Raw genomic sequence first — 72,089 nt, 5'->3', positions numbered from 1 at the left:
AGACACTTTTTAAATTCACTTATATTTCAAATGTGCTTTGTTCTCTCGCTATCCCTTGTTGAAAAATAATACACATCATATCTGTTACATCACAGGATAGTTTAAATGTGTAGAAAATGAACCTCACATTTTCAGAATACAAATAAAAAATAACAGTGATATTAACTTTTTCTTTGTTTTGTATTGATTTGGAATTAGTCTCACATAAGATTACATAAAACATTGTAGAATTTCTATAACTTAAGGAATTAAACCTTTGTATGTGAGATATCTAGAGTGGGTATTACTGAGTGGTAAATGTTAAACAGTATTTATAAACTGCCAATCAAGACAGTGAACAAAGAGTCTAATAGTGTCGGTATACAAGTGGTAGCATAGACAATTTAGTATATCCTATATGAGAATGCAAACTTTATATTATTTTAATAAACAATAAGCCCAACTGTTAAGCAACCATATATAAATAAAAATGCTATGTTTAGCACCAGCCAGTATATCTTATATGAGAGTATAAACAACATATTATCTTGATAAACCGTAAACACACATATATGGTGGCCATATATACATACAAATAAACATGCGCCAATTGGGATATATATTATAAATCTTGAATGTCGACACTGTAAATGTAAATATTTGCTTACAATCTTAGTTCTGGATAATACAACTATTGGAGTAACTGTAAATTTGTGTTCATAATATTGGTTCTAAATAGTAGTTAGTGATAAATATATTAAGTTCTTGGATTAACTGCGGTTTTATTGCGAGAGAAACCGCTCTTTATGTATCCAGGTGCAATAAAAAAAAATGCTTGGATACTTTAAAAAGTGGGGGGTTAGTTCAACCAAGCAGCGGCCATGACTTAGAGGACACTGAGTAGAAAGATTAGGAATCCTTCTAAAATAGTGTAACTTGGTTGCATCCATGAAGTGCTAAACCTATAAACTATGGGGACCTTATGTGCTGAATGTCCAAAATTGGTAGATTAAAGTAAGCATTATCTCTGCTTAGAGAAATTTATGGTGTAAAGCAGACATAGTGTAAGGATTCACCTCCTCCCTATAAAGGACACATCCTTCCTCTAATTCTTTGCTGGATTATTGAAGACTATGTCTGCAAGCACTCAGCTACTACTTCTAACTTTCTACTAACTTGCTAAAGGAATCATCAGCCTCCTGACCTTGTCTACCACTATATCCCAGCATCTCTCTCAAGTTAAGTATTTTAGATTATACTTATTAGACAATCCGCTGTCTCTACCTCCTCCATACGATCTGAGCCGGATCCTCAGCACAGGCGCCTACGTCATCAGCTACGGCCGCTTCACCGCTGCAGCGTCTCTCTCCCCACACAGACGGCGGGAAAGCTCCGGTACTCAGCAATCCTACAGAGCAGCATATCAGCCTAATAGGTGGATATCTTGAGAGCTCAGAAAAACCAAGGACTAGAGGTAAGTTCTTCTCACTGTCATATGATCACACCAAGCCGTATAATATCCTTCTGTTTTCTATCACCTCTGACTGCAGTTAATAAAACTTACGGCCATATTAAGTCACACATGTAACTAAGGAAAACCCTTGTGTGCCGTTACCTATGTGACACAATTACATCTTTATATAAGGATTTGTAAATACAGTGAATATATCATTAAAAGACATTAATTCATTTAGTTCATTACATTTCATTACACAGAGGAAGCTACCCAGAAATACTATTACGTAGTTGCTTATAGAAAGGATCCTCAGGTAGTGATAAACATTAGGTCTCACCACTCCAGCCGCAGGCGGCGCCCCTTTAAAACTAAGAAAAAGGCCTAAGGATCATTGTCTAGGTTTACCTTAAAGCAGAATATGTATATAGACATTACTATGTACTGAGACTGGCGCTCTACATATAAACTAGGTCAGTGAAGTAATTTCAATATAAAGCATAGCATTTATAATGGTTAATACTTGCGTATTCCTACATATATTCATACAGTGAAATACATATATAATTTTGGGCTGCCTCTTAATGAGAGACATAGGTGTTTAGACCATAACATTCCTCATAAAAGGTACTCTCGCATAGAAATATGGTGAAGGTGGAAGGACAAATATTTTTGCTTTGTACAGGTCTCTAACAGCTATACACTTCCAGAAAACACTATTAGAACTAATAGACCTACATGTATGATTTTCAATGCATACTGGCAAAGATCAATAAGGAAGGGGTTCACAGTAAAATAGCATAAGGGATTAAATGCAATATCCTCCTCTGTGGGAAGAATGATCATACCTTAAAACTATTTACATCATAACGTTTAATGTAAACTTTTAACTTAATTTCTAACATAGAAATAAACACACAAACAACTTCTTGGTTATAAAACCCGTAGGTCACGTTTATTGTGGAAACACAGGAACGAACCGACCAGCACGAATAAACATGGACCAAGGGGCGGCAATCATGTACTAGCTAATGCTTAGTAACCCATGCTAACAAGATGGGCCGTACCAGGGCGCAGGAGAGGAAGCAGAGCGTAGCTCATTACTGAAATGGCTTAGGCAGTTCTCGGCTTCAAATAACACAGGCAGGAAACACCCCAGATGCGCGTCTGAGGACTTCACCCCTGGCCGGAAATAGCCGTCACTCTACCTCAATCACATCCTGCCCCCGGACACTGTCCACCCGCCAGCCCAGGGTGCAGACCCACCACTTCAGACCATTAGGACCAGGGTCAACAAGGTGCAAACCACATTGAACATCTGGGGATTTGAAACTTAATGTCCTTGGACTTGCAGAAATAGGCTGACTAGCCCTCATCATGCCTTGGACGCCCCTAATCCTAGGGACCACCATAGAGATGAATCCCCCTAACGATTGCTGCCTTAAATAATAAACAAGGGACGGACAGGGTGGGGAAAACTTTGAAGAAACCAGCAGAAAGAGGACTTGTACTTCCTGTACAGGGCTTAAAAAGGTAAGCTAGGACCCCTCCTCTCTATCTGCAATATTGTTTCACACACACACAAACCAGAACACTCCCATTTCTCCGTCTTGGCCTTAACCCTTATGTGCATTCCAGGCAATTTGCCTTACATCCTCCTCTGTGGGAAGAATTATCATACCTTAACAATTTACATCATAACGTTTAATGTAAACTTTTAACTAAATTTCTAACATAGATATAAACACACAAACAACTTCTTGGTTATGAAACCCGTAGGTCACATTTATTGTGGAAACACAGGAACCAACCGACCAGCACGAATAAACATAGACCAGGGGGGCGGCAATCAGGTACTAGCTAATGCTTAGAAATCCATGCTAACAAGATGGGCAGTACCAGGGCGCAGGAGGGGAAGCAGAGCGTAGCTTAATACTGGAATGGCTTAGGGAGTTCTCGGCTTTGAATCACACGGGCAGGGAACACCCCAGACACGCGTCTGAGGACTTCACCCCTGGCCGGAAATAGCCGTCACTCTACTTCGATCACATCCTGCCCCTGGACACTGTCCACCGCCAGAAGATCTGGGGGCAGGATGTGATAGGGAATTGAGCCAAGATCATTTCCACCTAAGTGGAGGATCAAAACGTGGGGTTTCTCCCAACTTTTCATGGCATCTTGCAGCAATCCAGGCAGGCCTGCCCAGCAAAGGCCTCTTCTTCCTAACCACCTAATCGCCACCCTAGATGACGAGAAGCCCAGTTGCTGTCCTCCAGGTCGAAGTAGATGCTCGGATGGCTGCCCAGTGCACGAACGAGTGCCCCACAATCCAGACACGGAGTGGACCACTGCTAGGCCCTGAAAAAGAAACAAGTGTTAAGTCCATACCACAACAGTGAAAACATAACAACAGAAACACACTGTATTACTTAGCAGTGGGCTAAAAGGTGTCTCACATATAACTGATATCTCCTAGATTTCCACCTCCCCAGTGCCATGATACGGTCAGCAGACCAACCTAAAACCGCCGCTGTCGTAGAAGCCCCAACCCTAAATGAATGAGGAGCTATGGTATTGGGATTTAACCCAGCCTTTTCAGCAGCCCATCCCAGGACCCTCTGGAATTGGAATCTTGTAAGAGGGGTACCGTCCTGGTGAATTAAAAACTGGGCGCACTTCCGAGAAGGCCTTCAACAGGACGTAAGGGCAACCCTGATTCACAGGGAGCCACAGCCAAGCACCCTTACTCTCCTGATCCACTTTTGATCTGGAAATAAATAACAATACCCCATTTTCGGCGAATCGAACGTGTTTGCACAACACCCCTCCCACTTTTTGCCGTCTTTGACTGCTGTACCAATTCCCCCACTCAAAGGGCATGAAATGCCATGGCAAATGCCGCAGAAAAAGTTGAACTTCATATTCCGAGGAACAGACGTCAGGTAGAACCTGAAGCAAAAGGAGTAGCCAATCATCAGTTATGGGTTCCCGAACGTCCGGTCATCGCACTTCTGACCTCCCCTAGCCCCGGAGAATTTGGCAAACCAAAAACGTCTTGTCAGAGTTTGTCAGAGTGAACAATTACAGAAAAATGACACCGCTGCTAACCCCGCTGTCACCGCCCCCTTTTTCACCTGCTAAGTTCTAAGCTCCGCAAGCCATCGCAGCAACCATTCTTGCTCACCTGCGCAGGAAGGAAATCCCTGAACATCGTAGAAGAAAACCCATTCTTCCCAATACCTCACATAAGACTTCCAAGTGGAAGGTGCCAGGGACGCCTTCAGTAGTGGAATCAGAAACTGCCATCCAGTGCCACCTGCCAAAGAAAAGGAGGACAGGCAACACCATCAGTCGCAGCGTTAGGAGCAAACTTCCTAAAGTTTTCCCTTTGGAAACGGGAAAGCGCATCAGCTATAATATTAGCAACCCCAGGGACATGCCTAGCCTGAAACTCAATGTTCCGCTTAAGGCATCCCAAGACCAGAATCCTAAGATATCTTACCACTGCTAGGGATGAAGATGAGAGTTCATTCATGGCAAAGACCACACTCATATTGTCCGTCCAAAAAACCACGGAACTGTTTTTAAGTTCATCTCCCCAAATCTCCAACACCTCCATAATGGGGAAGAGCTCCAGGAGGCACATGTTCCTGGTAAGCCCTTTAACGGTCCATTCCACCGGCCATTGCTCCGCGCTCCACCTACCATCTAGGTAAGCTCCGTAGCCGATGGAACCCGCAGCATCCGTAAGCAGGTGAATGGACTGTGCGGATGTCTGAGGTTTGCGCCAAATGCAAACCCCATTGAATTCCCTAAGAAACTGATCCCAAATCTGGAGATCATCCCTCATGTCTTTGTTAACCTTAATTCTTGCCTTAGGGGAGGTCATCTACGGACATTATCTGCTGGGAGTCTGCATTCCTCGGCTACAGAGTCAATTTCTATCCCTAAGAACGTAAGACATGTACAAGGCCCCTCAGTTTTGTCCTCTGCAAAGGGAACACCAAATTTAGTCATTAACGTTCTCATGGTGCGCAGCAGTAACTCACATTCCCTGGAGCCCTGTCTGCCCACCAATAAAATATCATCCAGATAATGAGCAATTCTATCCTCCCCCATCACCTCAGCGACAGCCCAATACAAAAAGGAGCTGAAGGCCTCAAAAAAGGCGCAGGAAATTGAACACCCCATGGGTAAACAACGGTCTACAAAATACGATCCGTTGAAAAAACAACCCATTAGATAAAATGAAGTTGGGTGAATCGGCAGCAGACAGAAGGCAGACTCTACATCAAGTTTTGCCAGCAAGGCACCTTGACCCGACCTCCGAACCACCCTTAGGGCATCATCAAAGGACTGATAATGAACCGTGCTCAATTCTTGTGGGATGGCGTCATTGACTGACCTGCCTTTTGGGTAGGAAAGGTGTTGAATCATGCTGAACTTCCCTGGGTCTTTCTTTGGCATGACCCCCAAAGGAGAAATAACCAATCCCGGTATCGGCTTTACCCTAAATGGTCCAGTCATCCTACCCAGCGAAACGTCCTTACCCAATTTCTCCTTTAATGCATCTGGAAACTGGTAAGTCGATATCAGGTTCCTGCGGCCCAAAGAACCTTTAACCTTACCTTGTACCGAAATAATGAAACCTTCCTGGAGGCCAGACCCCAGCAAGGCAGCCGCATCCCTATCTGGGTACAGCACAAGCCAAGGTCTAATTGCGGACACCCTCAGCGGGGTGTCCGCTCTTACCAGCAGCAGGGCCTCGTGGTCCAACCCTATCTTGCTTCTCGCTTTTCTTGACGCAATCTGCGGCTGGGTGAGGTCCCCCACAGTTGCAGCACACGTGCCGAAAGGAACACACAGTTCCCAGCGCGCAATACTTATCTTGAAATTTCCAACAGACCCCGGGGGGCGTCTGCGAAACCTATTAGCAGAACGTAACTTACCCAATCACATTCCATCCCATCCATGCTGCCATCTTCCGTGCCAATCGCCAATCCCATGGAATCAGAGTCCACGTTATCAACCTCCATCCTGCTCATACTGGGCCTAATATGTGTTGCAGCACCTTTATTGTTGCACGTAGAGGACTTTGCCCCTGACCATGCACTAGCAGTTTTATTAGCCCCCTTATCTTGATCACCTGAACAAAGTTCAGGTCCATATTGCCTTATATAATTTGCATATTGCCCCCTTGCAGCTCTGTTGCCCCCTTTTGCAACCGCCTTATGCCCCCGTGCACCCTGAGCCCCCTTCGCCCCTATAGGCCTATCCCCCGGAGCCAAAGTTCCCCCACGCGGCACTCGTTTCTTACCTGTAGAACTGTGTGGGGAACTCGATGTGCTCCTCTTCACGGCCGGGCGTCGAATGGAGGAACCGGAAGTGACGTCACTGGAAGTGATGTCACCGAAAGTACCGCCGCTGGAGGACCCGAGACCAGAAGTCGACACGGAGAAGGCTGAAACCACCGGAGGAGCATGTGCAACACCGATCGCCGAACCTTGGACCACGTGGGATCCACCCGGAGTCCCGGACATCACCGACGCCAGCATTTGGAAGAGGTACACAGCCGCCGCAATGGATTCGTGGGACAAGGCTGCGGAAAGCCCAGGTAAGGCCCCGGTGCTCCCACTATACCCACAAACTATAGAAGGGAAATTAAGGGGTCAAGAGGGACCGGGAATGACCTGAGGAGGGCCGGGAAACACAACGGATAAACCGGGAGGGACATTGGAGGGACCGAAGGCTAATTTAGAAGGGCCAGTCACCGCCATGAGAAGGCCCAGCATAAACCACAGGGCCCACTGGCTCAGACGCCACATCTGAGGGGCCTACATTGTCTCACCAGCCACCCTCCTGGTTAATGGCCTCCAACAGGGCCTGATCAGAGATCTCTGGCATAGTCGTAGCACTACCTTCCTCACTAGGCTCGCCCTGGGGAGGGACATAGGAAGGAGAAAACAAAGGGGTACAACCCACCATTTCAGGGGATGGTGCAATCCATTCCTCAGCTTCATCCCTCTCCTCTACGACTTCTCTCTCTGTAGCTTCCTCCATAGCCTCCATGATTTGCTTTGGAGGTACCTTAGATCTCCTTGAACGCTTCATGTGAAAACTTTGAAGAAACCAGCAGAAAGAGGACTTGTACTTCCTGTACAGGGCTTAAAAAGGTAAAAGCTAGGACCCCTCCTCTCTATCTGCAACATTGTTTCACACACACACAAACCAGAACACTCCCACTCCTCCGTCTTGGCCTTAACCCTTATGTGCATTCCAGGCAATTTGCCTTAAATTTCCTTATATACTTAATGCACTTTTATAAACCCTGTAAAGTATAGATAGTGAGATCCTTCAGACTATTAGCTATTGCTAAACTTGAAAATAAGGTATAGGGCTAAATGCAAACATTCTGGACTCTAAACATAAATAACTACCAACCTTCTAAGAGGCAACTATCAGAATAGACTTGTATGAGAAAGTAACCAGCGCTCTGGACCGATATCTGCTCACTATAAGGAAGACCCCCTAATAGGTCTAATTTCGAAACAATGGTACAGGATATATAGGAGCGCCAAGGGCTTAGATATACTACTGGAATGAAACAATCCTTATTAAACTCTCTTAGAGTTAGTGTGATCCTAAGTAATGGTTCAATAACTCATATAAATCACTTGATTATTATACAAATATATTTATTTTAGCTCATAAGATGCTGATGTGATAAAGATAAAGATTGTTAAAATCAATTAAAATTAGACCATATACAATAAAACATAAACTTCCAAAGACTCTATACAATAGAGAATATATAGTATAATAACTATCATCCAATATCCTACAATGCAACATTTTGGGTCATGAGCCCTCCTTGGTACACACCAAGGTGTATTGAGATCTATTGAGATACAATGATACAAGATAAAAACTCCACTTGAAGGTGTACAATGTGATGATTCCAATTCTAATTGGTAGTGCAAGATCTGTGTTTAACAGCAAATTAACATCAGATTTTCTCAATAATCAAAATTAGAAAATCCAAAACAAATTGTTGTGAAAAATAGTGTAAATCACCGTGATTCATAGATCAAAAAATGAAAAAATAGAAAATAAAAAATAACAATGAACATACAAATTGGGTGGTGAATACCGTGCGTGGGTGTAATCAATTAAATTAGTAAAGATATCCTACTTGTTACAACCTAAACTAAACTGGTACCAGCTATTATTTCAGTAAACCTATTATAGCTCTGAGGATAATGGAACTCGGTGGACTCAGCGGTCCGTTTGGAGTATCTAACTCCACTACTATATCACCAATATGTAATATAAACAATGAATGCAGTTAAAATGTATTGATTACAAAGAATTAACTCTAATTATGCCAGAAGAAAAATAAAAATAAAAAATATAAAAAATATATATATGTTAGTCCACAATTAATAAATGTCCATAAAAAGTCAATTGGTAAAAGGCGGATCCATATGATGTTTGATACAAAAAGACAGGGAAATCCTCAAAGTGCGGTGGGGTCCAATGTCCTACTGCTTAATAACAAATACCTTAAAAAAAAAGGGGAAAGTGCACTAAACAAATGCGCTACAGGGGTATGGACTATTGAAAATAGTCTTACCGTTCAAAAACCTGGTCCTGGATATAATGAGCCTCTCAAATCTTTAGTAAAAAGTTGTCGTCTACGCGTTTCGGCCCTCGTAACAGGGCCTTTTTCAAGACATATAGAGGCTACATTAATACTGACCTTATATACTATTGTATGTGGGCGTTTGTTTGAAAAAATGGCGCTAAATAGAGCGGATGTTGTTGGATTGTCAATTGCCGAAAAAGCCGCACTTCCGTTAACATACCGGAAGTCGATGCGTATAACACTTCCGGTTTTTGATGCTTCCGGTTTTACGGAGCCATATTGGAAATGGGCAAAGTCGGCATAAACATTAGACAACATGTTATTTATTTTTTCTTGAAATGATATTAGTTATTTATTTAATATGTCTCAATTCACATCCGTTGGGATATGTGTAATATTACTTTGGCATATGAGTGATCCTAAAGTTTCATTTACCTATTTGGGGCTGATATATCCAGGATATACATTAGGTTTAATATATACAATATGATCAACACGATCATCTGTTAATCATTACAATGTAAATCACATTTTGATGTTATTTAGGTGAGTGCTCCCTAGTTCACAGGCTTGGTCCTCATTCCAGATTCAATGCATGTCATTCACCTTATCAATATTACAAAAAATCAAACATAAAATAAGACAGGATATCAGACAAAAAATCAAAAAATAAAAAAATTGATTAATTAATTAATTAATCAATTCATTAAATTATTAAATTAATTAAAAAAATTTAAAAAAAGGCGGATGTCTGTTAAATAAATAACAAACTAATTGCATATACTCACAAAAGTTAATGGAAAATATAAAAAATCTAGTTAAAAATGTAGTTAAAAATTGGTGAAAAATTCCCTTTTGAAACTTTTCGTTTGGACTGTTACTCTTTATATGTGTTTGTTGATCTAACATATCCAGAACTATTAGCCAAAATATTTCTTCATAGATTACTTGGCATTTGTACTACTCTAAAGATTTTCAGGAATAAAGCTTCAATTAACTGGTCCAAGCTAGATAGTGATATATGATTCAGAAAGTCTAAAGATGACTTAGAATGGATGATCTCAGAGTAGATATTGGGACAATTACTCTGGACTAATCAAAACAGATGGACAATCTCAAAATTTGCATTAAGACCTTTTGGGTAAATGCAATCTAGGTTAAAGATCCATTTCGATTCTGTTTTTAATAATTTTAGTTCCATGTCTCCTCCTCTCCAATCTTTATTCAATTTACAAATTCCCATGTATTTGAAGCTTTTATCACTTCCACCATGTGCTTCTTTAAAGTGTTTGTAGATTGGTAGGTCAACCTTCTTCCATTTAATCTGCAACAGATGTTCTCGAATTCGGTCTTTTAATTTTCTGGAGGTCTGGCCTACATACTGCAGGCCACACCCACACTCAACCAAATAAACTACATTCTGATCTGTGCATTTCAAGGTTTGTTTAATGTGGAACATTTCATTGGATACTTTGGACTTGATCTCATTAGTTTTCTTTCTATGTGTGCATGCTTTGCAGAAGTGGCATGGGTAAAAACCACACAATTTTTTACCCATGATATCTGTAGAGTTCTTCTCTTTCTTCTGCTTAGGTATGCTAGGAGCCAGGATCGATTTTAGATTATTGGCCTTCCTATAGACGAAACTCGGTTGTTCTGTTAATTGTTCGCCTAGAATGTCGTCATTTTTGAGTAGGTGCCAATGTCTTTTGATTATATCCTCAATAGTCTTTTTTCTTTCTCCATATTGAGTGATAAAAGGAATTTTTAGACCTTCAAATTTTTCTTTATTTGGTTTCCTCTTGTATGTTAAGAGGGTATCTCTTTTCGTGTTATTCACTTCAATGATAGTCTTGTCTATGAGGGATTCACTATATCCTCTTTCCAGGAATCTAGTTTTCAGTATTGACGATTGTTTAACCCACATTTCATCACTTGAGCAATTTTTCTTTATCCTTAACAATTGCCCTTTTGGGATATTCGATATCCATTTTTTGTGATGGCAGCTCATGTGGTGGACATAATTGTTAGAGTCCACTTCCTTGAAGTGGGTGGATGTTTCGATCTTCCCATTGACCACTCTGATGTCCAGATCTAAGAAAACAATGTGGTCTTTACTGATGGAGTTGGTAAATCTCAGATTAGATTGATTCAAATTCATTACATCCAATGTATGTTTCAAATCGTCCTCACTTCCCTTCCAGATAATTAGAAGGTCATCTATATACCTTTTGTATAAGACCAGGTCCGCGCCCGCCGGACAGGATTCCCAAAAAATGGTTTCCCATCTACCCATATAGAGATTAGCGTAGCTGGGCGCGAACCTGGTCCCCATGGCTGTCCCACAAACTTGACGATAGAACTTATTAACACAGTGGAAATAATTATGTTGGAGGATGTAGTCAATCCCATCCAATATGAACCTCCTCTGGGGTTCTGGCATGCTGTCATCTTTTTCTAGGAAGTAGCTGATAGAATCCAATCCTCTCTTGTGTGGAATTGAGGTGTATAACGATGTTACATCACTGGTAATCATGATATAGCTATCATCACATTCTATATCTCTTAGTAGATTCAGTACTTCGGTGGAGTCTCTCAGATATGATGGTAAAGTTCTGACATATGGTTGTAATTTCTTATCTATATATTCAGATAGATTACTCGACACCGATCCAATGCCCGATATTATGGGCCTCCCCGGTGGGTTGACCAAACTTTTGTGGATTTTGGGCTGGTGGTAAAACACTGGAATCTTTGGATGTTTCACACTCAAGTATTGATATTCCTTATCATTAAGAATGCCCATTCCGTTGGCCTCGATGAGCAGATCATCAAGTGTTCTTTTGTATTCGTTTGTTGGGTCAGCTTCCAAAATTTCATAAGTGTCTTTGTCTCCTAGAATTCTTCCTGATTCTTTCTGATAGTCCATCCTGTTCATTATTACAATGCCCCCGCCTTTGTCGGCTGATTTAATGATGATATCGTAGTTCTTTTCCAAATTCGATATGGTGTTGAGTTGCTTAGCATTAAGATTTCTATTATATGCCTTGTTGGATTTCAACTTCTTTATATCATTACACACCATTGTTTCGAATGTCTCAATGGCCGGTCCTTTACAATGAGTGGGGTAAAAATGAGACTTTGGTTTGAGATCGGAGTGTTGAAATTGGTCTTCAGTGGAGGAGCTAACTGAGAAAGGGGTATTCCTCTCCATTGGTGACTTTAAGAAGTATCTCTTCAAAGTGAGTTTTCTTACGAACTCTTTCGTATTCAGATACGTTTGGAATTTATCCAATCCTCTAGACGGTGCATAAGATAGACCCAACCCCAATATTTCTTTTTCTTCAGTCTCCAGGCTAATGTTACTTAAATTGAAGACTCCTTTTACTTCATTTTGGCTTTTTTCTCCTCCTATGACTTCTCTGGTGGTTGTTTTTTCTAGTGTTGTTTGGACCAGATGGGGTCTGTTCTTATATCTGGATCCCGACCTTCGTCCCCGGTGTGTCTTCTTTTCACTGGGGTGTCCACATCTTCTAGTGTGACCTGTTTTCTTTTTCCCCTTTGTTCCAACATGGGGGGGTTGTTGGAACCCACTCCTAAAAAAGAAGTCGAAGTAGAGGCTGAATTGACATCGTCTCTTGGTGTATCCATTGTTCTTCTTGAAGTGGTAGTCACTAGGGGGGAAAACCTATTGGTCATCTCGTTGTGATTGTTTCTCCAGTCGTAATTTTGTCCCCTTGGGTTTCTTTGTTCATTGTTCTGATCTCTAAATTGCCGTTCATTGTGTTGATCCCTTCTGTGATGTTGTTGTTCAAACCTTAAGTTGTCAATACTTTGTTGGAACTGTCCGTAATTGTCCTTGCTTGTGAAAGGCTGATAAGGTCTATTATTATAGTCATTATTTCCACCAGGTGGGTAGTGTCCCTCTCTTGGTTCATATTGAGGTGTGTTGTTGGGATTAGAGTTCCCATAAAATCTGTGAGATTCAGGAGGCATGTTATGCCAATAATCTCCATGCATATTGTTCCTTCTGTAACTCCTGTTGTTGTTAAAAGATCTTTGATATCCCATGTTGTTAAACTGGTTCCTTCTTTGGTGATAGCCTTGATGGTCATCATCGTACGGTCTTCTGTAATAACACATGTTTTCATATTGGTTTCCTCTTTGATGGTAACCCTGATGATTCTCATCATATAATCTTCTAGGTTGTGGTCTTGAAAAAGGCCCTGTTACGAGGGCCGAAACGCGTAGACGACAACTTTTTACTAAAGATTTGAGAGGCTCATTATATCCAGGACCAGGTTTTTGAACGGTAAGACTATTTTCAATAGTCCATACCCCTGTAGCGCATTTGTTTAGTGCACTTTCCCCTTTTTTTTTCAGGTATTTGTTATTAAGCAGTAGGACATTGGACCCCACCGCACTTTGAGGATTTCCCTGTCTTTTTGTATCAAACATCATATGGATCCGCCTTTTACCAATTGACTTTTTATGGACATTTATTAATTGTGGACTAACATATATATATTTTTTATATTTTTTATTTTTATTTTTCTTCTGGCATAATTAGAGTTAATTCTTTGTAATCAATACATTTTAACTGCATTCATTGTTTATATTACATATTGGTGATATAGTAGTGGAGTTAGATACTCCAAACGGACCGCTGAGTCCACCGAGTTCCATTATCCTCAGAGCTATAATAGGTTTACTGAGATAATAGCTGGTACCAGTTTAGTTTAGGTTGTAACAAGTAGGATATCTTTACTAATTTAATTGATTACACCCACGCACGGTATTCACCACCCAATTTGTATGTTCATTGTTATTTTTTATTTTCTATTTTTTCATTTTTTGATCTATGAATCACGGTGATTTACACTATTTTTCACAACAATTTGTTTTGGATTTTCTAATTTTGATTATTGAGAAAATCTGATGTTAATTTGCTGTTAAACACAGATCTTGCACTACCAATTAGAATTGGAATCATCACATTGTACACCTTCAAGTGGAGTTTTTATCTTGTATTATTGTATCTCAATAGATCTCAATACACCTTGGTGTGTACCAAGGAGGGCTCATGACCCAAAATTTTGCATTGTAGGATATTGGATGATAGTTATTATACTATATATTCTCTATTGTATAGAGTCTTTGGAAGTTTATGTTTTATTGTATATGGTCTAATTTTAATTGATTTTAACAATCTTTATCTTTATCACATCAGCATCTTATGAGCTAAAATAAATATATTTGTATAATAATCAAGTGATTTATATGAGTTATTGAACCATTACTTAGGATCACACTAACTCTAAGAGAGTTTAATAAGGATTGTTTCATTCCAGTAGTATATCTAAGCCCTTGGCGCTCCTATATATCCTGAACTATCAGAATAGACCTGCTTAAAATGGTAAGAACAGTACAATCATCTAACAGACAAACTTTTAAAAGGTAATATAGAATACTTGCATGTATCAGGATCCATTGCCATTATTAGGCTATAGTTAGAGTCAGTAGGTGACAATTATAGGAAAGGTGAATTGCGCTTAATAAGTGGGTCCACAGATTTGGCAGCCAAAGGATATTTCGATAGGCAGTAGATAGTTTCGGCAATCTAAGGCATAGTTCAGGTGGTTTTCCATACCATACCTACTGCAAATGTGTGCTTGCGGTGGAAAACTCAACATCCCACTCCTCTCTTCATGTTCCGGGTAAGAGCCGTGCCGACTGCACAGCCCAGCAGCTGTTGTTGTACCCCTACTTCAATGTCTGCTCCGGAGGTGGAAGTGTTGCACATGGTGGTCACATTTATTGTGTGCAGAGCGCCTTGATTGTAGGTAAGAGAGTTTAGATCTGAGCTTGGCTCCCATATTAGTAGCGGTGATGATCAGTGCCTGAGATAGCTGTTTCCGCATTCTCCAATCTTCTTTTTCTGCAACAGCTGCGACATTCCCATTGACGTGCTGAAATAACTCCTTTGAGACTTTGACGCTTTGCAGCTCCTGTCGCAAGGCCTCAGGGAGGCCTTAGGTATTATTAGTTGTCGGGCTCATGTTGCTTGTAGTGGTAGAAAATATGGCGCCATCTTTAGAATTGTTGTTAGTTTTAACACATTCAGTAATGTGTTGTGACAGCTTCATAAAGTGATCGTCTATCAAAGAGCTCAATTTTTTTAGCCGATCCATTTCTGTCTGATTAGGGTTCCATTACCCGGTACCATAAAGAGTGTTGGGTGTTTAGGAGGCCGCCGCCAAATATCCACCAGTCGGAGCTCAATTAGGAATCTTCAGTTTGGAGTAATATCGATGTCATTCAATAGCACAGATGTTTATCTATTAGAATATGTTGCCTGCAGTGTTCGATGTTGGAGTTATATGAGGTTTATTAGCAGATTGCCTATTATCAGAACGCAGCAATAGATAATGTAGCCTGTCATGGCCGTCGGCCGGACACGCTCCCTGTTTTATACAATCTTTAAATTATGATTTTTAAGAGCGCTATTGTAATGTATGCATTGTATTACATACGTAAAAGCAGGGAACACCACTTTGTGAGACATAGGGGTAGCTATTCTACCTCCGTAGTTTCAGGTTCCCCTGAAACATAAGTTAAGTAGCAGCAGTCATAAGACCGCTGCTCCTTCACTCGTCTGCCACCCCTGCTAGTGGCCGATTGGGCACAAATGTGCAGGGGGCGGTATTGCACAAGCAGTTAACACAAAATGCTTGTGCAATGATAAATGCCGACAGCGTATGCTACAGCGGATCATGTCCGCCCAACACTTGATAAATGGGCCCCATAATGTTCTCAAGGTAAAAACTGCTCTTATAGAATAAGTACAAAGACTCATTAGTACTGGTGAGAATTCCATATAGAGTCTTACAAGCCCAGAGAGCTTTATAGAATTGAGCTCTGTGACTCCCACATGGTTTTGGACAAAATAAATGGTTGCATTTTATTTTTTATGCTGTACAAGTGTGTTTGTTTGTTTGATAAATAATTTATATGCATTTTTGTTGTAACTGAGGTTTCCCCTGTGACCTGTCAGACAAAACAAATGTGCTGTGTATTTTGTATCTGTTTGTTATAGCACTGCATGTATTGGGTTAATGCCACTTCTGTAAAGATAATTTTATCTTCTAATATTTTGTCTTCTGGTTGGAGCTCTAGTGTCTATTGTTTGTTATTTATCCAGTGCTATCCGTGCATTCTGCTCACCGGGAATGTTTTCTCAGTGGGCTTTGTGCACAATGAACAATATCACAAAATCTAACCATATTTTACTAGAAACATTTTTTGTAAATAAGAACATATTGTAAAAAGAATATAGTAAAATAAATTACTCTCATGTTCCTTTAAAGGGATGATGATGGTATAAGTAGGGTGGCCACCTCAGCCATGTTTTCCAGGACACTTATAAGTTACACATGCTGTAGGGTAAGCAGGGAGGAACATGCATTGTGTTGCTGGACAGAACCAAAATATTGCCCCTAGACTGCAATATTCATGTTCCTCCTGCACACCCTGCAGCATGTGTAACTTATAAGTGTCCAGGAAAACATGGCCGAGGTGGGAACTATGTATAAGTGACGGAGTCTGAAGGTCAAAACAAGAAAGTTCTCTGATTTTTCAATATAAAAAAAGCAATAACTAGAGGAAGCATAAAATTTTATTATAAGAATCAATATCTGTGGTCTATTTCAAACACAGATAGAGGTTGATCACAAACCAGCAATGCTAAGGGTGCTACCCCAGGTCTGAGAGCAGAGTGGGCGTGGTAGCCAGGTCATGGGTTACAGTAGTTATCAATGCAGCAGACATGAATGTCACCATTGGTCATGGAGCGTTTCAGCCTCTGGCAGTCTTCTTCAGTGGTGCAACCTTTCAGTATCTCTGTGGAAATCAGAAATACATTTATAGCATACAGCTGTATTGTCAGGCTACTTATTAAAAGCTTCAAATGGAACTTCCAATCTCCACAGGCCACGCAGACTAAAAACTCTCCCAATAAAGGGTGTTTTAGCTTCTGCTTTTCCAGTAAGCAGCTGGCAGTTCCTCAATCAATCAGCATTCAAAATCCCACAGACATCACATGAACAAGACCAGCCTCAGTGTCACTTAACCCAACAATCCCAAACTAATGTAACTCAACATAGTTCTGTCAGTTCGAGCTTCATTGACAGCAATTATCCAGCATCAATCTCACTCAGCAGAATCCTTATCTTAACCTTCCTTAGTATAATCACCCAGCCTCAATCTCAACACAATCACCCATGATTTAATATTTCATACTTTAACCCCAGCCTCAGTCTCAGCATGGTCCCTCATGACTTAATCTTGCTGGTTAAACGCATAATCAAATTCCTGCTCCCATTCTACTACAGATTAAAATATGGCCGATGAGCCAAATGCATAAGAACAAATATTCCTATGAAAGGCAGCATTCCATTTAACTTTTCCTTGATCAGTTATACTCTACATGGGAAGCCCAGGCTCATTTGCATCAATCATCGATAGCCCAATGTCAAATGCCAAGCCTCCATCTTACTCAACATGAACAGCTAGATGCTATCTCACTTAACATGGACACCCAGCCTCCATCTTACTCAGCATGAACAGCTAAATGCTATCTCACTTATCATGGACACCCAGCCTCCATCTTACTCAGCATGAACAGCTAGATGCTATCTCACTTAACATGGACACCCAGTCTCCATCTTACTCAGCATGAACAGCTAGATGCTATCTCACTTAACATGGACAACCAGCCTCCATCTTACTCAACATGAACAGCTAGATGCTATCTCACTTAACATAAACACCAGCCTCCATCTTACTCAGCATGAACAGCTAGATGCTATCTTTCTTAACACGGACACCCAGCCTCCATCTTACTCAGCATGAACAGCTAGATGCTATCTCACTTAACATGGACACTCAGCCTCCACCTTACTCAGCATGAACAGCTAAATGCTATCTCACTTATCATGGACACCCAGCCTCCATCTTACTCAGCATGAACAGCTAGATGCTATCTCACTTAACATGGACACCCAGTCTCCATCTTACTCAGCATGAACAGCTAGATGCTATCTCACTTAACATGGACAACCAGCCTCCATCTTACTCAACATGAACAGCTAGATGCTATCTCACTTAACATAAACACCAGCCTCCATCTTACTCAGCATGAACAGCTAGATGCTATCTTTCTTAACACGGACACCCAGCCTCCATCTTACTCAGCATGAACAGCTAGATGCTATCTCACTTAACATGGACACACAGCCTCCATCTTACTCAGCATGAACAGCTAGATGCTATCTCACTTAACATGGACACACAGCCTCCATCTTACTCAGCATGAACAGCTAGATGCTATCTCACTTAACATGGATACCCAGCCTCCATCTTACTCAGCATGAACAGCTAGATGATATCTCACTTAACATGGATACCCAGCCTCCATCTTACTCAGCATGAATAGCTAGATGCTATCTCAATTAACATGGACACCCAGCCTCCATCTTACTCAGCATGAACAGCTAGATGCTATCTCACTTAACATGGACACCCAGCCTCCATCTTACTCAGCATGAACAGCTAGATGCTATCTCACTTAACATGGACACCCAGCCTCCATCTTACTCAGCATGAACAGCTAGATGCTCTCTCACTTAACATGGACACCCAGCCTCCATCTTACTCAGCTTGAACAGCTAGATGCTATCTCACTTAACATGGACACACAGCCTTCATCTTACTCAGCATGAGCAGCTAGATGCTATCTAACTTAACATGGATACCCAGCCTCCACTTTACTCAGCATGAACAGCTAGATGCTATCTCACTTAACATGGATACCCAGCCTCCATCTTACTCAGCATAAACAGCTAGATGCTATCTCACTTAACATGGACACACAGCCTTCATCTTACTCAGCATGAACAGCTAGATGCTATCTCACTTAACATGGATACCCAGCCTCCATCTTACTCATCATGAACAGCTAGATGCTATCTAACTTAACATGGATACCCAGTCTCCATCTTACTCAGCATAAACAGCTAGATGCTATCTCACTTAACATGGATACCCAGCCTCCATCTTACTCATCATGAACAGCTAGATGCTATCTCACTTAACATGGATATCCAGCCTTCATCTTACTCGTCATGAACAGCTAGATGCTATCTCACTTAACATGGATACCCAGCCTCCATCTTACTCAGCATGAACAGCTAGATGCTATCTCACTTAACATAAACACCCAGCCTCCATCTTACTCAGCATGAACAGCTAGATGCTATCCCACTTAACATAAACACCCAGACTCCATCTTACTCAGCATGAACTGCTAGATGCTATCTCACTTAACATAAACACCCAGCCTCCATCTTACTCAGCATAAACAGCTATATGCTATCTCACTTAACATGGACACCAAACCTCCATCTTACTCTGCATGAACAGCTAGATGCTATCTCACTTAACATGGACACCCAGCCTCCATCTTACTCAACATGAACAGCTAGATGCTATCTCACTTAACATAAACACCCAGCTTCCATCTTACTCAGCATGAACAGCTATATGCTATCTCACTTAACATGGACACCATACCTCCATCTTACTCTGCATGAACAGCTAGATGCTATCTCACTTAACATGGACACCCAGCCTCCATCTTACTCCGCATGAACAGCTAGATGCTATCTCACTTAACATAAACACCCAGCCTCCATCTTACTCAGCATGAACAGCTAGATGCTATCTTACTTAACACGGACACCCAGCCCCCATCTTACTCAGAATGAACAGCTAGATGCTATCTTACTTAACATGGACACTCAGCCTCCATCTTACTCAGCATGAACAGCTAGATGCTATCTCACTTAACATGGACACAAAGCCTCCATCTTGCTCAGCATGAACAGCTAGATGCTATCTCACTTAACTTGGATACCCAGCCTACATCTTACTCAGCATGAACAGCTAGATGCTATTTCATTTAACATGGATACCCAGCCTCCATCTTACTCATCATGAACAGCTAGATGCTATCTCACTTAACATGGATACCCAGCCTCCATCTTACTCAGCATAAACAGCTAGATGCTATCTCACTTAACATGGACACACAGCCTTCATCTTACTCAGCATGAACAGCTAGATGCTATCTCACTTAACATGGATATCCAGCCTCCATCTTACTCAGCATAAACAGCTAGATGCTATCTCACTTAACATGGGTACCCAGCCTCCATCTTACTCATCATGAACAGGTAGATGCTATCTCACTTAACATGGATACCCAGCCTCCATCTTACTCATCATGAACAGCTAGATGCTATCCCACTTAACATAAACACCCAGACTCCATCTTACTCAGCATGAACAGCTAGATGCTATCTCACTTAACATAAACACCCAGCTTCTATCTTACTCAGCATGAACAGCTATATGCTATCTCACTTAACATGGACACCAAACCTCCATCTTAATCTGCATGAACAGCTAGATGCTATCTCACTTAACATGGATAGCCAGCCTCCATCTTACTCAGCATGAACAGCTTGATGCTATCTCACTTAACATTGACACCCAGCCTCCATCTTACTCAGCATGAGCAGCTAGATGCTATCTCACTTAACAAGGACACTCAGCTAGATGCTATCTCAATTAACATGGACACCCAGCCTCCATCTTACTCAGCATGAACAGCTAGATACTATCTCACTTAACATAAACACCCAGCCTCCATCTTACTCAGCATGAACAGCTAGATGATATCTCATTTAAAATGGACACCCAGCCTCCATCTTACTCAGCATGAACAGCTAGATGCTATCTCATTTAACATGGACACCCAGCCTCCATCTTACTCAACATGAGCAGCTAGATGCTATCTCACTTAACAAGGACACTCAGCTAGATGTTATCTTACTTAACATGGACACCCAGCCTCCATCTTACTCAGCATGAGCAGCTAGATGATATCTCATTTAACATAAACACCCAGCCTCCATCTTACTCAGCATGAACAGCTAGATGCTATCTCACTTAACATGAACACCCAGCCTCCATCTTACTCAGCATGAACAGCTAGATGCTATCTCACTTAACATGGATACCCAGCCTCCATTTTACTCAGCAAGTACAGCTAGTTGCTATCTCACTTAACATGGATACCCAGCCTCCATCTAACTCAGCATGAACAGCTAGATGCTATCTCACTTAACATGGATACCAGCCTCCATTTTACTCAGCATGAACAGCTAGATGCTATCTCACTTAACATGGATCGCCAACCTCCATCTTACTCAGCATGAACAGCTAGATGCTATCTCACTTAACATAAACACCCAGCCTCCATCTTACTCAGCATAAAAAACTAGATGTTATCTCACTTAACATAAACACTGAGCCTCCATCTTCCTCAGCATAAACAGCTAGATGCTATCTCACTAAACATGGATACCCAGCCTCCATCTTACTCAGCATGAACAGCTAGATGCTATCTCACTTAACATAAACACCCAGCAGCCTCCATCTTACTCAGCATAAACAGTTAGATGCTATCTCACTTAACATGGATACCCAGCCTCCATCTTACTCATCGTGAACAGCTAGATGCTATCTCACTTAACATGGATACCCAGCCTCCATCTTACTCAGCATGAACAGCTAGATGCTATCTCACTTAACATAAACACCCAGCCTCTATCTTACTCAGCATGTACAGCTAGATGCTATCTCACTTAACATGGACACCCAGCCTCCATCTTACTCAGCATGAACAGCTAGATGCTATCTCACTTAACATGGACACCCAGCCTCCATCTTACTCAGCATGAACAGCTAGATGCTATCTCGCTTAACATGGACACCCAGCCTCCATCTTACTCAGCATGAACAGCTAGATGCTATCTCACTTAAGGGACACTCAATCAAAATGAAACTTTCATTATTCAGATAGAGCATGCTATTTTAAACAACTTTCCAATTTACTTCCATTAACAAAATGTGCACAGTTTTTTTATATTTAAACTTTTTGAGCCACCAGCTCCTACTGAGCATGTGCAAGAATAAGTGTGTATGCATTTGTGAATGGCTGATGGCTGTCACATGGTACGTGTATGCATTTGTGATTGGCTGATGGCTGTCACATGGTACAGGGGGAGTGTAAAAAGACATAACTTTTAAAATTGTCAGAAAAAAAATCTACTACTCATTTGAAGTTCAGACTAAGTGCTGTTGCATTGTCTTGTTATCTTGCATTTGTTAATTATGCAAATCTACTGTGTTTACTGGTCCTTTAGCATGGACACCCAGCCTCCATCATACTTAGCATGAACAGATAGATGCTATCTCACTTAACATGGACACCCAGCCTCCATCTTACTCAGCATGAACAGCTACATGCTATCTCACTTAACATGGATACCCAGCCTCCATCTTACTCAGCATGAACAGCTAGATTCTATGTCACTTAAGATGGACACCCAGTCTCCATCTTACTCAGCATGAACAGCTAGATTCTATCTCACTTAACATAAACACCCAGCCTCCATCTTACTCAGCATGAACAGCTAGATGCTATCTCACTTAACATGGATACCCAGCCTCCATCTTACTCAGCATGAACAGCTAGATGCTATCTCACTTAACATGGACACCCAGCCTCCATCTTACTCAGCATTAACAGCTAGATGCTATCTCACTTAACATAAACACCCAGCCTCCATCTTACTCAGCATGAACAGCTAGATGCTATCTCACTTAACATGGACACCCAGCCTCCATCTTACTCAGCATGAACAGCTAGATGCTATCTCACTTAACATGGACACCCAGCCTCCATCTTGCTCAGCATGAACAGCTAGATGCTATCTCACTTAACATAGACACCCAGCCTCCATCTTACTCAGCATGAACAGCTAGATGCTATCTCACTTAACATAAACACCCAGCCTCCATCTTACTCAGCATTAACAGCTAGATGCTATCTCACTTAACATAAACACCCAGCCTCCATCTTACTCAGCATGAACAGCTAGATGCTATCTCACTTAACATGGACACCCAGCCTCCATCTTACTCAGCATGAACAGCTAGATGCTATCTCACTTAACATGGATACCCAGCCTCCACTTTACTCAGCATGAACAGCTAGATGCTATCTCACTTAACATGGATACCCAGCCTCCATCTAACTCAGCATGAACAGCTAGATGCTATCTAACTTAACATGGATACCCAGCCTTCATCTTACTCAGCATGGACAGCTAGATGCTATCTCACTTAACATGGATACCCAGCCTCCATCTTACTCAGCATGGACAGCTAGATGCTATCTCACTTAACATGGATACCCAGCCTCCATCTTACTCGGCCTGAAAAGCTAGATGCTATCTCACTTAACATGGATAGCCAACCTCCATCTTACTCAGCATGAACAGCTAGATGCTATCTCACTTAACATAAACACCCAGCCTCCATCTTACTCAGCATAAACAGCTAGATGCTATCTCACTTAACATGGATAGCCAACCTCCATCTTACTCAGCATGAACAGTTAGATGCTATCCCACTTAACATAAACACTGAGCCTCCATCTTCCTCAGCATAAACAGCTAGATGCTATCTCACTAAACATGGATACCCAGCCTCCATCTTACTCAGCATGAACAGCTAGATGCTATCTCACTTAACATAAACACCCAGCCTCCATCTTACTCAGCATGAACAGCTAGATGCTATCTCACTTAACATAAACACCCAGCCTCCATCTTACTCAGCATGAACAGCTAGATGCTATCTCACTTAACATAAACATCCAGCCTCCATCTTACTCAGCATGAACAACTAGATGCTATCTCACTTAACATGGATACCCAGCCTCCATCTTACTCAGCATGAACAGCTAGATGCTATCTCACTTAACATGAACACCCAGACTCCTTCTTACTCAGCATGAACAGCTAGATGCTATCTCACTTAACATGGACACCCAGACTCCTTCTTACTCAGCATGAACAGCTAGATGCTATCTCACTTAACATGGACACCCAGACTCCTTCTTACTCAGCATGAACAGCTAGATGCCATTTCACTTAACATGGACAACCAGCCTCAATCTTATTCAATACCAACCTTCTTCCTCACCCAGCATGGGCATCCAGTCTCCACCTTACTCAGCAAGGATATCCAGTGTACAGCCTCCATTTTAAGAGACAGTCTACTCCAGATTTGTTATAGTTTTAAAAGATAGCTAATCTCTTTATTACCTATTACCCAGTTTTGCATAACTGACATGGTTATATTATTACACTTTTTACCTCTGTGATTACCTTGTATCTAAGTTTCTGCAGACTGTCCCCTTATCTCAGTGCTTTTGACAGACTTGCATTATTGCCTATCAGTGCTGACTCATAAATAACTCCACGGCCATGAACACAATATTAGCTATATGGCACACATGAAGTAGTGCTGTCTAGCTCTGAAAAACTATCAAAATGCACTTAGGTAAGAGGTGGCCTTCAAGGGATTTGAAAATAGCTTATGAGTTTACCTAGATTTAGCTTTCAACAAAGAATACCAAGAGAACAAAGCAAATGTGATGATAAAAGTACATTGGAAAGTTGATTAAAATTGCATGCCCTATCTGAATTATGAAAGCATAATTTTGACTAGACTGTCCCTTTAACTCAGCATAGCCATCCAGTCTGTACCTCAGTGACATAGACACCCAGTTTCCAGCCTTTACCTCACTCAACTAGGACTCAAAGCATCAACCCTCCACCTCACTGATCATAGATAGTCGCAGCCACAAACTTACTCAGTAATCTAATATCCTGTTTAGTATTTAGCTACAGACAATATTATTCCCCACTCACCTTTATTAGTGATGTGTGTTATGCACTTGTGTAACATAGGGTGGCAGTTGACCTGCATCGCTAGACCCTGCTTGTAATAATTACACTTTAGGGCACTACCTGTGAGAGACAGAAAACAGCTCTATAACAAATACTGTATTTGTAAAACAGAGGTGACAACTTGCTCTTGTTTGTATAAGGCAGAAACGTAGCATATGATGTCTCCCATTAGAGCTAGTATTGTGCTTCCACCTATGTGTTTTACAAACTACTCACCACAGCAAACTGCAAGAAGCACCAATATAAAAACAATCTTCATCTCCTGCATGTTTCTTCCAGGTATGTGCTGACCTAGATGAAAAGGGACAAGTTCTAAATTGATTTCTTCACATGGCAGTGTGTGTCAATGTGTAGGGGGACAGTGTGTGTGTTTAAGCACAAGTGGTAGTGTGTGTGTGTGTGTGTGTCAATGTGTAGCGGGACAGTGTGTGTGTGTGTGTTTAAGCACAAGTGGTAGTGTGTGTGTGTGTGTGTGTGTCAATGTGTAGGGGGACAGTGTGTGTGTGTGTGTGTGTTTAAGCACAAGTGGTAGTGTGTGTGTGTGTGTGTGTGTGTCAATGTGTAGCGGGACAGTGTGTGTGTGTGTGTTTAAGCACAAGTGGTAGTGTGTGTGTGTGTGTGTGTCAATGTGTAGGGGGACAGTGTGTGTGTGTGTGTGTGTTTAAGCACAAGTGGTAGTGTGTGTGTGTGTCAATGTGTAGGGGGACAGTGTGTGTGTGTGTGTGTGTTTAAGCACAAGTGGTAGTGTGTGTGTGTGTGTGTCAATGTGTAGGGGGACAGTGTGTGTGTGTGTGTGTTTAAGCACAAGTGGTAGTGTGTGTGTGTGTGTCAATGTGTAGGGGGACAGTGTGTGTGTGTTTAAGCACAAGTGGTAGTGTGTGTGTGTGTGTGTGTGTGTCAATGTGTAGGGGGACAGAGTGTGTATGTGTTTAAGCACAAGTGGTAGTGTGTGTGTGTCAATGTGTAGGGGGACAGTGTGTGTATGTGTGTGAGTGATTATGGGTAGGGCTACAGTGTGTGTGTGTGTGTATGTGTTAAAGCACAAGTGGTAGTGTGTGTGACTATGTGTAGGGGGACAGTGTGTGTCTGTGTGTTTAAACACAAGTGGTAGTGTGTGTGTGTGACTATATGTAGGGGCAGACCCTTGACTGTACTGAGTAATGTGTGTAGCCTGGTGTCAGTGCTGAGTATATTATACTGTACTTGTGTGTGTATATTTGTGTGCATGTATCTGTGTTTATGCAGTGAGTATGTGTGTCCCTGTGTGTGTGATTATGCACAGGGCTGAACTCTGTCTGTACTCAGTACTGTGCGTGTGAGCATGACTGTGTGTGTTTGTGTAACTGAGAATTATTTGTTTGTGATGTTGTGTTTGAGTATTAGTAAATGTGACTATCTGTGTGTATATATATATATATATATATATATATATATATATATATATATTTATATTGACTATATGAATTACCGTGACTCATCTACTATCTATTATACATCTTGTATGTCATATGGGAATACGTGTTTATACATATATTTGATTATTCTCTTATACTTTTATATTATTATACGATTAATAACCAAATTGCTTATAGTATATAGTATATTGTTTACAACCAACTTATTTTACAATATCTTTCATTGGACTTTAAAACTAGCGCTGAATACCACCCAGTACCCTTCATTTTCATTTTCATATATATATATTTATATATATAAATAACAGACCCTTGCCTTTATGTGACTGTGTTTGTATGTGTAGGGTAGACCTGTATGTATATATGAGTGCATGTGTTAAACCGATTCTTACCTACACAATGTTGTTAGACAGATCTGCACCTTCTCATACGTACAGGATTTTGTGTGTCTGTGCGAGGCAAGGTCTGTGTATATATAAGTATGTGTTTGCATGCATGTGTATATGCATGTGTTCATATATGTATGATTATATATGTATGTGTGTTTATATAAGTGTATATGTAAGTCTGTTTGTATGTGTGTGAGTGAGTGTAGGTGTGTGTGTGTGTGAGTATAGAGGTGTGTGTGTATAGAGGTGTGTGTGTATGATGTAGGTGTGCATATGTGTGTGTATATATAGGGGTGTATGTGTGTGTATAAATGTGTGTTTGTAGGAATGTGTGTATGTTTATGTATGTATGTCTGTATATGTCTATTTGTATGCATATGTGTGAGTGAGTGAGTGTAGGTGTCTTTAGAGGTGTTTCTGTGTGTATGTTTTTGATATAGGCGTGTGCAATTCTGTGTATGTAGGTATGTGTGTATGATGTAGGTGTGTTTGTTGGTGTTTGTGTGTGTGCATGTGTGTATGATGTAGGTGTGTGTCTGTGTGTAGGTGTGTGTGTATGATGCATGTGTATGTCTGTTTGTGTGTAGGTATGTGTGTATGATGTAGTTGTGTATCTGTGTGTATGTGTGTATGATGTAGTTGTGTATCTGTGTGTACGTGTTTATTTGTGTATGATGTAGGTGTGTGTCTGTTTGTGTATAGGTGTGTGTGTATGATGTAGGTGTGTGTCTGTCTGTGTGTAGGTATGTGTGTATGATGTAGTTGTGTATCTGTGTGTATTTGTGTATGATGTAGGTGTGTGTCTGTGTGTAGGTGTGTGTGTATGATGTAGGTGTGTGTCTGTCTGTGTGTAGGTATGTGTGTATGATGTAGTTGTGTATCTGTGTGTGTATTTGTGTATGATGTAGGTGTGTGTCTGTGTGTAGGTGTGTGTGTTTATGTGTGTATGATGTAGGCGTATGTCTGTCTGCGTGTAGGGGTGTGCATGTGTGTATGATATAGGTGTGTGTATGTGTGTATGATGTAGGTGTATGTATGTGTGCGTGTAGGGGTGTGCATGTGTGTATGATATAGGTGTGTGTAGGTGTGTGCATGTGTGTATAATGTAGGTGTGTGTCTGTTTGTGTGTAGGGGTGTGCATGTGTGTATGATATATGTGTGTATATGTGTGTATGATGTAGGTGTATGTCTGTGTGTAGGTGTGTGCGTGTATGATGTAGGCGTATGTCTGTCTGCGTGTAGGGGTGTGCATGTGTGTATGATATAGGTGTGTGTAGGTGTGTGCATGTGTGTATGATATAGGTGTGTGTAGGTGTGTGCATGTGTGTATAATGTAGGTGTGTGTCTGTTTGTGTGTGTGTGTACTTGTATAAGTGTTAGCATATGTTGTTGAAGGGAAAACTAACCTGTCTCGGTGTCAGAGGGCTTTGTATTCAGATGTTTTCTCCTCAGCTACACTGGGCTGTGAATATACAGAAGGAACCTGACGTTGCGTATCTGTTATCAGGAGATGGTGCCTCATTAATGTTACTGTTCTGGGAAAGAACCCAAGACTTATACATGACTGTGTTTGTGGTGCAGCATTCTTACCAACAGTGTTGTCTATAGGGTATATAGTGTCTGACATACTATCCTTATGTGTATAGGACTGTGCTTATTAGGAGATAGTCATAAGTACATGGTTACATTTATAGGGCCAAAATCATCTATACACACTTGTGTTTATGGGAGGGGTAAGCTCACCTGTACATGGTTGTGTTTATGGGAGGGGGTAAGCTCACTTTTACCTAGTTACATTTATGGAAGGTGGTAAGCTTACTTGTATATGGTTGTGTTTATAGGAGGGGTAAGTTCTCCTGTACATGGTTGCATTTAAGGAAGGGGGTAACCTCACCTGTACATGGTTGCATTTATGGGAGGGGTAAGCTCACCTGTATATGGTTGCATTTATGGGAGGGGGTAATCTCACCTATACATGGTTGCATATATGGGAGGAGGTAAGCTCATCTGTATATGGTTCTGTTTATGGGAGGAGGTAAGCTCACCTGTATATGGTTGCGTTTATAGAAGGGGTAAGCTCACCTGTATATGGTTGTGTTTATGGGAGGGGGTAAGCTCACCTGTACATGGTTGCATTTATGGGAGGAGGTAAGATCACCTCTATATGGTTGTGTTTACGAGAGGGGTAAGCTCACCTGTACATGGTTGCATTTATGGGAGGAGGTAAGCTCAGCTGTATATGATTGTGTTTATGGAAGGGGTAAGCTCACCTGTATATGGTTGTGTTTATGGGAGGGGGTAAGCTCATCTGTACATGGTTGCATTTATGGGAGGAGGTAAGCTCACCTCTATATGGTTGTGTTTATGGGAGGGGGTAAGCTCACCTGTACATGGTTGCATTTATGGGAGGAGGTAAGCTCAGCTGTATATGATTGCATTTATGGGAGGAGGTAAGCTCCCCTGTATATGGTTGTGTTTATGGGAGGGGGTAAGCTCACCTGTACATGGTTGCATTTATGGGAGGAGGTAAGCTCATCTGTATATGATTGTGTTTATGGGAGGGGTAAGCTCACCTGAATATGGTTGTGTTTATAGAAGGGGGTAAGCTCACCTGTATATGGTTGTGTTTATGGGAGGGGGTAAGCTCACCTATATTTGGTTGCGTTTATGGAAGGGGGTAAGCTCACCTGTATATGGTTGCGTTTATGGAAGGGGGTAAGCTCACCTGTATATGGTTGCATTAATAGAAGGGGTAAGCTCATCTGTATATGGTTGCGTTTATGGGAGGGGTTATGTTCTTCTGCACATGGCTGTGTTTGTTGAAGAGGTAAGCTCACCTGTATATGGTTGCATTTTTGGGAGGAGGTACGCTCACCTATACATGGTTGCGTTTATGTAAGGGGGTAAGCTCACCTGTATATGATTGTGTTTATGGGAGGGGTAAGCTCACCTGTATATGGTTGCATTTATAAAAGGGGGTAAGCTCACCTGTATATGATTGTGTTTATGGGAAGGGTAAGCTCACCTGTATATGGTTGTGTTTATGGGAGGGGTAAGCTCACCTGTATAAGGTTGCGTTTATGGAAGGGGATGAGCACACCTGTATATGGTTGCATTTATAGAAGGGGGTAAGCTCACCTGTACATGGTTGCATTTATGGGAGGAGGTAAGCTCACCTTTATATGGTTGCGTTTATGTAAGGGGGTAAGCTCACCTGTATATGATTGTGTTTATGGGAGGGGTAAGCTCACCTGTATATGGTTGCATTTATGGGAGGAGGTAAGCTCACCTATACATGGTTGCGTTTATGTAAGGGGGTAATCTCACCTGTATATGATTGTGTTTATGGGAGGGGTAAGGTCACCTGTATATGGTTGCGTTTATAGAAGGAGGTAAGCTCACCTGTATATGGTTGTGTTTATGGGAGGGATAAGCTCATCTGTATATGGTTGTGTTTATGGGAGGGGTAAGCTCACCTGTATATGGTTGTGTTTATGGGAGGGATAAGCTCATCTGTATATGGTTGTGTTTATGGGAGGGGTAAGCTCACCTGTATATGTTTGCATTTATAGAAGGAGATAAGCTCACCTGTACATGGTTGCATTTATGGGAAGAGGTAAGCTCACATGTATATGGTTGTGTTTATGGGAGAGGTATGTTCTTCTGCATATGGCTGTGTTTATGGGAGAGGTATGTTCTTCTACATATGGTTGTGTTTGTGGAAGGGGGTAAGCGCACCTGGCAAGCTACAGTGTATGCGTTTGATAAGCTTATTTGCATTATATTATTTCTGATATGAAGCAGGCGGAATGTACTCACTTCCAAGGTGCTTTGCATCTTTCTCTGGTTTGTCACCTGAATCACCCAGGACATCACATTCACTGATGACACAAGCAGGATGTAAGTAACCAATAGTAAACAACTTGTAATTAAAGTGCAGCACCACTAGTAGAGAGCTGACAATATCAGGCGGGTAAACACATGACCCTGGTACTTTGTGTGTGCTACTGGTTTTAAGTATATTAAATCTGCAGTGTATACAACTGACAGTATGGGAGTTAATTACTGCACTGTGTGTTTTACTGTCAATATGAGGATTTCATTAGTGCACTGTGTGTGTTACTGTCAATATGAGGATTATTTTACTGCACTGTGTGTGTTACTGTCAATATGAGGATTATATTACTACACTGTGTGTGTTACTGGCAATATAACATTTATATTCCTGCACTGTGTGTGTTACTGTCAGCATGAGGATTTTATTACTGCACTATGTGTGTTACTGCCAATATGAGGATTATATTACTACAAGCTCCGAATGGAGCTTGAGGGCCCGTGCTGCAGGATCGCCAGAAACAGCAGTTATGAAGCAGCGGTCTAAAGACCGCTGCTCCATAACCCTGTCCGCCTGCTCTGAGCAGACGGACAGAGATCGCCACACTTCAACCTGATCGAGTACGATCGGGTTGATTGACACCCCCCTGCTGGCGAATCTGCAGGGGGCAGCGTTGCCCAAGCAACTCACAAGAGCTGCTGGTGCAATGCTGAATATGGAGAGTGTATTGCTCTCCGCATTCAGCGAGGTCTGTCGGACCAGGTCTGACAGACCTTTAATAAATAGGCCTCTATGTGTGTTACTGGCAATATAGCATTTATATTACTGCACTGTGTGTGCTACTGTCAGTATGAGGATTTTATTACTGCACAATGTGTTACGGTCAGTATAAGGATTGTATTACTACACTATGTGTGTTACTGGCAATATAACATTTATATTACTGCACTGTGTGTGTTACTGTCAGTATGAAGATTTTATTACTGCACTGTGTGTGTTACTGTCAACATGGGGATTATATTACTGCACTATGTGTGTTACTGGCAATTTGAGGGTTGCATTACTGGGCTTTGATAACCTATGTAAATCTAGGTAGGCTCATGGGGGCTCAGGAGTGTGCACGTGTCTTTATCACTCTGTTGCAGCAGTGTTTGTCATGTATTATATGACTACAAACGTTATATACACAGGAGAGTGGTAGAGACACGTGCACGCTCCTGAGCCCCCATGAGCCTACCTAGATTTACTCTTCAACAGTAAATCCTGAGAAAATGCAGGAAATGAGTCAATAAAAGAAACTTAAAAAGTTATTTAAAATCGTATAATTTGTCTACAGCATGAAAGTTTCATTTTGACTTTACCTCTAAGTGCTGAAACAGAATGGAAATAGGAGACAAAAATACTGAACACTTATTAGAGAAGGAAAATAGGTTTATTATTAGCAAATAATACAAATGAGGTAGTTAAACAATACGAGCACGGTAACTGGTGAAAGCTTCATTTGAATGAAGTTTAGTTACCCGTCATCTTCATACAATGTGAAACAACAATTACTAACCCTTTGGCTGCTGAAAGTATATTTTAATATTGTTGCTCTTTAGTTCTGCAACATGTCTATCAATATAAATGCTTCCCAGCTGGAATGTCTTGTTTTGATCACAGTAAGTTGCACAAAATATTCATTGTAATTTTCCTTTTGTACTTGAAATATATTCAGTTATTTTGGAAAATATTTAGATCAAATAATTAACATTTCTTTATGGATTTCTGAAATGAAATGAGGTGCTAATTAATTAAATATATTCTGTACATTTACCCTGTTTTATGAGTCTATATCATCAGAACATCGTCTACGTATTGTGACTAAAAGGAGTATTCACTACCCATTCAAATTCAGATTTCCTATTTTATTACCCTTAGGGATATGCAATTCTTTTTTTTTTTTTTTTTAAATAGATTTGTCCTATAGAAACATTAGCATGCTACAATTAATATTACATTTGAATATCCATTGCGGTCACTTGAATATCAAGAGACATGTAAGTTAATACGCTTTCCATACAATTTTAGTAATTAAAAAAAGACATAATATATTTAAGCCTTGAAATTACTTCTGTTATTTCTGAAATGTATCCAATTCCAAATTAAAAAAACAGTACCCATGTCAGAAAAATGCTTAGTATTTCAAAAAGTATCAGTTTATAAAGTTACGTTATTTTATATGGATTCTGTTTGTAAAACATGTAATTCTGTTTGAGAAACTGAAATAACCTATCCAAAAATATAAATAACACTTTTCTAAAAGGTAATTTCAACGCCGAATAGGAATTCTGATTATAAAAATGTGATGTGTCTTTGTAATTAAGTAATTATCATGACAATTAAATAATCATGATGTTTGGGACTAATTGCATCTTCTTTTGGGGCATATTTTGGATGCAAAAGTAAACACAAAAACAAACTCTCGATCAGTTGATCTGTTTTAATTATATTTTCTAATCGTAAAATAAATCTACACTTAGCTAGCAGCTTCCTAAGAGATTGAAGAAATTGAGTTTGGGGTATTTTGTTGTTGGTTAACAGAAGATTTCATATCATGTCTTGTGTATAAAGAATCTAGTTTGAGTTAAAGGTTTTCAAGGTTTTAATGGTGGTTACTGGGTAAGAGCAGACCGTGATTTTGCCCTGAGTTGAATAAATATAACATCTGATTCCTCCCTATCTGACTTGCACACTCAGCACAGGTACATTAATAATAAGTATACAAGATACTCCATGTATATGAGACTTGGCTCCTGCTCTGTGTATAAAACATGCCCTTCATATAGAACAATCTCTTTATGTTCTCGCTGGTGTGTGTGATGTGTCCAGTCCTCTGTAGCCCTTAGACACATTGTTTCCCCATGGTATCCAGTTCCTTACAACTCCTTCTTATGTGGCCGCCGGAGGTAGGTCTGATAGTAGAAGTTCAGGAACAAGATGATGAGAGTGAGGATATAGGTGAAGACAGCTGTGTTGAATCCATCAGGAAATGGACAGTCTGCCACAAGATTGTAACCAGAGTGCAAGGCGATAGCACCAAACTGTGCCTACAGGGAAACAAAAACAGTCATTACATAAAGGGATCCACAAGAGGATGATAGCACCAAACTGTGACAACAGGGACACAAAAACATAGTCTTTACATAAAGGGATCCACAAGAGGGCGATAGCACCAAACTGTGACAACAGGGACACAAAAACATAGTCTTTACATAAAAGGATCCACAAGAGGGCGATAGCACCAAACTGTGCCTACAGGGACACACAAAAATAGTCATTAAATAAAGGGATCCACAAGAGGATGAAAGCACCAAACTGTGACAACAGGGACACAAAAACATAGTCATTACATAAAGGGATCCATAAGAGGGCGATAGCACCAAACTGTGCCTACAGGGAGACAAAAACATAGTCTTTACATAAAGGGATCCACAAGAGGTCGATAGCACAAGCTGAGTCTACAGGGTCACGCAATCATAAACATTACATAAAGGGATCCACAAGAGAGCGATAGCACAAGCTGAGTCTACAGGGTCACACAATCATAGGCATTACATAAAGGGATCCACAAGAGAGTGATAGCACAAGCTGAGTCTACAGGGTCACACAATCATAGGCATTACATAAAGGGATCCACAAGAGGGCAATAGCACAAGCTGAGTCTACAGGGTCACACAATCATAGGCATTACATAAAGGGATCCACAAGAGAGAGATAGCACAAACTGAGTCTACAGGGTCACACAATCATAGGCATTACATAAAGGGATCCACAAGAGAGAGATAGCACAAGTTGAGTCTATAGGATAACACAATCATATGCATTACATAAAGGGATCCACAAGAGAGAGATAGCACAAGCTGAGTCTACAGGGTCACACAATCAAAGGCATTACATAAAGGGATCCACAAGATGGCGATAGCACAAGCTGAGTCTACAGGGTCACACAATCATAGGCATTACATAAAGGGATCTACAAGAGGGCGATAGCACAAGCTGAGTCTACAGGATAACACAATCATAGGCATTACATAAAGGGATCCACAAGAGAGCGATAGCACAAGCTGAGTCTACAGGGTTACACAATCATAGGCATTACATAAAGGGATCCACAAGAGAGCGATAGCACAAGCTGAGTCTACAGGGTTACACAATCATAGGCATTACATAAAGGGATCCACAAGAGAGCGATAGCACAAGCTGAGTCTACAGGGTTACACAATCATAGGCATTACATAAAGGGATTCACAAGAGAGAGATAGCACAAGCTGAGTCTACAGGGTTACACAATCATAGGCATTACATAAAGGGATCCACAAGAGGGCGTTAGCACAAGCTGAGTCTATAGGATAACACAATCATAGGCATTACATAAAGGGATCCACATGAGTCCGATAGCACAAGTTGAGTCTACAGGATAACACAAACATAGGCATTACATAAAGGGATCCATAAGAGGGCGATAGCACAAGCTGAGTCTACAGGGTCACACAATCATAGGCATTACATAAAGGGATCCACAAGAGGGCGATAGCACAAGCTGAGTCTACAGGGTCACACAATCATAGGCATTACATAAAGGGATCTACAAGAGTCCGATAGCACAAGCTGAGTCTACAGGGTCACACAATCATAAACATTACATAAAGGGATCCACAAGAGAGCGATAGCACAAGCTGAGTCTACAGGGTCACACAATCATAAACATTAGATAAAGGGATCCACAAGAGAGCGATAGCACAAGCTGAGTCTACAGGGTCACACAATCATAGGCCTTACATAAAGGGATCCACAAGAGGGCGATAGCACAAGCTGAGTCTACAGGGCCACACAATCATAGGCATTACATAATGGGATCCACAAGAGGGCGATAGCACAAGCTGAGTCTACAGGGTCACACAATCATAGGCATTATATAAAGGGATCCACAAGAGGGCGATAGCACAAGCTGAGTCTACAGGGTCACACAATCATAGGCATTATATAAAGGGATCCACAAGAGGGCGATAGCACAAGCTGAGTCTACAGGGTCACACAATCATAGGCATTACATAAAGGGATCCACAAGAGGGCGATAGCACAAGCTGAGTCTACAGGGTCACACAATCATAGGCATTACATAAAGGGATCCACAAGAGGGCGATAGCACAAGCTGAGTCTACAGGGTCACACAATCATAGGCATTACATAAAGGGATCCACAAGAGGGCGATAGCACAAGCTGAGTCTACAGGGTAACACAATCATAGGCATTACATAAAGGGATCCACAAGAGGGCGATAGCACAAGCTGAGTCTACAGGATAACACAAACATAGGCATTACATAAAGGGATCCACAAGAGGGCGATAGCACAAGCTGAGTCTACAGGGTTACACAATCATAGGCATTACATAAAGGGATCCACAAGAGGGCGTTAGCACAAGCTGAGTCTACAGGATAACACAATCATAGGCATTACATAAAAGGGATCCACATGAGTCCGATAGCACAAGCTGAGTCTACAGGATAACACAAACATAGGCATTACATAAAGGGATCCATAAGAGGGCGATAGCACAAGCTGAGTCTACAGGGTCACACAATCATAGGCATTACATAAAGGGATCCACAAGAGGGCGATAGCACAAGCTGAGTCTACAGGGTTACACAATCATAGGCATTACATAAAGGGATCCACAAGAGGGCGTTAGCACAAGCTGAGTCTACAGGATAACACAATCATAGGCATTACATAAAGGGATCCACATGAGTCCGATAGCACAAGCTGAGTCTACAGGATAACACAAACATAGGCATTACATAAAGGGATCCATAAGAGGGCAATAGCACAAGCTGAGTCTACAGGGTCACACAATCATAGGCATTACATAAAGGGATCCACAAGAGGGCGATAGCACAAGCTGAGTCTACAGGGTTACACAATCATAGGCATTACATAAAGGGATCCACAAGAGGGCGTTAGCACAAGCTGAGTCTACAGGGTTACACAATCATAGGCATTACATAAAGGGATCCACATGAGTCCGATAGCACAAGCTGAGTCTACAGGATAACATAAACATAGGCATTACATAAAGGGATCCATAAGAGGGCGATAGCACAAGCTGAGTCTACAGGGTCACACAATCATAGGCATTACATAAAGGGATCCACAAGAGGGCGATAGCACAAGCTGAGTCTACAGGGTCACACAATCATTGGCATTACATAAAGGGATCCACAAGAGTCCGATAGCACAAGCTGAGTCTACAGGGTCACACAATCATAAACATTACATAAAGGGATCCACAAGAGAGCGATAGCACAAGCTGAGTCTACAGGGTCACACAATCATAAACATTACATAAAGGGATCCACACGAGGGCGATAGCACAAGCTGAGTCTACAGGGTCACACAATCATAAACATTAGATAAAGGGATCCACAAGAGAGCGATAGCACAAGCTGAGTCTACAGGGTCACACAATCATAGGCATTACATAAAGGGATCCACAAGAGGGCGATAGCACAAGCTGAGTCTACAGGGTCACACAATCATAGGCATTACATAAAGGGATCCACAAGAGGGCGATAGCACAAGCTGAGTCTACAGGGTCACACAATCATAGGCATTACATAAAGGGATCCACAAGAGGGCGATAGCACAAGCTGAGTCTACAGGGTCACACAATCATAGGCATTACATAAAGGGATCCACAAGAGGGCGATAGCACAAGCTGAGTCTACAGGGTAACACAATCATAGGCATTACATAAAGGGATCCACAAGAGGGCGATAGCACAAGCTGAGTCTACAGGATAACACAAACATAGGCATTACATAAAGGGATCCACAAGAGGGCGATAGCACAAGCTGAGTCTACAGGGTTACACAATCATAGGCATTACATAAAGGGATCCACAAGAGGGCGTTAGCACAAGCTGAGTCTACAGGATAACACAATCATAGGCATTACATAAAAGGGATCCACATGAGTCCGATAGCACAAGCTGAGTCTACAGGATAACACAAACATAGGCATTACATAAAGGGATCCATAAGAGGGCGATAGCACAAGCTGAGTCTACAGGGTCACACAATCATAGGCATTACATAAAGGGATCCACAAGAGGGCGATAGCACAAGCTGAGTCTACAGGGTTACACAATCATAGGCATTACATAAAGGGATCCACAAGAGGGCGTTAGCACAAGCTGAGTCTACAGGATAACACAATCATAGGCATTACATAAAGGGATCCACATGAGTCCGATAGCACAAGCTGAGTCTACAGGATAACACAAACATAGGCATTACATAAAGGGATCCATAAGAGGGCAATAGCACAAGCTGAGTCTACAGGGTCACACAATCATAGGCATTACATAAAGGGATCCACAAGAGGGCGATAGCACAAGCTGAGTCTACAGGGTTACACAATCATAGGCATTACATAAAGGGATCCACAAGAGGGCGTTAGCACAAGCTGAGTCTACAGGGTTACACAATCATAGGCATTACATAAAGGGATCCACATGAGTCCGATAGCACAAGCTGAGTCTACAGGATAACATAAACATAGGCATTACATAAAGGGATCCATAAGAGGGCGATAGCACAAGCTGAGTCTACAGGGTCACACAATCATAGGCATTACATAAAGGGATCCACAAGAGGGCGATAGCACAAGCTGAGTCTACAGGGTCACACAATCATTGGCATTACATAAAGGGATCCACAAGAGTCCGATAGCACAAGCTGAGTCTACAGGGTCACACAATCATAAACATTACATAAAGGGATCCACAAGAGAGCGATAGCACAAGCTGAGTCTACAGGGTCACACAATCATAAACATTACATAAAGGGATCCACACGAGGGCGATAGCACAAGCTGAGTCTACAGGGTCACACAATCATAAACATTAGATAAAGGGATCCACAAGAGAGCGATAGCACAAGCTGAGTCTACAGGGTCACACAATCATAGGCATTACATAAAGGGATCCACAAGAGGGCGATAGCACAAGCTGAGTCTACAGGGTCACACAATCATAGGCATTACATAAAGGGATCCACAAGAGGGCGATAGCACAAGCTGAGTCTACAGGGTCACACAATCATAGGCATTACATAAAGGGATCCACACGAGGGCGATAGCACAAGCTGAGTCTACAGGGTCACACAATCATAGGCATTATATAAAGGGATCCACAAGAGGGCGATAGCACAAGCTGAGTCTACAGGGTCACACAATCATAGGCATTACATAAAGGGATCCACAAGAGGGCGATAGCACAAGCTGAGTCTACAGGGTCACACAATCATAGGCATTACATAAAGGGATCCACAAGAGGGCAATAGCACAAGCTGAGTCTACAGGGTAACACAATCATAGGCATTACATAAAGGGATCCACAAGAGGGCGATAGCACAAGCTGAGTCTACAGGATAACACAAACATAGGCATTACATAAAGGGATCCACAAGAGGGCGATAGCACAAGCGGAGTCTACAGGGTCACACAATCATAGGCATTACATAAAGGGATCCACAAGAGAGCGATAGCACAAGCTGAGTCTACAGGGTCACACAATCATAGGCATTACATAAAGGGATCCACAAGAGAGCGATAGCACAAGCTGAGTCTACAGGGTCACACAATCATAGGCATTACATAAAAGGATTATTACATTGACTTCTTCATTAGCGTTTTAATCTATGCTGCTCCTTTTACAATTTCCCATTAAGGCCCAAACTGACCTACTGTTCAATTAAAGGGAAATTAAACACTTTAAGATTGTAATATGAAAATTTATTGCATTAAGTGTTTAACAAAAAATAAAATACTCCCCTTTTCCTGTAATTTAGCTAAAAAAATCTAATTTCTTACAGTCTCAATAAAGTAATCAGCACTGGCATGTTGATACCTGGTTTCTCATTATCTCTTCTGCTGTGAATAATTAGGGACACATAAAATGTGCAAACAGTAGTTGCATGGAAACTGTGTGGAATAGAACAATGTTAATGGAACTTTAACCCCTGATACATTACTTTAACATTGGTATATACACATCCTTTATCTGCCCTAAGTGTCATCAACAGAAGAGATTAGATAAGAGGAACCTTGGTATTATTTTAAGGCTAACCCTTGCTATCAATACATCATCATATCATATCCTTAAGCTCCGCATTTCAAGCGTTCGCCGCACTGAGCTGCTAAGGCAGCCCACGGCAGAACGATATTTTGCTTGAGAGGTGACGTGGGAAATACGGCTTGTCTCCCTTGGGAGACAGATTTCCCGCACGCTATTTGCTAACAGATGGAAACGTCACCTCTTATCAAAATAGCGTTCTGTCGTGGGCTGCCTGAGCAGCTCAGTTCGGCGAACACTTAAAACAAATAAAGGAGCTTTCAGTATGAATGAAAGTCCCCTTTATTTGTTTCAAAGGTCAATCCTAGCGTTTCACAAAAGCTAGGATTGACTTTCACTTAAAGGATAGTCATTGCTTCAATTCTGTCCCGGCAGTGTGAAAAACGAAGATACCTAAGCTATTCCTATGTAGTAAGTAGCGTGGTCAACGGATTATTACGTGACCGGCACAGCACCAATAGGAAATGCTGAACCGAAGCCGTCGCTCTGTGTGGCCGTGAGGATCGTCAGTTTATTGGATCCATAACTTGAAGTTGGACTGGATGCATAGTTGATATTCGCATTACCCAGAGGTTTAACTGTGGCGGCATGTATCTGGTGGTATCGTGAGTAAATGGCCAAGTCGGTTAGAAGATTGTTTGTGGCTATTTACTTAAAAGGTATATGAAACCCAATTTTGTTCATTCATGCATCAGCTAGAGCATGCAACTTTCTAATTTACTTCTATTATCCTTTTTTCCTTGTACTCTTGGTATCATTTGCTGAAAGAGCAGCACTGCACTACTGGTTTCTAATTGAACACATGGATGAGCCAATGACAATCAGTATATATATGCAGCCTCCAATCAGCAGCTAGAACCTAGGTTATTTGCTGCTCCTGAGCTTTCCTAGGTAAACCTTTATGCAAAGGATATCAAGAGAAGGAAGCAAATTAAATAATCGAAGTAAATTGGAAAGCTGTTTAAAATTGTATTCTCTATCTGAATCATGAATGGAAAAAAATTGGGTTTCATCTTCCTTTAACACTGTATGTTTTGGGAAGAGATATGAAGGTCTTTCCGGTTTATTATTACACAGTAGCAGGGGTCTATAAGTTGTAGTATGGTACTTTATACTCACTCTATGACTGTAACTAGTCTTGTTGTCTGCAGAATAAAGCCCTGATTGGCTATTTTAAATAAGGCAAATGATAGGCGGAGCTTGGTTATTGATAAATAATTGCTGTATTAAGGATATTTATTTGTTTTTAAAAAGTTAAGGCTTCTCTGATCTGTTATTTTATAGCAACACAACAGAAATGTCTGTAATTACAAGGTGTCTACTGTCCTTTTAAAAGGGAACTGAGAAGGGGTTTGAATACTTAAAGGGACATAATACTTAGATGCTAAATCACTTGAAAGTGATGCAGCATAACTGTAAAAAGCTGACATGAAAATATCACCTGAGCATCTCTATGTAAAAATGGAGGATATTTTAGCTCAAAAAAATTTCAGCTCACCAGAGTAAGTGCTGTGTAAAAAAAATAGCCCATCAGCAGTGCTGAGGTCATGCTATGCTTTGCTGCGATTTCATTGAAATCGCATGAGATTTCATAGTAATCTTCCTTATTAAACTGAATAGGGAAATAACATGACTGTGTCTGCACATGCAAGATGTACACTCCCTTGCAAGTCATAGGACTAGTATCCCGATTGGCTGCTTAAAGTCCATATCTTCCTTTTTTGCATAGAGTTGTTGAGTGCCGCATCACTTTCAAGTGCTTCAATATTTGGGCATCATGTCCTATTAACCCCCCCCCCCATCCAGCTCCCTGAAAAGGGATATTAAACAGAAAATATATGTTAGATATATATACTTTAACAACCCTATGTTCCAGCACAGTCTATTTTGCTGCTTGTTTTATATCTGCTGCTAATTGTCCATGAAATAGATGAATAGAAAACTTAAGTTTAAACATGGAGGCATTCATAACTTTACAAAAGCTCTCTGGAATTTAGTAAAATCAACAATTACAAGAAAAGGGGACAACTAATGTAAGTATATTGCAGTTACACACAATTAGACAATTTATATTACAAACCCATATTGTTTATATCCCTTTAAGTTATCTGTAGAAGACTTGGTGATGTCACCTGAGAGCCACACTATCAAAAACACAAGCCCCTTTAAAAGACCAGCAACGTACAGGGTATGTCACTGGTTATTAAGGGGTTAACATGAAACAAATATTACAGGACAGTGTCCCTTTAACCACAATTTGCTAATCACACAGTCTAACAATTTATAAGAGATATGGATTTGTTAAAGAAATGAAAATCTGAATGAATGCAACAAAGAGGATTAAAGAGCATGAAAAAATACTGACGAAAATCATCAGTATTCGTTCTTTCATAAAAAAATAAATAAGGGTTAATACTAACCCGCTCCTGTTCTTGCCAGAGCCCCAGCCACGCTAATGGCAAGGCTTAGTGCACTCGTCTCCCAGGACCTGCACTAAAGTTACTGGGAACCAAGAGCGTTAAGCGAATACCGAAGAGTGAAGCCACCGAATATTCTGGAAACAAATTTCCCTGAATATTCGGAACGAAAGGAAAAATGTCTTGGCTGCACAAGTTTACAATGTATTAAACTTTGTCATCTGAAAGTCAAACGTGTTATTATGCTGCCATCTAAAGGCCAAACTGTTCATTGCACATTATCATCATAAAATCTACCCACTCATAGCACATTGTCATATTCACGTAAAACTGCTCATCCTATACTGCCATCTAAAGGCCAAAATTTTCATTGCACATTGCCCCCTAAAAGAGCTATTTATATATATATATATATACAGACTTTTGTTGGTCCATATAGTCATTCTGTAGTGCATGACGTTTTTCAGATGTTCTTTTTATGTTAATCTCAGTCATCTAAAGTGACCGTTATTATCCACAACAGCTCCCAGCATTATGGTGAACAGTTCATTTTACAGTTTGGCACCAGTGGTTTTATAGCCAATAGTTGTAGCCATAGAACTGTCTTTAGAATGGCTCTGTAAAATCAGTTATATGTAGTTTTTCCTGCATAATCAATTTTATGGCATTGCCCTGCTCTGCATTATCTGTTCTATGGCATTGCCCTGCTCTGCATTATCTGTTCTAAGACATTGCCCTGCTCTGTATTATCTGTTCTATGGCATTGTCCTGCTCTGTATTATCTGTTCTATGGCATTGTCCTGCTCTGTATTATCTGTTCTATGGCATTGTCCTGCTCTGTATTATCTGTTTTATGGCATTGTCCTGCTCTGTATTATCTGTTCTATGGCATTGTCCTGCTCTGTATTATCTGTTCTATGGCATTGCCCTGCTCTGTATTATCTGTTCTATGGCATTGTCCTGCTCTGTATTATTAGTTATATGGCATTGCCCTGCTCTGTATTATCTGTTCTATGGCATTGTCCTGCTCTGTATTATCTGTTCTATGGTATTGTCCTGCTCTGCATTATCTGTTCTATGACATTGTCCTGCTCTGTATTATCTGTTTTATGGCATTGTCCTGCTCTGTATTATCTGTTCTATGGCATTGTCCTGCTCTGCATTATCTGTTCTATGGCATTGTCCTGCTCTGTATTATCTGTTCTATGGCATTGTCCTGCTCTGTATTTTTAGTTATATGGCATTGTCCTGCTCTGTGTTATCTGTTCTATGGCATTGTCCTGCTCTGTATTATCTGTTCTATGGCATTGTCCTGCTCTGTATTATCTGTTCTATGGCATTGTCCTGCTCTGTATTATCTGTTTTATGGCATTGTCCTGCTCTGTATTATCTGTTCTATGGCATTGTCCTGCTCTGTATTATCTGTTCTATGGCATTGCCCTGCTCTGTATTATCTGTTCTATGGCATTGTCCTGCTCTGTATTATTAGTTATATGGCATTGCCCTGCTCTGTATTATCTGTTCTATGGCATTGTCCTGCTCTGTATTATCTGTTCTATGGTATTGTCCTGCTCTGCATTATCTGTTCTATGACATTGTCCTGCTCTGTATTATCTGTTTTATGGCATTGTCCTGCTCTGTATTATCTGTTCTATGGCATTGTCCTGCTCTGCATTATCTGTTCTATGGCATTGTCCTGCTCTGTATTATCTGTTCTATGGCATTGTCCTGCTCTGTATTTTTAGTTATATGGCATTGTCCTGCTCTGTGTTATCTGTTCTATGGCATTGTCCTGCTCTGTATTATCTGTTCTATGGCATTGTCCTGCTCTGTATTATCTGTTCTATGGCATTGTCCTGCTCTGTATTATCTGTTCTATGGCATTGCCATGCTCTGTATTTTTAGTTATATGGCATTGTCCTGCTCTGTATTATCTGTTCTATGGCATTGTCCTGCTCTGTGTTATCTGTTCTATGGCATTGTCCTGTTCTGTATTATCTGTTCTATGACATTGTCCTGCTCTGTGTTATCTGTTCTATGACATTGTCCTGCTCTGTATTATCTGTTCTATGGCATTGCCATGCTCTGTATTATTAGTTCTATGACATTGTCCTGCTCTGTATTATCTGTTCTATGGCATTGCCATGCTCTGTATTATTAGTTCTATGGCATTGTCCTGCTCTGTATTATCTGTTCTATGGCATTGTCCTGCTCTGTATTATCTGTTCTATGGCATTGCCATGCTCTGTATTTTTAGTTATATGGCATTGTCCTGCTCTGTGTTATCTGTTCTATGGCATTGTCCTGCTCTGTGTTATCTGTTCTATGGCATTGTCCTGCTCTGTATTATCTGTTCTATGGCATTGCCATGCTCTGTATTTTTAGTTATATGGCATTGTCCTGCTCTGTAATATCTGTTCTATGGCATTGTCCTGCTCTGCATTATCTGTTCTATGGCATTGTCCTGCTCTGTATTATCTGTTCTATGGCATTGTCCTGCTCTGCATTATCTTTTCTATGGCATTGCCATGCTCTGTATTTTTAGTTATATTGCATTGTTCTGCTCTGTGTTATCTGTTCTATGGCATTGTCCTGCTCTGTATTATCTGTTCTATGGCATTGCCCTGCTCTGTATTTTTAGTTATATTGCATTGTCCTGCTCTGTGTTATCTGTTCTATGGCATTGTCCTGCTCTGTGTTATCTGTTCTATGGCATTGTCCTGCTCTGTGTTATCTGTTCTATGGCATTGTCCTGCTCTGCATTATCTGTTCTATGGCATTGTCATGCTCTGTATTATCTGTTCTATGGCATTGTCATGCTCTGTATTATCTGTTCTATGGCATTGTCATGCTCTGTATTATCTGTTCTATGGCATTGCCATGCTCTGTATTATCTGTTCTATGGCATTGTCCTGCTCTGTGTTATCTGTTCTATGGCATTGTCCTGCTCTGTGTTATTAGTTCTATGGCATTGTCATGCTCTGTGTTATCTGTTATATGGCATTGTCCTGCTCTGTATTATCTGTTCTATTGCATTGCCGTGCTCTGTATTATTAGTTCTATGGCATTGTCCTGCTCTGCATTATCTGTTCTATGGCATTGTCCTGCTCTGTATTTTTAGTTCTATGGTATTGTCCTGCTCTGTATTATCTGTTCTATGGCATTGTCCTGCTCTGTATTATGTGTTCTATGGCATTGTCCTGCTCTGTATTATCTGTTCTATGGCATTGTCCTGCTCTGTATTATCTGTTCTATGGCATTGCCGTGCTCTGTATTATTAGTTCTATGGCATTGTCCTGCTCTGTATTTTTAGTTCTATGGTATTGTCCTGCTCTGTATTATTTGTTCTATGGCATTGTCATAGTCATTGTCATCAGTATTCGTTCTTTCATAAAAAAATAAATAAGGGTTAATACTAACCCGCTCCTGTTCTTGCCAGAGCCCCAGCCATGCTAATGGCAAGGCTTAGTGCACTCGTCTCCCAGGACCTGCACTAAAGTTACTGGGAACCAAGAGCGTTAAGCGAATACCGAAGAGTGAAGCCACCGAATATTCTGGAAACAAATTTCCCGGAATATTCGGAACGAAAGGAAAAATTTCTTGGCTGCACAAGTTTACAATGTATTAAACTTTGTCATCTGAAAGTCAAACGTGTTATTATGCTGCCATCTAAAGGCCAAACTGTTCATTGCACATTATCATCATAAAATCTACCCACTCATAGCACATTGTCATATTCACGTAAAACTGCTCATCCTGTACTGCCATCTAAAGGCCAAAATTTTCATTGCACATTGCCCCCTAAAAGAGCTATTTATATATATACAGACTTTTGTTGGTCCATATAGTCATTCTGTAGTGCATGACGTTTTTCAGATGTTCTTTTTATGTTAATCTCAGTCATCTAAAGTGACCGTTATTATCCACAACAGCTCCCAGCATTATGGTGAACAGTTCATTTTACAGTTTGGCACCAGTGGTTTTATAGCCAATAGTTGTAGCCATAGAACTGTCTTTAGAATGGCTCTGTAAAATCAGTTATATGTAGTTTTTCCTGCATAATCAATTTTATGGCATTGCCCTGCTCTGTATTTTTAGTTCTATGGCATTGTCCTGCTCTGTATTATCTATTCTATGGCATTGTCCTGCTCTGTATTATCTGTTCTATGGCATTGCCATGCTCTGTATTATCTGTTCTATGGCATTGTCCTGCTCTGCATTATCTGTTCTATGGCATTGTCCTGCTCTGCATTATCTGTTCTATGGCATTGTCCTGCTCTGTATTATCTGTTCTATGGCATTGTCCTGCTCTGCATTATCTGTTCTATGGCATTGTCCTGCTCTGTATTATCTGTTCTATGGCATTGTCCTGCTCTGCATTATCTGTTCTATGGCATTGTCCTGCTCTGTATTATCTGTTCTATGGCATTGTCCTGCTCTGTATTATCTGTTCTATGGCATTGTCCTGCTCTGCATTATCTGTTCTATGGCATTGTCCTGCTCTGTATTATCTGTTCTATGGCATTGTCATGCTCTGTATTATCTGTTCTATGGCATTGTCCTGCTCTGTATTATCTGTTCTATGGCATTGCCATGCTCTGTATTATCTGTTCTATGGCATTGTCCTGCTCTGCATTATCTATTCTATGGCATTGTCCTGCTCTGTATTATCTGTTCTATGGCATTGCCCTGCTCTGTATTTTTAGTTATATTGCATTGTCCTGCTCTGTGTTATCTGTTGTATGGCATTGTCCTGCTCTGTATTATCTGTTCTATGGCATTGCCGTGCTCTGTATCATTGGTTCTAATGCATTGTCCTGCTCTGTGTTATTAGTTCTATGGCATTGTCCTGCTCTGTGTTATTAGTTCTATGGCATTGCCGTGCTCTGTATTATTAGTTCTATGGCATTGTCCTGCTCTGTATTATCTGTTCTATGGCATTGTCCTGCTCTGTGTTATCTGTTCTATGGCATTGTCCTGCTCTGTGTTATCTGTTCTATGGCATTGCCATGCTCTGTATTATCTGTAATATGGCATTGTCCTGCTCTGTATTATCTGTTTTATGGCATTGTACTGCTCTGTATTTTTAGTTGTATGGCATTGTCCTGCTCTGTGTTATCTGTTCTATGGCATTGTCCTGCTCTGTGTTATCTGTTCTATGGCATTGTCCTGCTCTGTATTATCTGTTCTATGGCATTGTCCTGCTCTGTGTTATCTGTTCTATGGCATTGTCCTGCTCTGTGTTATCTGTTCTATGGCATTGCCATGCTCTGTATTATCTTTTCTATGGCATTGTCCTGCTCTGTGTTATCTGTTCTATGGCATTGTCCTGCTCTGTGTTATTAGTTCTATGGCATTGTCATGCTCTGTGTTATCTGTTATATGGCATTGTCCTGCTCTGTATTATCTGCTCTATGGCATTGCCGTGCTCTGTATTATCTGTTCTATGGCACTGCCATGCTCTGTATTATTAGTTCTATGGCATTGTCCTGCTCTGTATTATTAGTTCTATGGCATTGTCCTGCTCTGTATTATCTGTTCTATGGCATTGTCCTGCTCTGTGTTATCTGTTCTATGGTATTGTCCTGCCCTGTATTATCTGTTCTATGGCATTGCCATGCTCTGTATTATCTGTTCTATGGCATTGTCATGCTCTGCATTTTCTGTTCTATGGTATTGTCCTGCTCTGTATTATCTGTTCTATGGCATTGTCCTGCTCTGTATTATCTGTTCTATGTCATTGTCCTGCTCTGTATTATTAGTTCTATGGCATTGTCATGCTCTGTATTATCTGTTCTATGGTATTGCAATGCTCTGTATTATCTGTTTTATGGCATTGTCCTGCTCTGTGTTATCTGTTCTATGGCATTGTCCTGCTCTGTGTTATCTGTTCTATGGCATTGTCCTGCTCTGCATTATCTGTCCTATGGCATTGTCCTGCTCTGTATTTTTAGTTATATGGCATTGTCCTGCTCTGTGTTATCTGTTCTATGGCATTGTCCTGCTCTGTATTATCTGTTCTATGGCATTGCCGTGCTCTGTATTATTAGTTCTATGGCATTGTCCTGCTCTGTATTATCTGTTCTATGGCATTGTCCTGCTCTGTATTATCTGTTCTATGGCATTGTACTGCTCTGTGTTATCTGTTCTATTGTATTGTCCTGCCCTGTATTATCTGTTCTATGGCATTGCCATGCTCTGTATTATCTGTTCTATGGCATTGTCATGCTCTGCATTATCTGTTCTATGGTATTGTCCTGCTCTGTATTTTCTGTTCTATGGCATTGTCCTGCTCTGTATTATCTGTTCTATGGCATTGTCCTGCTCTGTATTATTAGTTCTATGGCATTGTCATGCTCTGTATTATCTGTTCTATGGTATTGCAATGATCTGTATTATCTGTTGTATGGCATTGTCCTGCTCTGTGTTATCTGTTCTATGGCATTGTCCTGCTCTGTGTTATCTGTTCTATGGCATTGTCCTGCTCTTCATTATCTGTCCTATGGCATTGCCCTGCTCTGTATTTTTAGTTATATGGCATTGTCCTGCTCTGTATTATCTGTTCTATGGCATTGTCCTGCTCTGTGTTATCTGTTCTATCGCATTGTCCTGCTCTGTGTTATCTGTTCTATGGCATTGCCATGCTCTGTATTATCTGTTCTATGGCATTGTCCTGCTCTGTGTTATCTGTTCTATGGCATTGTCCTGCTCTGTGTTATTAGTTCTATGGCATTGTCATGCTCTGTGTTATCAGTTCTATGGCATTGTCCTGCTCTGTATTATCTGTTCTATGGCATTGTCCTTCTCTGTATTATCTGTTCTATGGCATTGCCGTGCTCTGTATTTTTAGTTCTATGGCATTGTCCTGCTCTGCATTATCTGTTCTACGGCATTGTCCTGCTCTTTGTTATTAGTTCTATGGCATTGTCCTGCTCTGCATTATCTGTTCTATGACATTGCCATGCTCTGTATTATCTGTTCTATGGCATTGTCCTGCTTTGTATTATCTGTTCTATGGCATTGCAGTTCTCTGTATTATCTGCTCTATGGCATTGCCGTTCTCTGTATTATCTGCTCTATGGCATTGCCGTGCTCTGTATTATCTGTTCTATTGTCTGAATTATCTGCTCTATGGCATTGCCGTGCTCTGTATTATCTGTTCTATGGCATTGCCATGCTCTGTATTATTAGTTCTATGGCATTGTCCTGCTCTGTATTATTAGTTCTATGGCATTGTCCTGCTCTGTATTATCTGTTCTATGGCATTGTCCTGCTCTGTGTTATCTGTTCTATGGCATTGTCCTGCTTTGTATTATCTGTTCTATGGCATTGTCATGCTCTGTATTATCTGTTCTATGGCATTGTCCTGCTCTGCATTATCTGTTCTATGGTATTGTCCTGCCCTGTATTATCTGTTCTATGGTATTGTCCTGCTCTGTATTATCTGTTCTATGGCATTGTCCTGCTCTGTATTATCTGTTCTATGGCATTGTCCTGCTCTGTATTATTAGTTCTATGGCATTGTCATGCTCTGTATTATCTGTTCTATGGTATTGCAATGCTCTGTATTATCTGTTTTATGGCATTGTCCTGCTATGTGTTATCTGTTCTATGGCATTGTCCTGCTCTGTGTTATCTGTTCTATGGCATTGTCCTGCTCTGTATTATCTGTTCTATGGCATTGTCCTGCTCTTTATTATCTGTTCTATGGCATTGCCCTGCTCTGTATTATTAGTTCTATGGCATTGTCATGCTCTGTATTATCTGTTCTATGGTATTGCAATGCTCTGTATTATCTGTTTTATGGCATTGTCCTGCTATGTGTTATCTGTTCTATGGCATTGTCCTGCTCTGTGTTATCTGTTCTATGGCATTGTCCTGCTCTGTATTATCTGTTCTATGGCATTGTCATGCTCTGTATTATCTGTTCTATGGCATTGTCATGCTCTGTATTATCTGTTCTATGGCATTGTCCTGCTCTGTATTATCTGTTCTATGGCATTGTCATGCTCTGTATTATCTCTTCTATGGCATTGCCGTGCTCTGTGTTATCTGTTCTATGGCATTGCCCTGCTCTGTATTATCTGTTCTATGGCATTGTCATGCTCTGTATTATCTGTTCTATGGCATTGTCCTGCTCTGCATTATCTGTCCTATGGCATTGTCCTGCTCTGTATTTTTAGTTATATGGCATTGTCCTGCTCTGTGTTATCTGTTCTATGGCATTGTCCTGCTCTGTGTTATCTGTTCTATGGGATTGCCGTGCTCTGTATTATTAGTTCTATGGCATTGTCCTGCACTGTATTATCTGTTCTATGGCATTGTCCTTCTCTGTGTTATCTGTTCTATGGCATTGTCCTGCTCTGTGTTATCTGTTCTATGGCATTGCCATGCTCTGTATTATCTGTTCTATGGCATTGTCCTGCTCTGTGTTATCTGTTCTATGGCATTGTCCTGCTCTGTGTTATTAGTTCTATGGCATTGTCATGCTCTGTGTTATCAGTTCTATGGCATTGTCCTGCTCTGTATTATCTGTTCTATGGCATTGTCCTGCTCTGCATTATCTGTTCTATGGCATTGTCCTGCTCTTTGTTATTAGTTCCATGGCATTGTCCTGCTCTGCATTATCTGTTCTATGGCATTGTCCTGCTCTGTATTATCTGTTCTATGGCATTGCCATGCTCTGTATTATCTTTTCTATGGCATTGCCGTGCTCTGTATTATCTGTTCTATGGCATTGCCGTGCTCTGTATTATCTGTTCTATGGCATTGTCCTGCTCTGTATTATCTGTTCTATGGCATTGCCATGCTCTGTATCATCTGTTCTATGGCATTGTCCTGCTCTGTGTTATCTGTTCTATGGCATTGCCATGCTCTGTATCATCTGTTCTATGGCATTGTCCTGCTCTGTGTTATCTGTTCTATGGCATTACCATGCTCTGTATCATCTGTTCTATGGCATTGCCATGCTCTGTATTATCTGTTCTATGGCATTGCCATGCTCTGTATTATCTGTTCTATGGCATTGCCGTGCTCTGTATTATCTGTTCTATGGCATTGCCGTTCTCTGTATTATCTGCTCTATGGCATTGCCATGCTCTGTATTATCTGTTCTATGGCATTGCCATGCTCTGTATTATTAGTTCTATGGCATTGTCCTGCTCTGTATTATTAGTTCTATGGCATTGTCTTGCTCTGTATTATCTGTTCTATGGCATTGTCATGCTCTGTATTATCTGTTCTATGGCATTGTCATGCTCTGTATTATCTGTTCTATGGCATTGTCCTGCTCTGCATTATCTGTTCTATGCATTGTCCTGCTCTGTATTATCTGTTCTATGGCATTGTCCTGCTCTGTATTATCTGTTCTATGGCATTGTCATGCTCTGTATTATCTGTTCTATGGCATTGTCATGCTCTGTATTATCTGTTCTATGGCATTGTCCTGCTCTGTATTATCTGTTCTATGGCATTGTCATGCTCTGTATTATCTGTTCTATGGCATTGTCATGCTCTGTATTATCTGTTCTATGGCATTGCCCTGCTCTGTATTATCTGTTCTATGGCATTGTCCTGCTCTGCATTATCTGTTCTATGCATTGTCCTGCTCTGTATTATCTGTTCTATGGCATTGTCCTGCTCTGTATTATCTGTTCTATGGCATTGTCATGCTCTGTATTATCTGTTCTATGGCATTGTCCTGCTCTGTATTATCTGTTCTATGGCATTGTCCTGCTCTGTATTTTCTGTTCTATGGCATTGCCATGCTCTGTATTATCTGTTCTATGGCATTGTCCTGCTCTGTATTATCTGTTCTATGGCATTGTCCTGCTCTGTATTATCTGTATTATCTGTTCTATGGCATTGCCATGCTTTGTGTTATTAGTTATATGGCATTGCCCTGCTCTGTATTATCTGTTCTATGGCATTGCCATGCTCTGTGTTATCTGTTCTATGGCATTGCCATGCTCTGTGTTATCTGTTCTATGGCATTGCCGTTCTCTGTATTATCTGTTCTATGGCATTGCCATGCTCTTTATTATCTGTTCTATGGCATTGCCGTTCTCTGTATTATCTGTTCTATGGTATTGCCATGCTCTGTATTATCTGTTCTATGGCATTGCCATGCTCTGTATTATCTGTTCTATGGCATTGCCATGCTCTGTGTTATCTGTTCTATGGCATTGCCGTTCTCTGTATTATCTGCTCTATGGCATTGCCGTGCTCTGTATTATCTGCTCTATGGCATTGTTCTGCTCTGTATTATCTGTTCTTTGGCATTGTCCTGCTCTGTATTATCTGTTCTATGGCATTGTCCTGCTCTGTATTATCTGTTCTATGGCATTGTCCTGCTCTGTATTATCTGTTCTATGGCATTGTCCTGCTCTGTATTATCTGTTCTATGGCATTGTCCTGCTCTGTATTATCTGTTCTATGGCATTGCCGTTCTCTGTATTATCTGTTCTATTCTCTGTATTATCTGCTCTATGGCATTGCCGTGCTCTGTATTATCTGTTCTATTCTCTGTATTATCTGCTCTATGGCATTGCCGTGCTCTGTATTATCTGTTCTATGGCATTGCCATGCTCTGTATTATTAGTTCTATGGCATTGTCCTGCTCTGTATTATTAGTTCTATGGCATTGCCGTGCTCTGTATTATTAGTTCTATGGCATTGTCCTGCTCTGTATTATCTGTTCTATGGCATTGTCCTGCTCTGTATTATTAGTTCTATGGCATTGTCCTGCTCTGTATTATCTGTTCTATGGCATTGTCCTGCTCTGTATTATTAGTTCTATGGCATTGTCCTGCTCTGTATTATCTGTTCTATGGCATTGTCATGCTCTGTATTATCTGTTATATGGCATTGTCCTGCTCTGTGTTATCTGTTCTATGGCATTGTCCTGCTCTGCATTATCTGTTCTATGGCATTGTCCTGCTCTGCATTATCTGTTCTATGGCATTGTCCTGCTCTGTATTATCTGTTCTATGGCATTGTCATGCTCTGTATTATTAGTTCTATGGCATTGCCATGCTCTGTATTATTAGTTCTATGGCATTGCCATGCTCTGTATTATCTGTTCTATGGCATTGTCATGCTCTGTATTATTAGTTCTATGGCATTGCCATGCTCTGTATTATCTGTTCTATGGCATTGTCATGCTCTGTATTATCTGTTCTATGGCATTGTCATGCTCTGTATTATCTGTTCTATGGCATTGTCATGCTCTGTATTATCTGTTCTATGGCATTGTCATGCTCTGTATTATTAGTTCTATGGCATTGCCATGCTCTGTATTATTAGTTCTATGGCATTGTCCTGCTCTGTATTATCTGTTCTATGGCATTGTCATGCTCTGTATTATCTGTTCTATGGCATTGTCATGCTCTGTATTATCTGTTCTATGGCATTGTCATGCTCTGTATTATTAGTTCTATGGCATTGCCATGCTCTGTATTATCTGTTCTATGGCATTGTCCTGCTCTGTATTATCTGTTCTATGGCATTGTCCTGCTCTGCATTATCTGTTCTATGGCATTGTCCTGCTCTGTATTATTAGTTCTATGGCATTGTCCTGCTCTGTATTATCTGTTCTATGGCATTGTCATGCTCTGTATTATCTGTTATATGGCATTGTCCTGCTCTGTGTTATCTGTTCTATGGCATTGTCCTGCTCTGCATTATCTGTTCTATGGCATTGTCCTGCTCTGCATTATCTGTTCTATGGCATTGTCCTGCTCTGTATTATCTGTTCTATGGCATTGTCATGCTCTGTATTATCTGTTCTATGGCATTGTCCTGCTCTGTATTATCTGTTCTATGGCATTGTCATGCTCTGTATTATTAGTTCTATGGCATTGCCATGCTCTGTATTATCTGTTCTATGGCATTGCCCTGCTCTGTATTATCTGTTCTATGGCATTGTCCTGCTCTGTATTATCTGTTCTATGGCATTGTCCTGCTCTGCATTATCTGTTCTATGGCATTGTCCTGCTCTGTATTATCTGTTCTATGGCATTGTCCTGCTCTGTATTATCTGTTCTATGGCATTGTCCTGCTCTGCATTATCTGTTCTATGGCATTGTCCTGCTCTGTATTATCTGTTCTATGGCATTGTCATGCTCTGTATTATCTGTTATATGGCATTGTCGTGCTCTGTATTATCTGTTCTATGGCATTGTCGTGCTCTGTATTATCTGTTATATGGCATTGTCATGCTCTGTATTATCTGTTCTATGGCATTGTCCTGCTCTGTATTATCTGTTCTATGGCATTGTCCTGCTCTGTATTATCTGTTCTATGGCATTGTCATGCTCTGTATTATCTGTTCTATGGCATTGTCCTGCTCTGTGTTATTAGTTCTATGGCATTGTCATGCTCTGTATTATCTGTTCTATGGCATTGTCCTGCTCTGCATTATCTGTTCTATGGCATTGTCCTGCTCTGTATTATCTGTTCTATGGCATTGTCCTGCTCTGTATTATCTGTTCTATGGCATTGTCCTGCTCTGCATTATCTGTTCTATGGCATTGTCCTGCTCTGTATTATCTGTTCTATGGCATTGTCATGCTCTGTATTATCTGTTATATGGCATTGTCGTGCTCTGTATTATCTGTTCTATGGCATTGTCGTGCTCTGTATTATCTGTTATATGGCATTGTCATGCTCTGTATTATCTGTTCTATGGCATTGTCCTGCTCTGTATTATCTGTTCTATGGCATTGTCCTGCTCTGTATTATCTGTTCTATGGCATTGTCATGCTCTGTATTATCTGTTCTATGGCATTGTCCTGCTCTGTGTTATTAGTTCTATGGCATTGTCATGCTCTGTATTATCTGTTCTATGGCATTGTCCTGCTCTGTATTATCTGTTCTATGGCATTGTCCTGCTCTGTATTATCTGTTCTATGGCATTGTCATGCTCTGTATTATCTGTTCTATGGCATTGTCCTGCTCTGTATTATCTGTTCTATGGCATTGTCCTGCTCTGTATTATCTGTTCTATGGCATTGTCATGCTCTGTATTATCTGTTCTATGGCATTGTCCTGCTCTGTATTATCTGTTCTATGGCATTGTCCTGCTCTGCATTATCTGTTCTATGGCATTGTCCTGCTCTGCATTATCTGTTCTATGGCATTGTCCTGCTCTGTATTATCTGTTCTATGGCATTGCCCTGCTCTGCATTATCTGTTCTATGGCATTGTCCTGCTCTGCATTATCTGTTCTATGGCATTGTCCTGCTCTGTATTATATGTTTTATGGCATTGTCCTGCTCTGTATTATCTGTTCTATGGCATTGTCATGCTCTGTATTATCTGTTCTATGGCATTGTCCTGCTCTGTATTATCTGTTCTATGGCATTGCCATGCTCTGTATTATCTGTTCTATGGCATTGTCATGCTCTGTATTATCTGTTCTATGGCATTGTCCTGCTCTGTTTTATCTGTTCTATGGCATTGCCATGCTCTGTATTATCTGTTCTATGGCATTGTCATGCTCTGTATTATCTGTTCTATGGCATTGTCCTGCTCTGTATTATCTGTTCTATGGCATTGCCATGCTCTGTATTATCTGTTCTATGGCATTGCCATGCTCTGTATTATCTGTTCTATGGCATTGCCATGCTCTGTATTATCTGTTCTATGGCATTGTCATGCTCTGTATTATCTGTTCTATGGCATTGTCATGCTCTGTATTATCTGTTCTATGGCATTGTCCTGCTCTGTATTATCTGTTCTATGGCATTGTCCTGCTCTGTATTATCTGTTCTATGGCATTGCCGTTCTCTGTATTATCTGCTCTATGGCATTGCCGTGCTCTGTATTATCTGTTCTATGGCATTGTCCTGCTCTGTGTTATCTGTTCTATGGCATTGCCGTGCTCTGTATTATCTGTTCTATGGCATTGTCCTGCTCTGTATTATCTATTCTATGGCATTGCCATGCTCTGTATTATCTGTTCTATGGCATTGCCATGCTCTGTATTATCTGTTCTATGGCATTGCCATGCTCTGTATTATCTGTTCTATGGCATTGTCATGCTCTGTATTATCTGTTCTATGGCATTGCCGTGCTCTGTATTATCTGTTTTATGGCATTGTCCTGCTCTGTATTATCTGTTCTATGGCATTGTCCTGCTCTGTATTATCTGTTCTATGGCATTGTCCTGCTCTGTATTATCTGTTTTATGGCATTGTCCTGCTCTGTATTATATGTTTTATGGCATTGCCATGCTCTGTATTATCTGTTTTATGGCATACAAAACATAGACATGATGATAGTATATTATGAGAGCTTAGTTACCAGCTGCATGATAGTGAGGTAGCGCTTCCACCACAGATATTTCTGCACCTTCGGCCCAAGAACAGCAAGACCATAATATGTGTACATGAAGATGTGAACGAATGAGTTTAGCATTCCGATGAAAAATGCTGTATGAGAGAGAAAAAAAAGGTCTATAGTGAATGCCAATACGAGGGGACACTAATTCCTGCTCGATAGTGGGTGAAGAGATCTCTGGTGAAGAAGCCTATGTTTAAAGAGGCAAATAGACATCTTTCTACTTGGAGATGGGACCTTTATTTATTTATTGAAGTATCATATGTTTTATGGATGCAATTAAATGACTTATAGAATATGCTTTTATCTAGGGTGGTGAATGATCCCCTATTAATGCAAAGGAGAAGGAACCTCTATCTATGGGGATAAAGGACCCTCTATACTGGTGTGGTAAAGCCTCTGTCTACTGGGGTGAATAAATGTCCATCCACTGGGTAAAAGGAACCTTTATCAACTTGTCAGGAAGACATTTATTTAATGGAGGAGGGAACATGTATGGAGCAACCAATCTCTAATCTTCTGCAGTGTTGATCCTTTAAGTCAGTGATTTTTAACCTTTTTTTTGCCGTGGCACACTTTTTTACATTAAAAAATCCTGTGGCACACCACCATCCCAAAATTTTAAAAAAATCACACATTGTAGCCTAATACAGCATATATATATACACATACACACAAACACACACATACTGTATGTATTGTGCTGTTATGCCATGCCTCCTACAAACTACCCCTGCACTGGGAGTAAAAAACAAGCAAAGTTTAAAAAATATGTCACACTGTTGTCAGTCTGCCGTGGCACACCTGAGGATCTCTCACGGCACACTGGTTGAAAAACACTGCTTTAAGTAATAAACTTCATTTTAAGAATGGCAAACGCATCAGTTATGAATAGGTAAGGTAAGGAAACTATGCTATTTTTGAAGGATTGTTTAAAGCATGTTAATTCTTAGTGGATACATACCCTGACCTCCAGCCACATATTTGACACCAGCCCACCAGTTGAAGATCATGGTTGCATGATGATAAACATGGAGGAATGAGATCTGGTTAAATTTCTTTCTCATAATGAAAAATATCTAGAGGGAAAATTGAGGGGAGATGTACAGGTGATTAGCAGCATAAAGAAACAAAGTGAAAGGGAGAGTGACAAAGGCTATGTGTGGGGTTTTATTTATACTTGGTGATATGATCTCTGGACTTGAGTTAAGGAGACAAATAAGTTACAATAACACAAACAGTTACAAAAGGAAAGGGTGAAAAGTGTGTGGAAGATAGATTGGATGGAGATAGAATGGCACAGGTGAACTGATACAATGAGAGCTGAGTATGGAGACTGATACTTACAGTGCGAGTGGGAGACGATCAGATAACAAACAGACAGTGTGATGTGATGTGAGAGGAGAAGGTGACAGTGTAAAAGTGACAGAGATTCACTACAATTTAAAAGGCCAGTGAGGTGCACAGTGACATGTGATTATCAAGTCTCACTGAATTCCCTAACAAAAGTGGACCCTGTGCAATAGGAGATGCTTCCTACTCTAATGTGCTCTACGGAACCTCTAACTTCAGATGATGTTCCTAGACAGTGGCAAGTGGTGCTGATGAATCTATTGATTTTAAAGTATAACAAATTAAATTGTGATGTTTACATTGCAGCTTTATTTGTTCTGGTTTCTAAGTCTCAGGTAGACAGAGGACTCTGTGAGCTTAGTAAAAACTGTGAAAGGGAGCAGAATGGGGTCAAGTACAAACATGTTCACTACCTTTACAAGAACCACGAGATACAGTGAGTGTTAACTAGCGAGTAGTTAAATATGTTTAGAGAATAGAGAGAAGCCAATGAGTTGTAGAACTTCCCCTAGTTTGTACAGTGCCAGTCTTATTAAGGGTTAGTAGGTCCAGGACCAGTGACTCATTAACTCTGACAGAGGGAATAATAACTCAACCAAAAAAGGAAACAGTGGCACTCAAAGGTCCTCTAAAAGTTCTAGCCAATTTAAGCCTTTCTTCTTACCGTGTCCAGCAACTCAATCACCTTGGAAAAGTAAAACCACCAGCACACTCGCGCCATCTGTGGGAGAGAAAACAACGAGGAAATCAGAGTATTGCACCTGAAAAGTTTTACATGCTCAGACGTGAGGAGAGCCCTATACACCCTCAGTATGACAGACCTGCAGAGCATTGCAGCCTCATACAGAGAGATGAAGAACATTGCACACCATCAGGAGCAGAAACATAGCTGACATCACAAGATGAGCTGCAGATTATCACATCCTGAGACACAAGATGAGCTGCAGACTATCACACCTTCATACAGAGAGATGAAGAGCATTACACACTATCAGGAGCAGAGACATATGTTACATCACAAGATGAGCTGCAGATTATCACACCCTCATACAGAGAAAAAGGGCATTGCACACTATATATAGACATTCACGCTTAGAACTCACCCGGAGGCCCAGCTCGCTGTCTGAATAATCCACAGGTTGACACAAATAGCTGTATCCTGCAAGCAGGGAAGTCACTAGAAACTGAATGAGAGAATGAGAATGAGTGAAGTGAATATTGTGGGCCCTCAGGTTTATAGGCTATGCATGTGCTTTACAGCAGTGCCAAGCGCCAGGATGGTGCCCTATAGAGTTATTTAAACAAACTGATCTGCAGCCTCTGGTCATTTATTAACATATGGAAAGACACAGATGCCCTGTAACCCATACTCACCTCATAGAACATATAAACCGAGAGACCCACAAGTGCCAAGTTGTAGATGAGAAGGACAGAGCGAAGGGTGAACGGTTCACGTTTTTCCATTAGCCGTGGCCCAAGGGCCACAAACACCAGATAGATTGCGAAGATAGAAACGACAGGGACAGGGGAGTAAACCAAGAGCCAGGGGTCTGTGCGCTGGTCTGTAACAAGATGGGACAGAGTAAGGGCTCGTCTGTACCACCATGCAATGCAATCTCCTATAGGTCCTGTGCAGTCAGAGGAGGAGCAAGGATTTGTACGTTTGTATACACAGAGCAGTGTGCGCTATACAGTTATACACAGAGCAGTGTGCGCTATACAGTTATACACAGAGCAGTGTGTGCTATACAGTTATACACAGAGCAGTGTGCGCTATACAGTTATACACAGAGCAGTGTGCTATACAGTTATACACAGAGCAGTGTGCGCTATACAGTTATACACAGAGCAGTGTGCGCTATACAGTTATACACAGAGCAGTGTGTGCTATACAGTTATACACAGAGCAGTGTGCTATACAGTTATACACAGAGCAGTGTGTGCTATACAGTTATACACAGAGCAGTGTGTGCTATACAGTTATACACAGAGCAGTGTGTGCTATACAGTTATACACAGAACAGTGTGTGCTATACAGTTATACACAGAGCAGTGTGCGCTATACAGTTATACACAGAGCAGTGTGTGCTATACAGTTATACACAGAGCAGTGTGCTATACAGTTATACACAGAGCAGTGTGCACTATACAGTTATACACAGAGCAGTGTGTGCTATACAGTTATACACAGAGCAGTGTGTTCTATACAGTTATACACAGAGCAGTGTGTGCTATACAGTTATACACAGAGCAGTGTGTGCGCTATACAGTTATACACAGAGCAGTGTGCACTATACAGTTATACACAGAGCAGTGTGCACTATACAGTTATACACAGAGCAGTGTGTGCTATACAGTTATACACAGAGCAGTGTGTGCTATACAGTTATACACAGAGCAGTGTGTGCTATACAGTTATACACAGAGCAGTGTGCGCTATACAGTTATACACAGAGCAGTGTGTTCTATACAGTTATACACAGAGCAGTGTGCGCTATACAGTTATACACAGAGCAATGTGCGCTATACAGTTATACACAGAGCAGTGTGTGCTATACAGTTATACACAGAGCAGTGTGCGCTATACAGTTATACTCAGAGCAGTGTGTGCTATACAGTTATACACAGAGCAGTGTGTGCTATACAGTTATACACAGAGCAGTGTGTGCTATACAGTTATACACAGAGCAGTGTGCGCTATACAGTTATACACAGAGCAGTGTGCGCTATACAGTTACACACAGAGCAGTGTGTGCTATACAGTTATACACAGAGCAGTGTGTGCTATACAGTTATACACAGAGCAGTGTGCACTATACAGTTATACACAGACCAGTGTGCACTATACAGTTATACACAGAGCAATGTGTTCTTTACAGTTATACACAGATCAGTGTGCTATACAGTTATACACAGAGCAGTGTGCTATACAGTTATACACAGAGCAATGTGCTATACAGTTATACACAGAGCAGTGTGTGCTATACAGTTATACACAGAGCAGTGTGCTATACAGTTATACACAGAGCAGTGTGTGCTATACAGTTATACACAGAGCAGTGTGTGCTATACAGTTATACACAGAGCAGTGTGCGCTATACAGTTATACACAGAGCAGTGTGCGCTATACAGTTATACACAGAGCAGTGTGCGCTATGCAGTTATACACAGAGCAGTGTGCGCTATACAGTTATACACAGAGCAGTGTGCTATACAGTTATACACAGAGCAGTGTGCTATACAGTTATACACAGAGCAGTGTGCTATACAGTTATACACAGAGCAGTGTGTGCTATACAGTTATACACAGAGCAGTGTGTGCTATACAGTTATACACAGAGCAGTGTGTGCTATACAGTTATACACAGAGCAGTGTGCGCTATACAGTTATACACTGCTCTGTGTATAACTGTATAGCACACTGCTCTGTGTATAACTGTATAGCACACTGCTCTGTGTATAACTGTATAACACACACTGCTCTGTGTATAACTGTATAGCACACACTGCTCTGTGTATAACTGTATAGCACACACTGCTCTGTGTATAACTGTATACTGCACACTGCTCTGTGTATAACTGTATAGCGCACACTGCTCAGTATATAACTATATAGGATACACTGCTCAGTATATAACTGTATAGGATACACTGCTCAGTATATAAAATGTATAGGATACACTGCTCAGTATATAAATGTATAAGATACACTGCTCAGTATATAACTGCATAGGATACACTGCTCAGTGCATAACTGTATAGGTTACACTGCTCACTATATAACTGTATAGGGTACACTGCTCAGTATATAAATGTATAGGATACACTGCTCAGTATATAAATGTATAGGATACACTGCTTAGTATATAACTGTATAGGATACACTGTTCATTATATAAATGTATAGGTTACACTGCTTAGTATATAACTGTATAGGATACACTGCTCAGTATATAAATGTATAGGATACACTGCTCGGTATATAAATGTATAGGATACACTGCTCAGTATATAACTGTATAGGATACACTGCTCAGTGTATAAATATATAGGATACACTGCTCAGTGTATAAATGAATAGGATACACTGCTTAGTATATAACTGTATAGGATACACTGCTCAGTATATAAATGTATAGAATACACTGTTCAGTATATAAATGTATAGGGTACACTGCTCAGTATATAACTGTATAGGATATACTGCTCAGTGCATAAATGTATAGGTTACACTGCTTAGTATATAAATGTATAGGATACACTGCTCAGTATATAAATGTATAGGCTGCACTGCTCAGTATATAAAATGTAGAGGATATACTGATCTGTATATAACTGTATAGGATACACTGCTCAGTCTATAACTGTATAGGATACACTGCTCAGTATATAAATGTATAGCACACACTGCTCTGTGTATAAATGTATAGGATACACTGTTCAGTAAATAAATGTATAGGATACACTGCTCAGTGTATAAATGCATAGGATACACTGATCTGTGTATAACTGTATAGCATACACTGCTCAATAAATAAATGTATAGGATACACTGCTCTGTGTATAAATGCATAGGATACACTGATCTGTGTATAACTGTATAGGATACACTGCTCAGTAAATAAATGTATAGGATACACTGCTCAGTATATAAAATGTATAGACTGCACTGCTCAGTATATAAAATGTATAGGATACACTGCATAGGATACACTGCTCAGTATATAACTGTATAGGATACACTGCTCAGTATATAAATGTATAGGATACACTGCTCAGTATATAAATGTATAGGATACACTGCTCAGTGTATAAATGCATAGGATACACTGATCTGTGTATAACTGTATAGGATACACTGCTCAGTAAATAATTGTATAGGATACACTGCTCAGTATATAAATGTATAGCACACACTGCTCAGTATATAAAATGTATAGACTGCACTGCTCAGTATATAAAATGTATAGGATACACTGCTCAGTATATAACTGTATAGGATACACTGCTCAGTATATAAATGTATAGGATACACTGCTCAGTGTATAAATGCATAGGATACACTGCTCATTATATAAATGTATAGGTTACACTGCTCAGTATATAAATGTATAGGTTACACTGCTCATTATATAAATGTATAGGATACACTGATCATTATATAAATGTATAGGATACACTGCTCATTATATAAATGCATAGGATACACTGCTCAGTGTATAAATGCATAGGATACACTGCTCAGTGTATAAATGCATAGGATACACTGCTCATTATATAAATGTATAGGTTACACTGCTCAGTATATAAATGTATAGCACACACTGCTCAGTATATAAAATGTATAGACTGCACTGCTCAGTATATAAAATGTATAGGATACACTGCATAGGATACACTAGTGCTCAGTATATAACTGTATAGGCTGCACTGCTCAGTATATAAATGTATAGGATACACTGCTCAGTATATAACTGTATAGGATACACTGCTCAGTAAATAATTGTATAGGATACACTGCTCATTATATAAATGTATAGCACACACTGCTCAGTATATAAAATGTATAGACTGCACTGCTCAGTATATAAAATGTATAGGATACACTGCTCAGTATATAACTGTATAGGATACACTGCTCAGTATATAAATGCATAGGATACACTGCTCATTATATAAATGTATAGGATACACTGCTCATTATATAAATGTATAGGATACACTGCTCATTATATAAATGCATAGGATACACTGCTCAGTGTATAAATGCATAGGATACACTGCTCAGTGTATAAATGTATAGGATACACTGCTCAGTATATAAATGCATAGGATACACTGCTCATTATATAAATGTATAGGATACACTGCTCATTATATAAATGTATAGGATACACTGCTCATTATATAAATGCATAGGATACACTGCTCAGTGTATAAATGCATAGGATACACTGCTCAGTGTATAAATGCATAGGATACACTGCTCAGTATATAAATGCATAGGATACACTGCTCATTATATAAATGTATAGGTTACACTGCTCAGTATATAAATGTATAGCACACACTGCTCAGTATATAAAATGTATAGACTGCACTGCTCAGTATATAAAATGTATAGGATACACTGCTCAGTATATAACTGTATAGGATACACTGCTCAGTATATAAATGCATAGGATACACTGCTCAGTATATAAATGTATAGACTGCACTGCTCAGTATATAAATGTATAGGATACACTGCTCAGTATATAAATGTATAGGATACACTGCTCATTATATAAATGTATAGGATACACTGCTCATTATATAAAATGTATAGACTGCACTGCTCAGTATATAAATTGTATAGGATACACTGCTCAGTATATAAATGTATAGGATACACTGCTCAGTATATAACTGTATAGGATACACTGCTCAGTATATAAATGTATAGGATACACTGCTCAGTATATAACTGTATAGGATACACTGCTCAGTATATAACTGTATAGGTTACACTGCTTTTGACAACACATAATTTCAGTTAAACCACACGCTGTTCTCCCCTCTACTTTTGTCAGTCACTCCCTAGGTAAGAGTCAGTCACAGCAATAATGTCAGTCTATTTACCGCCGTTCTCCAATGCCCACACATAAAAGTCCTGCACTGACTGCCACGTGGACCCCATGATCTGTAAAAAAGAAAGAAGTTGGAGACAATACAGTGACATGACCCTGCAACAAAGTCACCATTGTGACAGGCACAGCAGATGAATAAAACACAGTGATTACTGACACAAAGTAGTAAGTGTGACAGCAGGAAAGGAGGCGTCTGCAGAGCAAAGAAATCAGTGACATGATACACATGAGAAACGTGCAGCAGCACTGCACAGCAATGAGTATTATCACAGTGACACATTACTGTGCAGTAATAAGTATTATCACAGTGACACTACACAGTAATGAGTATTAGCACAGTGACACTACACAGCAATGAGTATTAGCACAGTGGCACATTACTGCACAGTAATAAGTATTATCACAGTGACACGACTCTACACAGTAATGAGTATTAGCACAGTGACACTGCACAGTAATGAGTATTAGCACACATATTTTACACATATAGGACATTAGTAACTTAGCAGAATTGGCACCCTGGACCCTCCACCCCAGCTGTGTGCATATACAGTATCCCACAAAAGGGAGTACACCCCTCACATTTTAGTAAATATTTTATTATATCTTTTCATGTGACAACACTGAAGAAATGAAACTTTGTTACAATGTAAAGTAGTGAGTGTACAGCCTGTATAACAATGTAAATTTGCTGTCCTGTCCCTCAAAATAACTCAACACACAGCCATTAATGTCTAAACCGTTGGCAACAAAAGTGAGTATACCCCTAAGTGGAAGTGTCAATATTTTGTGTGGCCACCATTATTTTCCAGCACTGCCTTAACCCTCTTGGGCATGGAGTTCACCAGAGCTTCACAGGTTGCCACTGGTGTCCTCTTCCACTCCTCCATGACAACATCACAGAGCTGGTGGATGATATAGACCTTGCTCTCCCCCACCTTCCGTTTGAGGATGCCCCATAGATGCTCAATAGGGTTTAGGTTTGGAGACATGCTTGACCAGTCCATCACCTTTACCCTCAGCTTCTTTAGCAAGGCAGTGGTTGTCTTGGAGGTGTTCTGACAAAGGCTGAGTAGCTGAAATGCGTAGACGTTCCATTTTACAGCTCCACATTATCTAGATACCAGCCTCGGATGAACTCCCATAACCACTTTTGTTTTGCGAATTGTCAAAAAATGAAGCAGTAGGAGTTTGAAAAAGAGACAAGTTGTTTTTTCGAATAAGTGCGTGCACTTCACTCCCTTGAACTGATTGGGCAAAAGACACACGCATCACCAACTGACCGCAGAGAGTAATCGGTCTGGCGGGGACGCCGAAGAAACAGTGAGTACAATTCAGTGTGAACGCAAGCTACATCGCTTACACCCAGAGGGGTTACTGCAACAATTGTAATACTTCCAAAAGAAACACTTGCGGTTTACAACAATTGTACAAACATCAGTAACTTTGTATCCATCTATTGCAATTGAATATTCACACTGCTCATATCGGTAGTTTTTGACCAGTAATGGTTTAACATCAAAGGACTGCCTAAGTTAAAGGTTTTTGCAAATTCAAGTTGCTTTGTAAATCAAGACATAGCAGATTTCACAAATAACCATAAAGGGACAGCTTAAACAAAAGGAGATATACACATTTGCTTACTGTCACTTTAACCAATGAATTAGTTCAGAAATTGCGCACTTAAGAGACTATATAATATAGCGCAAATTAACCGCTTTAAAATCAAGTTTAGGTATATACAGTAATAACATTGTTGCCCAGGATTTGATCAATTGTGAATGTATATTTGTGGTTTTATATGAAATCACGCATATAGTTGGATTGTAAGTTTTTTAAAATGTGTTCTTAAAATGTGTTTTTATTGATTTAGAATATTTAGACACTGGTTTCGTTAATTTTGATTGAGTCAAATTTAGCATCCATTCTGCAGAAATTTGTTGTATTAATTTTTTATGTACATGATTTTTATAACCAATACATCTTTGTATTATATTTTTACACCATTTACCTGAAATCTTACAGGGGCCGAGATCAATATCTTTTATAGATCACATTTATATCACAAAATAATTTGTTCTCAAGAAGCTTCATTTTATACACAGTAGGCCAAGGGTGCCCTACACCCTACACATCAGCATTTTCTTGTTTTTGATCGCACATTGTGAGAAGTATGATCAGTGGGTAGGCCAAGTACTGTGTTCTTTTAGTTCAGTAGACACCACTGTTGTCGTCTTGGAGGTGTGTTTGGAGTCATTATCACATTGTAATACTGCCCTGCGGCCCAGTCTCCGAAGGGAGGGGATCATGCTCTGCTTCAGTATGTCACAGTACATGTTGGCATTCGTGGTTCCCTCAATGAACTGTAGCTCCCCAGTGCCGGCAGCACTCATGCAGACCCAGACCTTGACACTCCCACCACCCTGCTTGACTGCAGACAAGACACACTTGTCTTTTTACTCCTCACCTGGTTGCCGCCACACACGCTTGACACCATCTGAAACAAATAAGTTTATCTTGGTCTCATCGGACCACAGGACAAGGGTTCCAGTAATCCATGTCCTTAGTCTGCTTGTCTTCAGCAAACTGTTTTCAGGCTTTCTTGTGCATCATCTTTAGAAGAGGCTTCCTTCTGGGATGAAAGTCATGCAAACCAATTTGATGCAGTGTGCGGCGTATGGTCTGAGCACTGACAGGCTGACTCCCACCCCTTCAACCTCTGCAGCAATGCTGGCAGCACTCATACGTCTATTTTCCAAAGACAACCTCTAGATATGATGCTGAGCACATGCACTCAACTTCTTTGGTCGACCATGGCGAGGCCTGTTCTGAGTGAAACCTGTCCTGTGAAACCGCTGTATGGTCTTGCCCACCGTGCTGCAGCTCAGTTTCAGGGTCTTGGCAATCTTCTTATAGCCTAGGACATCTTTATGTAGAGCAACAATTCTTTTTTTCAGATCCTCAGAGAGTTCTTTGCCATGAGGTGCCATGTTGAACTTCCAGTGACCAGTATGAGAGAGTGTGAGAGCGATAACACCAAATTTAACACACATTCTCCCCATTCACACCTGAGACCTTGTAACACTAACGAATCACATGACACCGGGGAGGGAAGATGGCTAATTGGGCCCAATTAGGACATTTCCACTTAGGGGTTTACTCACTTTTGTTGCCAACGGTTTAGACATTAATGACTGTGTGTTGAGTTATTTTGAAGGGACAGCAAATTTACACTGTTATACAGGCTGTACACTCACTACTTTACATTGTAGCAAAGTGTAATTTCTTCAGTGTTGTCACATGAAAAGATATAATAAAATATTTACAAAAATGTGAGGGGTGTACTCCCTTTTGTGGGCTACTATAACATGCAGAGCACAGTGTGTGTGTGTAACATGCAGAGCACAGTGTGTGTGTGTAACATGCAGAGCACAGTGTGTGTGTGTGTGTGTGTCATGCAGAGTACAGGGTATATAACATGCAGAGCACAGTGTATATAACATGCAGAGCACAATGTATATAACATGCAGAGTACAGGGCATATAACATACAGAGTACAGGGCATATAACATACAGAGTACAGGGTATATAACATACAGAGTACAGGGTATATAACATACAGAGCACAGGGTATATAACATACAGAGCACAGGGTATATAACATGCAGAGCACAGGGTATATAACATACAGAGTACAGGGTATATAACATACAGAGTACAGGGTATATAACATACAGAGTACAGGGTGTATAACATACAGAGTACAGGGAGTATAACATACAGAGTACAGGGTATATAACATACAGAGTACAGGGTATATAACATACAGAGTACAGGGTATATAACATACAGAGTACAGTGTATATAACATACAGAGTACAGGGCATATAACATACAGAGCACAGGGCATATAACATACAGAGCACAGGGTATATAACATACAGAGCACAGGGTATATAACATACAGAGCACATGGTATATAACATACAGAGCACAGGGTATATAACATGCAGAGCACAAGGTATATAGCATGCAGAGCACACGGTATATAGCATGCAGAGTACAGGGTATGTAACATACAGAGTACAGGGTATATAACATACAGAGTACAGGGTATATAACATGCAGAGCACAGTGTGTGTAACATGCAGAGCACAGGGTATATAACATGCAGAGTAGAGGGTATATAGCATGCAGAGCAAAAGGTATATAACATGCAGAGCACAGTGTATATAACATGCAGAGTACAGGGCATATAACATACAGAGTACAGGGCATATAACATACAGAGTACAGGGCATATAACATGCAGAGTACAGGGTATATAACATGCAGAGTAGAGGGTATATAGCATGCAGAGCACAAGGTATATAACATGCAGAGTACAGGGCATATAACATGCAGAGTACAGGGCATATAACATACAGAGTACAGGGTATATAACATACAGAGTACAGGGTATATAACATGCAGAGCACAGTGTATAAAACATGCAAAACATTCATACTTTAGCAGAAGTGGCACCCAGGACCCCCTACCCCAGCTGTGTGTATTAACCCCTTTCTTGCCTGTCACCTTTGAGTGCTGGATCTGCCGGCTGTGTGCTCCTTACACAAGAGGAATGTCACAAGGCGGAGATCACCCGGCTCCTCCCATAGTGCTGAGCAGCCTGGGACTTTGTAGTCTGTTGCCACAGACGCTGCCCTGCTGGAGCCTAGAAGGGAAAGAATTGTTATATAACAGGATCCCTGTTACATGAACAGTCACTCCCAGAAACCTTACTCACAATGTTATATATAACAGAAAACTACAGGCACCATGAACACTCACTGACACCTGCAGACCCCCTGTTATATGTACACTCACTAACAGACACCTACAGACACCTGTTATATGTTCACTCACTAACAGACACCTGCAGACCCCCTGTTATATGTACACTCACTAACAGACACCTGCAGACTCCTGTTATATGTACACTCACTAACAGACACCTGCAGACCCCCTGTTATATGTACACTCACTAACAGACACCTGCAGACCCCCTGTTATATGTACACTCACTAACAGACACCTGCAGACCCCCTGTTATATGTACACTCACTAACAGACACCTGCAGACCCCCTGTTATAGGTACACTCACTAAGACACCTGCAGACACCTGTTATATGTACACTCACTAACAGACACCTGCAGACCCCGTTATATGTACACTCACTAACAGACACCTGCAGACCCCCTGTTATAGGTACACTCACTAAGACACCTGCAGACACCTGTTATATGTACACTCACTAACAGACACCTGCAGACCCCCCTGTTATATGTACACTCACTAACAGACACCTGCAGACCCCCTGTTATAGGTACACTCACTAAGACACCTGCAGACACCTGTTATATGTACACTCACTAACAGACACCTGCAGACACCTGTTATATGTACACTCACTAACAGACACCTGTTATATGTACACTCACTAACAGACACCTGCAGACCCCCTGTTATATGTACACTCACTAACAGACACCTGCAGACCCCCTGTTATAGGTACAAGGTAAGGAATTCCGCAGCACTCAAGCGTGCATCCACTGCTGCCGGAACTTGATGCCCTTTAGGGAGCGTGTGTAAATGCAGGCTTTGAACACCTGGAGTGCCGTAGCAAATAGGCGGTGGATGAGGCCGCAAATTGTCACATGTAGAAACTGGAAGCAGGCACTACAAACAGCCCTTAAATAAAAATCAAAAATGTATTTGTAATTCATTAAAAAGTCCATTCAGTAGACATGGCAGTACAAGGGATGTAGACCCCTGGTGGCGCTTACTCATTGACTGGTGTCTGTGTCTAAACCCTATCCTTTTATAGGCAGCAAAGAAGGTATATTAACTGCTTCACTGCCAAACAAACAGGAGACACAATAGATCCCTATTTGACATATTATCAACTAAGTACAATAATTGCAAATGACTGTAACCCTGCAGATGGCAAATGATAAATCTTGCTCATACATAACCGTATATTAATACAATATAGCCAATTATTAAAACAGAAAAGACAAAAGGAACAGGTAAGATTGTAAATTGCAATGAAATAAACACATAGTTAGAGCATGAATGCGTGAGTATGTAATATAGCACTACACTAGATTTCCAAAGCTTAATAAAAGTAATATTAGATGTTCAATCAAAATAAAACAAAATCTCTGACAAATAAATTAAAGAACATTTCACTGATCTATGAAGTAATTAATATCACACTCTTTATTCATACCCTGTGGGTCTCTAGTGTTTAATTTTAGAATCCAATATAGCTCTTTCTTGTCCAATATTTTATTTTTGTTGCCACCTCTAATAGGAGTTGTAGCAACATCTATTACTTGTAGGGACAAGTTTGCTTTGTTTGTAAAATGTAAATAGTTAAAATGATTAGCTACTGTAGAGTCTGGATTATAATCCTTCAGACCCCTTGTTAAATGTACACTCACTAACATACACATGCAGACACCTGTTATATGTACACTCACTAACAGACACCTGCAGACACCTGTTATATGTACACTCACTAACAGACACCTGCAGACATCTGTTATATGTACACTCACTAACAGACACCTGCAGACACCTGTTATAGGTACACTCACTACCAGACACCTGCAGACCCCCTGTTATAGGTACACTCACTAACAGACACCTGATATAAGTACATTCACTAACAGACACCTGCAGACACCTGTTATGTGTACACTCACTAACAGACACCTGCAGACACCTGTTATATGTACACTCACTAACAGACACCTGCAGACATCTGTTATATGTACACTCACTAACAGACACCTGCAGACACCTGTTATAGGTACACTCACTACCAGACACCTGCAGACCCCCTGTTATAGGTACACTCACTAACAGACACCTGATATAAGTACATTCACTAACAGACACCTGCAGACACCTGTTATGTGTACACTCACTAACAGACACCTGCAGACACCTGTTATATGTACACTCACTAACAGACACCTGCAGACACCTGTTATAGGTACACTCACTACCAGACACCTGCAGACCCCCTGTTATAGGTACACTCACTAACAGACACCTGATATAAGTACATTCACTAACATATACCTGCAGACCCCCTGTTATATGTACACTTACTAACAGACACTGGCAGACACCTGTTTAATGTACACTCACTAACAGACACATGCAGACCCCTTGTTAAATGTACACTCACTAACATACACCTGCAGACACCTGTTATATGTACACTCACTAACAGACACCTGCAGACATCTGTTATATGTACACTTACTAACAGACACCTGCAGACACCATGTTATATGTACAATCCCTCCTAGACACCTGCAGGCACCATGTTGTATGTACAATCCCTCCCAGACACCTACAGGCACCTGTTATATGTACAATCCCTCCTAGTCACCTGCAGGCACCATGTTGTATGTACAATCCCTCCCAGACACCTACAGGCACCTGTTATATGTACA

The 72,089-nt window shown here is 40.7% G+C and overlaps 1 protein-coding gene across 1 annotated transcript; it reads right to left on the bottom strand.

Moving 5' to 3' along the window:
• Positions 1-33,122: 33,122 nt before the first annotated feature.
• Positions 33,123-69,218, bottom strand: LOC128642272 (elongation of very long chain fatty acids protein 4). The gene is made up of 8 exons (XM_053694983.1): positions 69,152-69,218; positions 64,569-64,629; positions 59,322-59,509; positions 59,051-59,131; positions 58,612-58,668; positions 57,559-57,673; positions 56,559-56,686; positions 33,123-33,749 (listed from the first exon to the last, which is right to left on the bottom strand). The coding sequence occupies exons 2-8, from the start codon at positions 64,624-64,626 to the stop codon at positions 33,579-33,581; spliced, it is 798 nt and encodes a 265-aa protein (XP_053550958.1). The 5' UTR covers positions 64,627-64,629; positions 69,152-69,218; the 3' UTR covers positions 33,123-33,578.
• Positions 69,219-72,089: the final 2,871 nt, after the last annotated feature.

Source organism: Bombina bombina, chromosome 11, assembly GCF_027579735.1.
Source record: "Bombina bombina isolate aBomBom1 chromosome 11, aBomBom1.pri, whole genome shotgun sequence".
Lineage (NCBI taxonomy): Eukaryota > Metazoa > Chordata > Amphibia > Anura > Bombinatoridae > Bombina > Bombina bombina.
Note: the sequence above shows the minus strand (reverse complement) of the source record. Positions and strands in the feature narration are given on the sequence as shown.

Excerpts from the sequence above, each read along its gene's own strand:
- LOC128642272 (XM_053694983.1), bottom strand. The coding sequence starts at position 64,626 with ATGGGGTCCACGTGGCAGTCAGTGCAGGACTTTTATGTGTGGGCATTG. Across the intron at positions 56,687-57,558 it reads ATATGTGGCTGGAGGTCAGG|CATTTTTCATCGGAATGCTA; the intron begins GTATGTATCCAC and ends TCTCTCATACAG. Across the intron at positions 33,750-56,558 it reads ACCTCACTATCATGCAGCTG|GCACAGTTTGGTGCTATCGC; the intron begins GTAACTAAGCTC and ends GTTTCCCTGTAG.